Raw genomic sequence first — 72,089 nt, 5'->3', positions numbered from 1 at the left:
TGTAGGCACGAACATTTACGCCATAGCTCAGAAACAAACTCTCAAACCTGTGCTCGCTTGTTGTTATTATATCAGTGTGGCAATCTGGATCAATTTTCTTCAGTTCTTTAAAATAAACTGGCAGCATCTGGTATGATTGACTGAAGCTGCCCCTTATCTATATCGAAACAAAATACACCAACTCAGATTACATATGGCTACCAGTTACACGCCATGACAGATATAAGTTAATCAAAAAGATGATACATGTTCTTCATAACATACTATAAAGAATAATTCGGTGTACAACTAGATGTTCTTCATAGTATACCCTAAAAATAGAATTGTACTAAGACTTTACATATTGCTACTAGTTATCCTCATAGTTGCTGACAGTTACAATAGTACTCTGACCTTTTATAACGCAATTTCTCTGGCCCTCCACGCAACTTTATATGTCGAATTAGTTAGCTATGACTGTTTCACCTCCAACTGAAGGTTCTTTGCAGTCAGTTCTTCATTGTCCTTAAGCTTGGACATAAAAATTTCTGAAACCCACTTTGCGTCTGCATGTGAATTTTTTGAAACAGCCTTATCTTGTACACAAGTGTGTGCATCTCTAAAAGTTATAACCACCCACATATCAGACCCAGTTGCATGTTTTGCATACAAATGAAATAGGCAGTTAGTTGCCTTACACTTGATTACTAACTTTTGGGAGGTAGTATTGCAACGACGTAAATCAAACATATGTGCAATTGCATAAGATTTCATGTCCTTCACAAGATCATCTCGAGTGGCGTAATGCTGACCTACTTTAGGGGGTACAAACTTCAACCCCTCATTACAAGGATTTACAACCTCACTTTGGTTTGTAGTGGTTTTTGGACTACGGGAACCACACAAAGGATCATATCCTTGACGGAGGTTTTCAGAATTCAGATCTTTAGCACCAATAGCCCTAGCATCAACCATTCCCTCCAATTTGAAATCAATCTCACCTTCCTCATCGCCATCATTCACAACCATCAACCATTCCCCCCACAAATTTTCGAGCTTCCACCATATATCTCCATCATCACGATCTCACCAACTTGATCATCTTTATCATCTTCAACTACCACAACTTCACATTCTTCATATTCATTTTGAAATTCAACATCCTCATTACCACAAATGTTTTCTTGAGGAATGTTAGTCAGATCAACTAAGTCATTTAGTATTTGAACTTCATCTTCATATTCATTTTGAAATTCAACCTTCTCATTACTTTGAGAACTGATGATTATGTTTTCTTTAGGAATGTCACCTGTATCAACTAAATCATTTAGTATTGAACTTCATCTTCATTTTGAAATTCAACATCCTCATTTATGTATTCTTTAGGAATGTCATCTCCATATGGATTTTGAGAATCAAACTCTTCATAGTTTGGTTGATCAACATCTTCAATACCAGTGGGATCATCCTCTGCATTATAATAGGGCAACCATTAGTGCACGGACTATCAGCAACTCAAACTATAATTATCCCCTGCAATGTTTATACTACTCACCTTCAATGACAATTGCAAGAGGTATCCTTTCTTCTATTGATTTGCAACTACCAACTGCACTTTAGCTTCCCTTTGGGAACAAATCTAAAATGGTTACTAAATGTGAGTAATTGAACAGACATTTATGTGTAACTAACATATTTACAGGTGTACTACTTGTTCCCTATCCCTCACCTGCCATGACCTTTTTTAACGTCTCCAAGCTGTGTGGGACATTTTCAATGATATTTTCATTTTCCACATCTTGCAATTGATGAGTTGCAGTTGAAGGTTGGTCTAGCGGACTGTCTAGGGAACACAACGTTTATAACCGTCAGCAACCAAACCATTTACTAGAACTAAGAATAACTAAAATAAAATTAGTGATTTACCTATTGGTTCGTCCACAAGTTTAAATTGATTAAAAGAATATTTCTGTCAAGCTAGCACTTTTTCTTTCAACAAAGATTGTTTCCTTGGAGAATCAGTAATTGGAATTTCTTCATTGAGTTTCTTCTTATTACAATGTTCTCCACCACTTGATCCAGGATAAGCACTCTTTGGCAGAGAAGGTTTAAACGACTCACTACAAACTTGTTTCTTTTTCGTACTAGGAATTCCATAACTTGATCCAGGACTTGCACTTCTAACCATTTCTTGTTTAAATAGCTCACTACTAACCGGTTTATTCTTCACTCTAGACTGTCCACCATATTTTCCAAGAATAACACTATTTGTTTTAAACAGCTCAGTACGAACTTTTTTGTTCTTCACAGTAGGTTGTCCAGGACTTGATCTTCTAATTTGTCCTGCTCCCATACCACATGGTGTGATGACGATTGCTTCATTGATAATCCAAACTTTCATTGCTTTCGTTGGAGTCTTCTTCTGCTTCTTAATCATGTTCAAGTAGTCGGTTTCTTCATCGATTCTACAAGGGGACTTGTTCATAAAATACCTAACAGAAAAACCCAATCTTATGTGCGATGACATAGTTTCAACAAGACACATGAATCCTTCAAAGGGAGTATCCACATCAAACACTCTCAATTTCACCTCACCCCCTAGATACTTCATCAGACCATGCTTGTCAGATTTCATCACACCATGCTTGTCAGATTTCATCTCGCCATCATAATAAATAAGCATATCAAATGAACCTAAAAAAAATACAAAGTTAGCACAATAAAAAGTAGGAGCTTTTAATAAAACGACAATAAAGTTCTTTCATTTATTGTTCTACATTTATGACATTGTATAACCCTTGTATAAATACCATAACTATGACAACAAAATCAACTTGGAAATGGTAAACCACCATGGAAACCTTATTAAAAAACACTCACATTTCTACGTAAAACTACAAAGAAGCAAACCGAAACATAAACCTACATAGAAACAAACCAACAGTAAAGACAACTAAACAAACATCAAAACTGACCATTATCGAGGTTTGAGTTCTTTTCATCCATCACAATCCTTAGAAAAATTGAAAAGGAGAAGACAGAGTAGAGGATAAAAAAAGAAGAACCCAGAGAAAAAAGTGTAGCTTTTGAGCTTTGTAATTTTTTTTGAGGTTGGCACAAAAAACGAGATAAATATTGTCTCGTCTTTGAATTACAAAAACAACGTAAAAGTTGCTGACAGTAGATCCATAAGTTGCTGGTTCCTGATCCCACAATAGCTAAAGTCCGTTTTCATTTTTGCTGGGTTGAAATCCAATGGTCATTAATCGCTAGTACGTATCGCTAAGAGAATCTAACAGATAATTATCACTATGCATGTCAACATCAGAAGTACAAGAGGAGAGAGAGTGTGTTGCAGATGAGAGAGAGTGTGGCAGAGGAAAGAGAGTGTTGTAAGGAAGGGCAAAAGGGTAAAAAAACCCATTGAAAAAGTCAAAATTAGAAGGCATGGCCGGTTGGAGAACAATATGGATTTATCATGGCCGATTCAGGCAATTACCAAAATGTTTACACATTGGCATGCCTAAAATATCATTTCAATAATACTATACACTTAAATTATTCTAGTATGAAGAATTAGTAGATTTTCAATCAAACTTCAATGAGCAACTCGATATTAGACACCTTCTTTCTCAGTGCCTTTTCTTTTTATCACAGAAGACTAGTTGAAGATGTATAACAAGTCAAGAGGAAATAAACATATTGGTTTATACATTACCCTTGGATGTATAGCCATTCTTGTTCTTAAAGTTTACATGCGTCGTTTGTTGTCATTGTTGTGTCCCTAAAGTGAAAGATAATGAGGAAGGACAAGGACCAAGTAGCGATCCTTGCAAAGCTAAAGCTACTCGACGAGCAAGAAATATGGATACCAACACAGGCAATGGCGTCGTCACGATGAACATGGCTGGCGGTGGATGTGGTGGTGGTGGTTGGATTAATGTGAAGAAAACAGTTACATACCATTAGTTTTCGATCACATATATATCAACCGAGGATAAATTTGTATATAGATATATTAATTTTTTTTTCCAAATAAGCTAGGGTTAGGCAGACCCCCACCTGTATTAATTTAACTTTTCCTTACATACATAGTTCCACTCTTATCCTCGTTTACAATGTTCTGTACATCAAAATCCAGAGGATGTGCAAAGTGGACAGTAGAAAATTCAACATTTCCAACATTTCTATGTAAACTAGCAAAATAATCAGCTACCCTATTCACTTCTCGAAAAGCATGTGAAAAAGAGATGAAACTGAAGTCTTCTTTCTTTATGTCAATAGTAGCCACTACATCTCGACAATACCATGGAGGCTTCTCAATTTTGTTGATCGCATTCATGCAGCTCTTAATGAATCAGATTCTACTTCGACCTCTAAGAAACCTTCTATCAGACATCGACCAAGACAGACCTCTATAGCTTTCAGTTCTTGGAATATAACTGACGCCATACCTCCACTTCCACTAAATGCAGCCATAACTCTGCCTTCATAATTTCTAATCACTCCTCCATGACCTAGCCCATAATTATCTAAGGCGCCATCTGTGTTTGCTTTCATGAAATGAAGTAGTTTTATGGTATATGGTTAGGACTTGGAAGAAAATTTATTTACAATTAAGGTAGTCATGAATAAATTCTAAACTATAAAATCCTCTCAATCCTTTCCCATGCCCTTCGAAATGCTTGATTTGGACTTCTCAATTGAACTTGCCATAACGGGCGTGATTTTGATGAACAACTTAGCAGGTCATAGAATCTTAACAGTTCAAGCATGGAGCTACTCAGCTACAATATGGTATTCTATGCCCAGTCCCACGCAGGGGCGGATCTAGGATTGCCACTAAAGGGGAGTTGCTACAACTAACATACACTACAAATATTTTTTTTTGGGTGAATTATATACTATTATAACTAGTATTTTTTTTTCGACGGAAAAGTTAGGTGTACTGTGGTGAATTATACACTATTATACCTAGTATTTTTTTTCGACAGAAAAGTTAGGTGTACTGTGGTGAATTATACACTATTATACCTAGTATTTTTTTTTCCGACGGAAAAGTTGGGTGTGCTGCAGCACACCCCCGCACCCCCTGGATCCGCCCCTGGTCCCACGGGCTCAAAAAATTTGATTTACGTAATGTAGAAAATGAACCAAATCCAAATATGTACATCCCTCAAAGAACCTTGAGTCAAAATTATTTACAATCCAAAAAAAAAAGTCAAAATTATGAATCAGATTCACACTGAGTTCATTTTTTATTTTATTTATTTTTTTAATTTTAATATTTTTTACTTAGTTTGCTCTTTTCACAGCTCATCAGCTACTCCAGTTGGAACGTTGCTGGGCACAACGGAGAATTGGATATGAGAGGTGATGGACATACAGTCCACATACAATCCCAATAATGTTTTTACTGTGTTGGGTTTTAAATGTGAGATTCAAACAATTTTCGATCCAATAGATATCTATCTCCATTCATTATGGCTAAGGTTGGGAGAAAAAATTTGCTCCTTGGCGTTTAGGAGCGAAAAGTCTCCTAAACACCTATCCACCATATTTTAACTAATAATGATTAACTCTGGTTAATTAAAATCTAACAAAATATTTATTTTATTCTCTCTTCAAATCATTATTTATTTTTTCTCTACAAATATTTCATTTCTTTACTTTTCCACAACTAAGTTTAACGCTTAATGCCGGTCAACTAAGTTTGACTCTCATTGACCATTAGTCTAAGTTTTTTATTTTCTTTCAATAAAACAATTTATAATAATAATAATCTAAAACTCCCATGATGAAATGCCGAATATGCTCTCAATGACCATCAAATACATGAATTAAAATTTTAAACACCTGTTGAGTGCGTTCATCAGTTCATGCTTGTTAAATAATAGAATAGAAAGACTTGATTTTAAATAGCAAATTGCATACGAAATAGAAATCATTGAGAGCATATTCGGCATTTCACCATGGGAGTTTTAGAATATTAATTTTTTTATTTGAAGAAAATAGAAAACCTAGACTAACGGTCAATGAGAGTCAAATCTAGTTAATTGACATCAAGTGTTAAATGGTAGGGAGTATGTCTGAAAAACCCAAAAAAGAAAAGGAAAAACCTTGTATAATAAAATTAAAACTACTCTAACATTTATGGGGAAAAAACACTTAAAATTTTATCATAATTATTTTAAAAAAAAACTTAAATGCAATTACAAATTACAAATTTATTTCAAACCAAAATACCGATGATAATAACAAATAAAAAATAAAATTGAGAAATCTGCGTTGTAATTGAATGAAGGAGAACCCCTTGAAAAATCTGCAACATAAAATTAAAAATTTATTTGTAAATTTTTAAAATTTTTAATTGAAAAATAATATTTTATTTTATTTTTATGGAAACATAAAGAAAGAAAAAATTTGTGCAGAAAAAATAGGATGATTTGGAGAGAGAGTAAAATAAATATTTGGTTAGATTTAATTTAACTAGAGTTAATCAATATGTCAATGGCGTCCTAATGATCAACATGGTTTGTGTTGCTCAGTGGCAGGGCAGAGGCTCCGAGGCCCTGAAATTTGGGCAGAGAATTTTTTTTTTGAGTCTTGATTTAGTAAATCTGGAATTAAGTGACATAACTTTGCCCTTACTATGCCATGAATTCTCCCTCACTTGTCCGTTCATTGAATAAGGGTTTCAACTTGTTATAAACAAGAGAACTATGAAGGCTAATTGGGTAATTGTAATGTTATGATAGCACATGGATCCACTTCAACTGAAAACAAAGAAAAAGTGATATGGTGAGCTAGTCTAGCACACGCTTGAATGCATATTTAACTTTTTTTTTAGTAAAGAATGCATATTTTACTTGTTAAAACACTGTGGCATATATTGTTACCAACCATGAGGCATTTCGTTATCGAAAAAAAAAAATCTACAGTTTGTCCTGCGGATATATTGATCTACAGTTGGTCTGAGGGGAGATATGTATGTGTTGATGTAACTGGAGCCTCTCCGTTGGTAGGGCTTGGGAATGGAGTCTTTGATGTGGGAAAAACAGCTAAGAGAGTAGCGACAGGGAAGATGGAGAAGCATGAGGAAGCTTGCATGGCTAACTAACATTGTTTTATTCCATTTAGTTTCGACACTTTCAGTTTTTTGGAACAACAGTCTGTTGAGCTTCTCAAGATACTTCAGAAAGTTATGGACAGTAACGTTATGACAGCTGGTTCTAACGAGTTTGTTTTTAGAAGAATATGATTTGCTATTCAGAAAGGACTTGCGGCGCAGCTTGTTGCTCGCTTGTCCTAATTATTTGTAAAATTTCTTATTAGTATCAATAAAATTGCCACTTAAAAAAAAACCATTAGGCATTTATGAATGTGACATTTCACATGATTTTATTAGGAATTAAAGGAATCAGAAAAACTTAGGGAAATAGAAAAATGGAAAGTATACTAGAGAGACTGGTTTACGAAAAATCTATATCAATTTATAAATCAAATAACATATGAATTGATAAACCTATGCAATTAATCCAATAAACTAAATGCTAAATTAATTAACCTAATTAGTTTTTTTTTGATTGGCAGGCCTGTTTTAAAGGAGATCAGTAACTCTTTAATACTAGCGGGGTTCGAGCCTCATACCTCTGGTTGATGTAAGTTGTGATCCAACACTTATAAATTAGAAAATCCCCATTACTTAAAGATATTAATATAACTTTAGTTCTCATATATTATATTGAAAAAATAAATTAAGAGTAGTTTGTTACACAAATATTTATAAATATTGTATATAGATTAACAAATGTTTAACTAAATGAAAACAAACTAATTAAGCTCATGTAGCTGTGGACAGTACGCCTACACTCTAGTTGTCTAGTTGAGTTCAGTTGAAAACATGTAGTGGTCATTGGCTCACCTTGAAACAAATTCCTCACTCCGCCACTGGTGTTGCTAATGGTTGCGGTGGATGTGGTGGTGGTTGAATGTCGAAGAAAAGTTACGTGCCACTAGTACTAGTAAAATGTATATCAACTTGAATTGGATAGATTTCTATATGGATTGTATGTACGTTGACATGAAGACGAAGTAGCGTAGTTTATGGTCTATGATTAGAAGAAAGAAATATTTTGTGACAAAGTCCATGACTCCCTGCCACACTGACGGCATATATGCAAGGCCTTTTCCCATAAAAATAAAGGGGCGAATATTGATTGTTTAATTGTTTGTACGGTGGGCACTTCAAACTTTCAAAGGCTCAAAAGTTCAAAGTATAATGTGGTACGGTATTTTTTTGTTTAGAAATCATCAAACTTCCGAGCTGCTCGAGCTTGGCTTGGACTCTCTACGTCAGGTCGAGGTCAAGCTTCCTCGGTTAACTATATGAGCGCGAGTTCAACCTCATTTTTGGGCTCGTTTATAGACGAACCTAGCACGATTGCACGAAGTCACGATTTATAGACGAACCAGTACAATCAAATTTATGATCTTATCCAGATTTCTCTGGATGAAATCCGAACAAAACACTCACAAAATAAAAATAAAAATAAAAATAAATAATAATAGTAATAATAATAATTCCCTAACAAAATAAATCATGGTTCACCACTTCACCATCTCAGTTTAACTCATAAACATGCAGGCCTAGGCCTATGCTGTCTAATGCTTTGCATAGACCCCAATATAAACCAAAACCCCCTCCGTGAAGCTCTTAAAAGCTCACTATAGTGTTAGAAACGCAGACAAAAATTCAATTTTTCAGACTTTGCATTGGGCCCTTCAAAACATAGGACCGGTCCTGTAAACAGGTCTTAGGTCTTAGTTCTTATAATATCATTTGGTACCTGTTCAAGGCACAATAGAAGGTGGATGACTCGATGTTCATATCTCTATTCTTTTTGGTGTTGTTTTGCTTGGGCAACTGTTTAGTTAAAAAAACGTCTTTTGGAATGTTTGTTTTCCGCCTAATAGTGCACAACTCTTTTAGAAACTTAGCATGTTGTGGTAACATTTTAATAGCTTCAAGAAAAGGTAGGTTTATCGTTAGATTTTTAAAAACTTCCCTAATCTCATCAAAATTTGTATCATTTGTTTAACATGACTAGTCTTTGGAGAAACGATGGTTTCTCTCTATATTTAGCATATGGATCAATAAGATGTTTAACCTTGACCACTTTTTTCTTGGGTTGTTTTAACTGGTACCTCTACAGGGGTAGGATCTTTAGTTTCTATTTCGATATCTAGTAAATTTTTATTTGTAATGACCACTGGTGGTGTAACAATGGGCATTGTTACGGCGTTATCAACCACTTTGCTAGAACAGAGAGTGGTGATGACATTTAACTCACCTACGTTTAAATTTTCATTACTAGTATTATCGGTTACTTCAAAAGCTGTGTTTGGTGTTTTAAGATTAGGTATAGCTTGACCTGGAAACACACCTTTTCGTTGGGCTTTATCTTGAGTTAACTGTTGTATGTATTGTTGAATGGATTGTAAAATCTATTGTTGAGCTTGCATGTAGGCATCGAAACGATCCGGTTGTGAATGTGTAGTGACCACATGTGGTGTGACAGGAACTATCTCACATTGATTATTAACGGTTGGGTTGTGATAGTTATTATTAACGGGGACGATACATCTATTATTATTATTATTATTATAATTACCTTGTCCTTGTACTTGTCTTGGTGGAGCTGGGTTGTAGTTGTTTGCTGGCCTAATATTTTGATTATTAAACCCCGGAGGTGTAACTGGTTGATTATTACGCCAACTGAAGTTGGGGTTTTCTCTCCAAGGTGCATTAGGAAGGCTATTAACAGAGCAAACATTATCCTGCTATGATGGTGGTTGTGATAGTTGTTCATAGACAAGAGGACAATATGAGTCGGTATGCTCAATACTGAAACATAAATTATATGGAAGAAAATTGATGTTCATAACAGGGGTATGCTTACGTTGAATAGAAATAGCTTCTACCTTTTTTGTCAGAGATTCGATTAGAGTTCTAAGCTTGGGATCAGATTTAACCTCAAACATACTGGCAGTCTTGACTGTGGAAGAAGAATTAGCGGAGCGGGGGATGTCATTACCCCCAAGTTATTATTACGCTTAGATTGATCTTCTAAAAACCTATAAGCCTCTGTGGCTCCTTTACTAAGAAAACTACCCCCATTCATTATATCAAGAACCTCTTTATAATGATGTGAAAGCCCCTTGAAAAAGGCACGAATAAGCGTGTCTTTCGCAAGATTATGATGTGGACACTCTATAAGAAGATCAGTGTACCGGTTCTAGGCCTCTGAAAAGGATTCATGAGGGTTCTGGTGGAAGAAATGAACCCGTTGAATCATTTCATCTGTCTTCAGTAGTGGGTAAAATTGTTCTATAAACAATTGAACAAGTTTGGCCTATGAGTCCACAGAATTAGGCATTTGGGCAGTTAACCAAGACACCGCCTTATTGGCTAGGGTGAAAGGAAACACCCTCAATTTAATTTGTTTAGAACCTACGTTAGGATGATGGAATATAGTGAGAACTTGTTCTATCCTACACATATGATGGAAGACTTTTCGTGGTCTAAACCATGAAAAACGGGTAACAAATTAAAAATATTCGGGGGAATTCGAAAATCCTCCACTGGGTCTGCAAGAACGATGCATGATTTAGGGCCATCATTTAGGGCTTTTTAAAAATCAGAGAGAGGAGTCTCTGCTTCTTTAGCCATTGATGCAGGTGTAGTGTGTGATATTCTAAATAGGCGTGTGCGTTGACGTTTACGATATATACCGCTAGATGGTTTTTTCTTACCAGACCTTAATCTCATGCAAGGCTAAGTCCAATATGAAAGAAACACTAACAACAGTCAAACAACAACCTGATATACTAGAATTAAAACTCCTCTGACAGAAGAGATGAGGAGTAAAAGAAGGAGAACCTGAGTGCCTCCTTGCTACGCTTATGAATAGTGTCTTTAATACGAACTTACTTGTCCTGTGGATGCTCGGAATAATGAAGAAACAATAAATTCCAACGAAAACAAGGACCTGTAGCTAACCTATTTTAAAATCGAGCTGTCTTCAGAGGGGCGTGGGCGCGCTCCGTGATTTTTTTAGAAGAAGGCTTTCGCGCGGTTCCTTAATGGGCTTGGCCTGCAATTTAGAAATAAAACTCTAAATTAGCTTACTGAAAAGAAGGGCGCGGGCACGCTTAGAAATAGTATAACTTGAGCGCAGGCGAGCTCAGAGTTACAGGTGCGAAAAATTCCAATAGACTTCCAGGAGCAAAATCCTATTTTTTTAAAAACAGCAAACACATTTAGAACACAAACAATAGGGTGGGTGGGTGGGTGACTTGGGCTAATTGTAGAATTGGAAAAGCTAATAAAATTTAAATCTAAAGACAACTAAGATGGCAGCGGTGCCATTTGATAAATGTAAAATTATCTCTTTACTCCTATTTAGCTAATTAACTAGGCAGAAGTAAAAAAACTATTTTGACTATTGTTATCAAAGTTCTACTCTCGATTATCTTATAATAAAACTGGAGTCAGAATTCGTTCCACTCCTAGTTGCTTAGAACATAACAATTTAACTAATTTAAACAATTCAACAATATGATGAGAGTAATAATTCTAATAGAACTAATATGGTGAGAACTAATATTAAAGATATTCTAAATTAAACTATGGCAATTTAATACTAAGAGGTGAATATGGAGAAGGAATTAAGGAGATTTGAAATCCACCTTGATTAATCCCTAATATGCTAGTACGGAGTTGTTGCAACCCTAATCTTTATATTTTCACATAAAGGTTGTCTTTTTATCCCTAATTATTCATGACATCTCTACCAACTAATAATTAGTATGTGAGGCGATTAAAACCCTTTCTCATGGTGAATTAATTACCCTCTAGAGTGGAATATCTTACTACAACTATTCTATATTAACACATCAAGTCTTCATCAAAGCTTTAATCAAACCCCTCTAATAGAGGTTTAGCTATGATTCATTAGACTATTATGAACATAGTAATAAGGAGAAGAAGACATAATTAAAGAACACTTGTATTGAAAATAGCTTGGATTGAATTAATAGTGGCTAGGCTAATAAAACAATAACTAGATTTAAAACTAAAGAAGAAAACTAATTTATTATCTAATGGGAGAGAGAGTTAGAGTTGTGCCTTAGTCCTCTTTATATAGGAGAGGGCTAGGTTTACAATTTCGTGCATGGGCTTTGGAGCTATTTTTCGGGCCATTACATCAAGCCCAAAACCTAATTACTTAAGTCCCGAAAGGGTTTCTTTGCTGGAAATTACTGCAATAGCCTTTTTGTCTAGTTTTACTCCTCTGATTGGATCAATGTCTGAACCATTAGAAGGATCTTTCCGAGCCGGTCGTTTTAACATGTAGTAGGCCTAATTTAGAGATCTGAGTCTAAAGATACGGCCTATAGAAGTTCTATTGACTTTTATGCTCCATTTTTGCCTGCGTTGACTTTGACTTTTCAGCTTTGAGTGGGCTTTAAAAAGGCATTTTCTCCTTGAAACTTGGGCTTTAACTATAGAACTTCTTAGCAACCAACATTTGCTCATTTCTATTACAAAAGTAACACATTTCTTCACATATTTGACACCAAGACCTGAAATACACAAAAGTACGTAAACAGTACTAACTCTTATTTATTATAAACATAATTGGTCTAAATGTAATATTATTAAGGGGTAAAAACTACAGTTTTGGGCTCTTATCATGGCGCTACTACACGCAGCGTCGCTGTGAGAGAAGAAGAGCACGAGATGTCTGAGTGAGGGGGAGAATGTCAATCACCATGATGCGAATAATCCCCTCCAAGGACCTGTGACCAGCACCGACGGACCAGTTGCTCTCGGTGCAGGCCCCAAGAATAACACTCAAGAGGAACGTCAAAATGGTGAGATTGTTGTTCTCACCAATCCAGAGTCTGTTCAGGTAAGCCAGGCAGTACATGCTCTAGAACAACAAAGAAGCAATCTTGAGCGAGAGCTACAGCTGCTGAGGCATTTGTAAAAATCTGACACAGGGAAGGACCCACTCATCGATCTCGATGATGATGAACTTCTAGAAGGCGGCCACACTAGGAACCCAAGGCGTAGGGATCCAGTTCAAATTGAGCCATTAGAGTCAGAATACAGTAACTCAGATGAGGACTCGGATACAGCGTCAGAGTCAGAGTCAACTAATCAGGATCATGATGTCGACCCTCAACAACATAAAAGAACCCAGAACAAGAAACTTTCTACCAAAAAAAGTGCATGGGAAACTGAGAAGAATGACCTGATTCGTCAGATGCATCGGATGACAAGGAAGGGAAGAAAAATGCAAGACTCCCTTATTCAATCCACCATAATGGGGGCAGGCAAATCTCCTTTCGCATCACGAGTAATGGGAAAGCCTTATCCCCGTGGTTACCGACAGCTGAAGTTCAGTGTCTTCAGTGGTAAGTCAGATCCGGTAGATCACGTGTACAGATATCGTGCCACTATAGGACAATATGAAAGGTATGATCACGTTATGTGTCAGGAATTCAAAGCTTCTCTGTCTGGATCTATGGTCCAGTAGTACCACAGGCTGCCTGAATGACAAATCAGGTCCTCAGAAGAACTGTTTAGGACCTTCATAGATAGGTACTCGTGCAACAAGCACCAACCAAAATGGATCGATGCACTGTTCAATATCAAGAAAAAGGACGAAGAGGCATTGAGGTCCTACATGCAACAGTTCATGGAAATTTCAATCCAGATAGAGTCTTGTGATGAACAAACTATTATAATAGCTTTTAAACAAGGGTTGGATGAAAATAATGCTTTATTCGGATCCCTCTCCAGGAAACCATCCCGTGATTTGGAGAAACTCCTAGACAGGGTCGAAACTCATGCTAGGTGGGAGGAGGATGTCTTGAACAGACGCCAGGAAGCAAAGAAGACTAATCGAACAGCTCCTGTGGCCCCTCGAGAGAAGAACGTGAACTCTTACCCTCATAAGCCAAAGAGAGACAGTCATCGTGGTCGCCAAAGGGCTGAATCCCCATCAAAGGGATGAATGCCCAGAGGGCAGTACCAAAATGTAGCCAGTAGTGCAGATGGAAAACCACAAAAGAAGCCACGTATGGAAGGAGCTGAAGAAGCTCTTCCCTCGATAGATAGAAACATCACCCCTCTAAACAAAATACCAGATGAGGTCCTGGACTCGATCAAGAACCAGAGTTACCTCAAATGGCCAGCTCCGCTCAAGTTAGGCTCCCTGGGTACTAGAGACCAGAGGACTTACTGCAAGTTCCATAAGAGTAAGGGTCACAGTACCAGAGCCTCCAGGACCCTGAAAAATGAACTACAGGATCTGTTTGAAAGGGGGTATTTGAAGCAGTTCGTAGCACATGAACAGGCCAACGCTGTACAACCCGAGGAGATCAGCACGTCAGTTTAGGATCCACCAGGTCCTAGACCGCTCAATGGCCAACTCTAGATAAACATGATTTCAGGAAAGGCAAGCAAACGGAGTGGGCAGCTTACAGAAAAGGGGGCGCGGTACCAAATGCGTGTTGCCAAGCAAATGAGGATCATGAACAGTGAACTGACCACGAGTGCTTAAATCGACACATCACCCCATAAAGATACACTCATTCTTTTCAGTGAGGCTGACTGCCTCAGCATCCAGAGTCCACATGAGGATGCACTGGTTCTTACACTCCCTTTTGGAGATTATGATTTGCATCGCATTGGTTGACCCATGAAGTTCAACAGATGTGTTATACTATGATGCATTCAAAAAACTACAGATTCCTGATTTGGAGATGGCCGCCACCAACTCCAACCTATATGGATTCAGCGGAGACAAAACTCTAACAATTGGGGAGATCCAACTACCCGTAGGTACTGGTCTGGTAACTTTCATTATAAATTTTGTTGTGGTAAAAGCTAACACACCTTATCACATGATCTTGGGCAGGACCTGGCTACACAGACTCCCCGCTGTTCCCAGCACCTATCACCAATGTCTAAAATTCCCACATAATGGGAAAATTGAGACAATTAGAGGAGATCAAGTGGCTGCCAAAATGTGCTATGCTCTGGCAACAAAGCAGTCCCCACTCCCTTTTGAACCAATGAAGGTGGGGCAACCCGCCAAATAGCAATTATAGTTGGATCCCCTTCTCCTGGACCTGGTCTCAAGAGATAGGAAGAATTCCCCCTCACTAGAGCCATTAAAATAAGTGGAAATTATGGGTTGCAGCTTGCCAAAACCCACTTTCATCGGCACCTTATTGAGTTCTGAAGAGCACAAGGCTCTAAAATACTTCCTCCGAGAACACAAAGACATGTTCGCTTGGTCATTCAAAGAAATGCCAGGAATTGACCCCCATGTGGCATGCCACCGACTCAATGTCTGCAGTGATGCAGTAGTAGTCAAATAGAAACTGAGAAAAGTAGGTGCTGACAGATCCAAAGCAGTGAAAGTTGAAGTCAAAAAGCTTAAGGCGACTAATTTTGTCAGGGAAATCAATTTCCTCACTTGGATTTCTAATATTGTCCCAGTATGTAAGAAGAATGGGTCATGGAGGATCTGTATTGACTTTACGGATTTGAACCGCACGTGTCCAAAAGACAATTATCCTCTGCCACAGATTGACAAATTGGTAGATGCAACGGCTGGACATGAACAATTATCTTTCACAGATGGGTCGTTTGGCTACAACCAGATCCCATTGCATGAGGAAGACCACAAGCATGCTAGTTTCACAACCGATGATGGCCTGTACTATTATCAGGGCATGCCATTCGGACTAAAAAATGCATGAGCCTTGTACCAACATTTGATAAATAAAATGTTTGAAGGATTGATAGGCGACATTGTGGAGGTGTATGTAGACGATCTCTTGATCAAAAGCCTAAGAAGTGGATATCATCTCTCCTACTTGAAACGAGCATTTGACATTCTTTGAGAGTATCGCATGAAACTCAACCCTGCAAAATGTGCTTTCGCTGTCTCATCAGGGAAGTTTTTAGGATATCTAGTTACTAAGAGAGGAATCGAGGAAAACCCATATCAGATCTAGGCACTCATAGAAATGCCTTCACCTAAAAACAGGGAAGAAGTTCAAAAAGTCACAGGCAGGTTAGTAGTTCTGAACAGGTTAATCTCCAAAAGTTCAGATAAGTGCAAATCTCTGTTTTAGTTATTGCGAAAGAATACCTCATTTTCATGGACGTAGGAATGCCAAAAAGCATTCGATCAACTCAAAATGTACCTGGGGGCACCACCAATCCTTTCCAAACCAGTTGAGGGAGAAATTTTGTGTCTTTATCTCTGTTCATCTGACTACGGTATCAGTTTTGTACTGATACGTGTGGACAAAAAGAAGGTTGAAAAACTTGTCTATTTCCTTAGCCGAACGTTCCTACCAGCAGAAACAAGGGACCCTAAACTCGAAAGAGTTGCTTTAGCCCTTGTTTTTGCAGTAGAGAAATTACCACCATACTTCCAGTCCCACACTATTATAGTAATTGCAGAATACAGTTACGATCAGTTCTGGAAAGGCCGAATAGGTCAGGAAGGTTAGCTAAGTGGTCCGTGCAACTGTTAGAGTATGATATTATTTACGTCCCCAGAATCTCAGAGAAGGGTCAAGCACTAGCAAAATTCTTTGGAGATTTCCTAATGATCTACACTGGGTACGACTCAACCACCCCCAGTTTAGATGATGGGGTCCTACCTCAATCCCAAAACACCCGACCAGACCCTTGGGAGCCAAGCTCCAGATCGAGACTGTTTGTGGATAGATCTTCAAATGACAAAGGCGCAGGAGTTGGAGCTGTGTTAGCTACTCCTGACAACATGCAGCTGGAGAAATCCATTTGGTTAGGTTGGAATGTCTCTAACAATGAGGTAGAATATGAGGTGACACTTGCTAGCCTCACAATGGCTCTCGACCTGGGCCTAACACACCTCACAGTTTTTAGTGACTCATAGCTGGTTGTGTTTCAGGTTGGTGGAGGATACGAGGCCAGGGATGAATGAATGGCTAAATACCTAGAACTGGTAAGGGTCTTCAAGGTAAGTTTGAGAATATTTAGTTTTATTAGCTGCCTTGATCAGCAAATTGACACGTAGATGCTTTGGCATATGTTGCCTCTATGATGGGCAACATCGAGTCTCGTTCCATCTCTATAGAGTTCCAAGACAAACCTAGCATCCAAGCACTCAATGTTACAACAGTTTATGTCATTCCAACCACCACACCAAACTAGATGGATCCATACAAGTCTTACCTTAAAGACGAAACACTCCCGTAGGATAAGAACACAACAAGACGTCTGCTTGCAAAGGTACCAAGATTCACCCTCATTGAAGATGATCTATACAAGAAGTCTTTTTTGGGACCTCATCTCCGATGTCTTCCCCAGACCTTGATGAAGAGGGCATGCAAGAGGTTCACGAAGGAATTTGTGGCAACCACACTAGGGGCAGAACACTAGCTCTCAAGATCCTAAGACAACGATACTTTTGGTCTTATATATAAAATGATGCACAAGTTTTTGCCCACAAATGTTAAAAATGTCAACGACATGCTCCACTTATCCATGCTCCAGCAATAGAGTTGCACCCATTGGCCAGCCTATGGCCATTTGCACAGTGGGGAACTGACATTGTGGGACCCTTGCCACCCACTCCCAGCAATGTCAGATTCTTACTGGTCACGACGGATTATTTCACCAAGTGGATAGAAGAAGTTTCCCTGGTCTTCATTCGGGAACAAGACGTCAGAAAGTTCATTTGGAACAACATTGTCTACAAGTTTGGCATACCCAAAGTTATCATATCAGATAATGGGCAATAGTTCGCTGGTGGATTGGTCGCTGAACTCTATGAAGAGTTTCACATTACCCATCTGTTCTCAACTCCAAGGTATCCACAAGGCAATGGCCAGGTTGAAGCTTCCAATAGGGTTATTTTGGATAATATGAAGTGCAAATTAGATGACGCAAAGAGTTTATGGGTAGAGGAACGACCTAAGGTCCTATGGGCATACCGCACTACGCCTAGACGATTGACTAGTGAGTCCCCATTTTCACTAACCTACGGAACTGAAGATGTCATATCTCCCGAACTGGTAGCTCCCACTAAGAAGTCAGATGTTGTGCACACCCTGGACAATGAGGAATTATTATGTAGAGAAATGGATCTCCTAGATAAAAAGAGGGAAGGCGTCGCACTGCGCTTGGTTGCCAACCAGTAGATTCTGAAAAGATCATACGACAAGAGAGTCCGAGTTCGAGCTTTCAAATCTGGCAATCTGGTTCTGCGTGAGATCCCAGAGAATAATGGAAAGCTTGGGCCCAACTGGGAAGGACCATACATCATTGACAAGGTTGGTCGAACTGGTTTTTACTACCTACGTACTGTTGAAGGGGACATTCTTGTCAAACCATGGAACGCATAGCACCTTCGTAAGTACTATTAGTAAATTGTTATTTCATGCTTCTTTATGCATTGTTTATTCTCTCTAGTTATCAATAAAGTTTCTCACCTTGCAATCGAATTTATTCCTTGCACGTTCTTTATTTATTATCCACAATGGACTAAGCCTTTAGGGAATTATCTTCTCACTATATGTTCAAGAATATTGTATGTCAATTTGCTTTAGAACCAGTGATACTGAGTTTGGGGAAGTTGAACTATAAGCCATTTCCTTTCTCATCCCCATGCAACTTGAACTATATGCCAGTTCTTTCAAACTGCAATTATCCTCGATGGGTTAAGCCTTTAGGGAATCTGACCACACTAACTGCTCCATAAACTGTATGCCAGTTTGACTTGGAACAAGATATAGTATTCTTGAGAGCCCGAACTGTATGCCAATTCTTGGAGATCTCATAACATCAAACATAGGGGTTGCTGGGTAGATCAGGGTTGGATCCAGATCCTAGCACGCAATCATTGGTCTGGAATTATATCGGCATGATGGCACTGAGGAAGACTCCCCCACTGCTGTTCTGGTGATAACCTATTTATTTTTTAAAATAAATAGAACCTGTTGTTGTTAAACACAGTGTTGTGCTCATAGCACCAAGTTACTTTTGCAAAGACACATGTCTCTATTGCAATCGAATTGTCAGTTACAGTTAACTTGAATGGCTCCCATGATATCTTAATCATATTTTGGTTATGCCTCATTTTAATCTGTTTAGCCTACTAGGGTCACCTATTGTTGTTCTAAATGAACTTTGGGGGCATTAGGGGTAGAATATGCATAGTAGTACATGTCACATAACATAAGATGCTTTAAATGCATGCATAAACTAGAAGAGTTGTAGAGCTCAGTAAGTAAATAGTAAGTGAGCTACATAGCTCAATATTACAGACTTATAGAATAATTGTTTTTCAAATCATGAACTGAAGAGCTAAGTCTTAGCTTGTTGAGTAGGGGTAGAATCAAACTTTGGTTCAGCATCAGTACTTGCTACTGCACCATCATCAAGAACTCCTGGATCAATCTCAAGAACAGACTATGTGGTTGGGTTAGCTGGAACGGCTGAAGGCTGAACAGAACACTCACCTGAAGCTGGCACTAGCAAAATAGGAAGTTCAACTGGAGGTATGCCATCATCGGTGTCTTCTTCAGAAGATGAGGAGCCATCAGGCATAAGGTCATTCTGGATAGATGAGATACTAGTGTTCAGATTAGGAAATAAGATGAAAGGGTTGGTCACCCGCCCCTGATCATCCAACTGAGAAACATACCCAGTAGCCTCAATAGCCTCCTCAAACTTAACTTATTTGGCTGCATTGAAGGACTCTTCAGAAATATCAAGTACTCTCAGAGCAAAACGAATGACATTTTCAGCTGACCTCTTCTTCACCTCCTACACCACTTTGGAATAGAACTCAGAGGTCTCTGCCAAGAGATCACCAGCCTTCTTATCAGAATGTAAATGCTTCTCTTTAAGAGCCCTCTTATAGCCTGACATGACTTCATTTGTATGGGTAATGGCTTGGCCAATGGTTCTCATCTCGAAATTCCTACAGTGAAGTTCCCCTTAGACTTGGCCATGCTTTGTTTGTTGGGTGGTGAAGTGGGAGCGCAGTTCCAAGAACTTCAGTTTCCAAGTGGCAGCATCAACAACTCCTATATGGGCTTTTTTTTAGAGAGCTACGGAGGTTGGAGATCATATCTGTCATATTCTTAAAACCAATATCAGATTTCTTCTCTTTTGCCAAGAGCTAGTCAATCTGGATTTGCAGCTCCTCAACTCTTTTCTCAGCAGCCTCTTTCACCCAGACCAGCCATGTCGTCAGTGGCTGTACCGGATAAGGCCGTAAAGATTGGTTACATTCTTTCATGGCCAAAAAGTTATTCACTAACTGGAAAAGGATATAGAGTGTGTAAGTGACACAATGAGAGAACATAACATTGAACAGAGAGGAAAGTCTTACCTTGGCAAGGTGAATAGCAGATCGGTGAAAAGACAAGTCCAGGCTCCCAGTCATATTAACTTTAGCTTTGTCAATAGGAAGTCACGCAGCTTCCATAACTCCAAGGTCGATATCAACATCATTAATAGAGTGTTTGTTGGTAACAGGTAGTTCATCAGTTCGGCCCCAACGCCTCATCTCCACGATCATCTCCTTTTCAAGGGAATCTGGAGATTGTGGCAAGAAGGGAATGTCATCACTCACCCTCCTATCACCAAATCAAGGAGGAAGGAGAGCGATAGTTACAGTAGTTATCTCGGCAATGCCCTTCCCCTTACGGTTATCAGGGAGGGAAGGGTCAACAGTCAAAGGTACATTGTCGCCAGCTTGTTCAGAACCTATAGGAGGATCTGGAACTAGTAGGGATACAACTACTTCCTCAAAAGACTTACCAGAATGGGGCATACTATCAAGAACCTTGAAAAGTGTTTCTTCATTCATAGTGAGAGGGCGAAAATTTATTTTCTTATTAGATGGGGCAACATCAGAAACAGGAGCAGGATCAACTCCCTTCAGTCTTGAACGGTTGGACGCACGTACTTCCTTTTTAAAATTGCTTGCCTCCAGCAGTTCATGAGGCAGTTCAGGGCCCCTCCCACCAGTAATCACACAATCATCACTGACAGCAGGCTCCTGAACCAAGCCCAATGTCGCAGCATCACTAGAGGCGGCCACATAACTCTTCTCCTTGTGGTTTCCTCTTCTTCTAGTATTCAAAGAGGATTCATCCTGAACTGGAGGAGGAAGAAGTCCAACATCCTGGTTCACAGGAGGAGGGAGTACTGTGCACCCAGAATTCACAGTGTTTATCCCAAAAGGGAAATATTCGGGGGTGAGTTGTTGCAATTCTTCAGCAGACATGTTGAAATATTTAGAAAGACGGGTGGGATCAGGAACTATCACCCAAGGCATCCATTGTTCCTTGGGGATCTTCTTGATGAAGTCCACCGTAGCAGTATCAGTTGCAGTTAGTTGATTCCAGGGGGAAAAGTCATCTAAGGAAAAATAGCAAAGAAACTCAATCGAAAGACTCTAATAATGATTGCAAAATTCGTGAGAAAAAAGACTTACTAGTTGGAGCATGAGTGTGTTTTCTGAGAATAGGAATTCCCACAGGCTCGTCATCAGCATCAGAAGGATGAACGTCCTACGCATCACCTAACACACGAAGGTGGTGATCAGCCCAACCTTCGTCACTCTACTTCCCCTCGAAAAAGACAATCTGAGAGTTCTTGCCTCTGGTCATGAGGTAGTAGTAAGATTGGTCCCGAATACGCTGGACCTCGTAAAAATATCCAAACACCCAACAATTCAGAACGAACCCATGCCTCTTTGCCAGTAAGGCAGAGTACATGACCATTTTGTAGAACAGGGGTGTTGCTTGACCAAGAGCTAGATTGAAGTGAATTAGACACTCTCTTAACAGTGGGTGGAGGGGAAGGGTAAGTCCAGCCCTAAGTTGATCGATGGTGATGAGTGTTATTTCCTTGTAGGCCAACTCATCAGACAACCTCCCCCATTCAAGACTTATATCGTCAGGGATGTGAAATTTATCTCGGATTAGTTCCAGGGAAGAAAGATCCCCAAAGTTTATAAGTGACCAGTTGGGATTCATGATCGGAAAAGAAAGAAAGTTTGGAGTTTTGTTTAAACCCTAACGGGAGATCAAAGGATTCAGTAGATAGGGAAAAAGTAGCATAAGAGATAATAAGGGTTCTCTCACCAGATCCATTATATACACATAAGATGGACGGTTACAATTAGCCCAAGCATTGCTTCTTTTCGGGATGGAACTTCCATCATTACCTTTATCGGGAAATGACGTGTCTGTTCGAGCCATCTTTTTAGAGCCTTAATTAGTTGATTATATAAGTAGTTCTAACAACTATTTATGAAAAATATTCTCGTGCCAAAAGCAGTGTCGCTTCAAACGCCCATGTGCTAGAGGGCACGAGAGGGGGCATCTGTAAGGGGGATTTCCCGTCATTGATTAGATGACACGTGTATGGGAAATGACCCAGGCCTATAGATATCTGAAATGAGACGAGGACCATCAGATCAGTTCTGCGGATAAGTGATCTCATGTTTAGCACGAGTGTTTAGTAGGCACGTGACTAACCCGCCTCTAAGCATAACAGTTCTCCAAGTCGTTAGGAACTGATATGGATAGTTCCTGAACAGAAGAAAATTGAAGAGGGCGATCTTTGACTATAAGGAAAGAATCGTGATGTCATATCTTTAAGAGTTACCCTTTAGATATAGTCTTCTCATGCACGATGGGTCATTATGATCAACAAGTAAACTTACCTCTCATAAGATATGGTCTAGATTCAGACTTCCATAAGGAATTCCTAATAGGAAGGCAGAGTCCAAGGATGGAAGGGAACTCAGAAGTGGTGAGGACAGCCTTAACCCTAGGACTCTTAAAGCTCTTCATATATAAACCATAGGGATTCGCTCTTAGGAACTACGCAAAAGAGGTTTTGATTCTCCTAAATAAACAAGGAGATACGTTGGCAGCCGCCAGGCGGTTCAACCCTGAACTCATAATCATCTCGTCCCTTCTCTACCAAGTAAAAGTTTCTAGATCACAAGGCATAGAAGAAGATCAGGAGATACTTGGAAATTCCCCTACAATGATCAAACAAGTGGATGTATGGTCTTTTTATCCGGACATATTTTGTGTCATCACTCAATAATCATTCAGATGAGGCTTTTGGCTAGATTCTCACAGGATATGGAACTTGATTGTTCTAACCTTGGTCTCAGAAACTTACTGCTATATACAATCAAATGCTTATGCATGTCATTCATGAAAAGATGCATATACTATTGTACGTACATTAGTCGAAGAACAAGTTCTGGCTATATTGCTATAATGAGATTTCTAGACTATTTATTCATCATAGAAAAAGGAAACAAGACTTTTAGTACTAAACATAAAAATATTTTTTATCTTTTTTGAATTTTTTTTAAGAAAGAAATAAATATACTAATATATCTAATATAATAAATGCCTAGTTTTTGCAAAATGTTACTATACCACCCCCAAACAGATATAATGTTTGTTATCAAAGTATGAAGAGATAAGGAAAGAGATTACCATAGAAACTTGAGCAAAAACGGTTGTGCACCTGTATTATGTTCTTCTTGATGAAAATATACCACCCCTAAACAAGTTCGGAGAGTGGGTTATTGGATATAGAACAAGAAATACATGGGTTATTGTAATAGTAAGTTACATAATTATTCTACTATGACATTTTTGAGTTTTTGAATTTTTGAAAACATATGTAATGCAAAAATGAAAATGAAAATTTTGGCATGATGTATTTGTATTACCTTCTACTCATATACCAAATTCCACATAAGAAAAATTAAACATGCAGATAATTTAAAATTACACTAATAGTTATGTACATAAGTGCTGAAAGGAAAATAAACATCTATCTATACAAACACTAGGGAGCTGCCTAGTCAGAATCCGTGCGTGATATCTAATGTCGAGGTTGTCTCGAGCTACCTCTCCTGACTCTCAGCGGACTCTCTGAGCTCTGGACTCAGGAATGATCGCTTTTCATAACTCATTAGGAATTTGAGTGACGCGATCCTGAAAAATGTCTTGGTCCTATATATCTGGAAGCGCGCTGCTCATCCTGCATGTTAAGGACACGCTAGTGCAGGCATCACTGACCCTCATACATGAATGCAATCGCATCCAATGGGCGTATAAACTGAGAAATCACTCCAGCAGCGAAGTAGTCGACCAGAGGTGGTGGCGGGAGATCCTCTGTTGCATGCTCTGTGGCACGTTCTTCTATTGGCGACTAGTCAAGCGCCACACAATAACGGTATACAGATGTGATTGTGGCAGTCCAAACTACAACATTGTCTATAGGTACTACTACTCTCTAAGCAAGCATAATCTTTGTGACAAAGGTGGGCAGGGGAGCAGTACTTCATCTAGACTGCGTGAGCTAGTCTAAAAAAAGTAACAATACAGAACCCGTTGTTTCGGGTCTGTAAGATCCAAATAATGTAGAGAATCGACTTACCTATATCAGAAGGTTTCTTCGTTCCTACCAAGTTGTGGGCTATCCACATTGCTACAGCCAACTAGTTCTTCATCAAAGAGCTCTGTTTGGTGCATGTAGAACCACTGGAGTAGTTTCCCTCAATAACCGTGGCGGTCTTCAAATCAAAAGCCAAACTGTGGAACTCCTGACTCTCTAAAATCTCGTGCCTCGTAGGAATACCCAACACCCTTCTAACAACCGCTCTGCTAAACTCAAACATCTCCTCCCCAACCATAACGAAAGTGCTACCCTCGTTATCGCAAGCTAAGCCGCGATAGAAGGTTTGAACGAGAGAGGGGGAGTAACGAGTTATAGAGTCTAGCATTAGAGGTTTCCAACCTCTCCTTAAGATATGTGCCTTGTAGAACACATCATAGATCCCCAAATTGAAGAGAGAGGAAAAGTCCATCTCGGGAACTATCGTTCGATCGGCTGCCATGAGTGGATATTTTGTGAAATTGAAGGTTGAGTTGAGGTGGAGTGAAGATTTTCTGCAAAGTGATGGAAGGAATTTAAAATTGGTGGAATTCAAGGAGTGGGCGCAGGTTTGGTTTGCGTGGTCGTGCCTGGTTATGGGTTTTGGGAACTAATTTTCGGGGAGAGAGAATGAGGTGAGTCGGACGGACGCGTGGGTGGTTTTAAATCCGCGTACGTCCATCAGGCGTTGGGTTTTTAGGGTTTTGAAAATTTCACCCAAGCCCTTATGAATCTCTAAAATACCCAAGATGTCCTTTCCTGTCTCGTAACTCATAAAACACGAAACCCCGCTTCTTTACTAGTCGGAATTGGACAAACGAGCAGTCTAAACGACCAGCGCAAATTATCCTATCCAACGGTATATCGTATGCTTCAATCCAAGGTCATATAACACAAACGCCTTGAGGTGCATAAATGACATAAGTTTAAACACGATGGAGCTCTAAAGAAATAGAGTGTGTCAAACTTGAAAGCAAGCATGTACGAATGTCGTGATCAGACAAAAAGAATGTTACGAGGTCAAAGGAAGGAGGATCTATATTTTGTATTTACAAACTAAAAGATAAAGATTAATTAATTTTTTTTGGGGAATTAAAATTTTCAAACTGAAAAAAAAAATAAAAAAAAAAAAAAAGATGGGTCGTTTTTAGTTAGATTCCCAAGACTTATTGAATTTTTTGAAAACATGAATCAAACCCAACCAAATGGTTTGATTACTATATTAACCTATGCATGGTGTCCATGTGTATAACACATAAAAACTTTGAAAATTAAATTATCACTATGAGGTTGAAGATCGAGGCAAGTTGGTGTTTGACAGTTCGAGCACCAGCCTTCTCTCATAGCGTGTCTCTTACATGCGCATGAACTCTTACCCAAACCAGAAACGGTTTTTGGTATATGGGTCCATATCTTCGCTTACAGCTCTCTGGGAAGTGCTTGAACATGATCATTGAAATTGATCCATCTACTCTTGCTAGGTGGAGGGTTTTTGTTATGAACATAAGGCATTTTTGAAAAATGTGAGAATTTTTTAAAAGAGTTTGAGAAAGAGAGAGTTTTAAAGATTAAAAAGAAGGGGGGAATTTTTGAAATTTTGTACAAGTTTGAGTCTTTTAACGTCAGATTCTCGAGACAAATATAGAGAGGTGGAGACAAAAGATAGAATTAAATAGAGAATAATATCACTTTGGGTTACACTATTTATTTAATTCTTGTTTGAAGATGCCTTGTCTTTTCTTTTTATTTTTTTTTGGTTGCTTTTCTCAATCACAATGTATCTCTAACTAACCATATAGAGATTTTGACAATAAGATAAAATTATACATTAATCCGGTATCATTTTGGTTACTCCGGGGCGTATAATATTTATTTTTAAATCCTCAAGTTTTGAAAACTATGTAGAGATATTATAAGATACTCGTACTAAAAAGCAATGATTCTGAACTCTAAATTTTGAAAACTGATAATATGAAAAACGATAGTTTTACCTACGAATAAGTAATTAAAGTCTAATGTAAGTAAAACTAAAACTATTTTGTGCTTACTATCAAAGTTATCTACTCTCGTTATCAATGCAATATTTGGAGCAGAGAATTCGTTCCACTCCTAGTTCATTTAGATGTGAAGTTTCCTAGTTCGTGTAAGCTAACAAAATTGTGAGAGTAATGGAATTGAATTTAACTACGATGGTGAATTAACTAATCAAGATGATATAAATCAAACTATAGAAATTCAATACTAAATTGATAATATGAGAAGGAATTAGGGGAATTTGATTCCACCTTGATTCGACTTGATACACTAGCATAGAATACGTTGTAATCATAATCTTTATGTTTTCTCATAAAGGTTGGGTATTTCTAATATCTAATTATTCATGATAATCTCTACCAACTAATAACTAGCATGTGAAGCAATCAAACCCATTCTCATGGTAAACTAATTACTTTCTAGAGTAGAATATAACATTACAACTATATCTATACTAATAAAAAATCAAGTCATCATCAAGGCTTCATCAAACCCCTCTAATGGAGGTTTTATCCTTGAATCATTAAACTATCATTTCTAGAACAAGATATTATTTAATGAATAATAATTACTTTATTAATCTAATGAACAATAGTCTAATGATTCAAAATGAATTAAAATTGAATTAAAACTAATTTAGAACTTGAGTTTATAACTAACTAATTATGAAATTAAAACAAACTAAAGCTAACTAAGTATTCAATTAGAAACTAAGTAACTTGAAATATAAACTAAGTATTTGATTCTAAAAACTAATTTCTTGATAATTAACTAGATAACTTAAAAGTTAAGTCTTAGTCCTCTTTATAGAGAAGAGGCTAGATCCACAATTTCATGCATGGGCTTAGGAGCCATGTTTTGGGTCGGAAAATCGAGCCCAAAATCTCATTACTTCAGTCCACAAAGGGGTTTTCAGCTGGAAATAACTTCAATAGCCTTTTTATCCACTTATGCTCCTCTTATTAGGTCAAGACTTAGACCATTAGAAAGATCATTCCGAACCGGTCGTTTTGACATATGGTAGGCCCAATTCCGAGGTCTGATTCCAAAGATGTGGCCTATGAAAGTTCTATTGACTTTTGTGCGCTATTTCAGTCCGCGTTGACTTTGACTTTTCATCTTTGACCGGGCTTTAAAACGGCTTTTTCTCCTTGAATCTTGACCTTTAATCATAGAACTTCTTAGCAACCAACCTTTGCTCCTTTATCTTGCAAAAGGGACGCATTTCTTCATATATTCAACTCCAATGCCTGAAATACATAAGAACACAATAACAGTACTAACTCTTACTTATTAATCACATAATTGGTCAAAAAACAATATTGTTAAGGGGTTAAAACTACAATTTTGGGCTCTTATCAAACCACCCCCAAATAGCATTTTGCTTGTCCTCAAGCAAATATGAGAAATTAGAATAAATGACCGAAAATAGAGTTCTAACTAATCTTGTTTCACTGAGTGTGATTGCATTGACCCTATGCAACAAGGCCTTAAACCACTAGGAATTCCCTACTGGATGAGTTATAGTCTCGTGAGAGTTTTCCAGTGAAGATACTCACAAACTTCATCTATACTACAACGACTATGAATAAAACTATTGTTTTCTTATTTATTCTCAAATATCTATACATCTCACTAGCAATGAATACAAAATAATCAAGTTGAAACCTAAGCTAATATATGCATAATAATTAATCATCTACGAATAAACATATATACAATGAGCAATGCTATGAAATACAGTAACAGGTCCGTTTCTGAAACCTTGGAATAACGTCCTTAAGTAGGTCCTCACATAAAAGTCAAGACAAAAATACTCTGATTTTTCTCTTTCAAGTTTATTTACTCCAATTGTGCGCAAAGTACACTTTTACCTTACAATCTCGATGACACACAAGGAAGCTGAAGTCGATCAAACACATCTGCCACTTACTATCACACTAACATATTCCTAATTAAGCTAGAGGTCTTTATTAGGTGTTGCGGGGATTAGGTGATGGTTTAAGAATGAAATAAATGGATATTAAAAAAGAACCAGTCTGAGATAATAGAGTCTTCATATTATATAACTAGAGAAAACCTTATTCTTTACTTTGCTTCTACACTTTGTTTCCATCCTTAGCTATTTTTTTCTTTTCTTTTTGGCTTTTGACTCATTTGATAATGTTTTTGGAGTTCTAACTCTTTATTTTATTTTATTATTTATTTATTTATTCTTTTCTTTGGATGGAAACTTTCTTTTCTTATTTGAAGCAACTAACAAATTCTTGATTTCAAAGGTCTTTCTCTTTTCTATTCTTCATCTCTATTCTCAGACTCATTCAAAGAATGGGTAGGCTGATTTTTATTTTTATTTTGTTTTGTAAAAGGGTAAAGGATTTGCGATTTATGAAAGGCTAAAGAAAGGCTCAGAGGGGTGACTAGCGGAAAATAATTTCATAAGGTTTGAATTTCTGGCTATATCGATCCAAAGAGGGCCTAAATTCTCACTTATGATATGACATAGTGATCAAGCAAGTGGACGTGTGATTTCTCTATCCAGAATTTACTTCTCCCTTGTGTCATTTCTCAAATATTTCACTCATATAAGGCTTTAGGCTATATTCTCACAGGATTTGTAGAATAAGTATACTAGCCTAGATTTCATAAACTTACTGCCAATACAAACATAGATACTCATGCAATGTATTTATAGAAAGATGCAAAGGTTATTACCTACATATTAACCTAAGTTTCTAAAAACTATTCTAATGCAAAAGCTAACATGAAACTTGTAGATTATTAAGAGCATATAGAAAGAAAATAATACCAATATTCCTAAGTGTATAACATAACTTTTTATTTATATTTTTGAATTTTTGATTTTTTTACTAGAAAACAAGTGCATATTGTACATATCTATATCCTAACAGATGCCTTAAATTGTGTGTGTTTCTATGCCACCCCCAAACAAAAAGCATGCTTTGTCCTCAAAGTACTGAAATAAAAAGGGTAGAAAAATACCATAGAAACGTGTGAAATTTTGGAACATTTGCAAACAAAATTAAAACATACTAAAATAGATAAATAAAAACAGATGCAACTCTATATGAGTTCCACCCATTATAGGGTTACAAGAAGTAAAATGCTTGGGACATAAGCAGACACGAACAAAAATAAAACTTACCTCCTATCCAGCATTTAAGCGTCATCATCCTCGTTTACATAGAAGCAAGTTCTTTTGCGTCCTGCCACGCCATGATAACTTGCCAAGCCTCTCTCCATGTATCATTAACCCGTGCTAACCTGTTAAGTATTACTCAGTCTGATTGGGTGTAAGGAGCAACCCATTGAGGTTGTACCCTCCATCCCGGCTAAGTCATAACATGAAATGAACGAACAATGCAATTGGTAGGTCTCATAATTTCAACCCCAACCGAATCCGTGTAGCGGGCACAGAAATCAGGGAAAAAACAACACATGATACGACAAACCAAAACAGGCATAAGAAGGTACTTATGCCTCATACTATGACCTCTAGCTAGACTAGCCACTAAAACTTTAGGAATGTCATATAGGAGACGTCCCTCAGCTAAAGAAAGGAAAACATCACCAGCGGTACTATGCGCAGAAGTAAACTGCCAATCCCCTAAAATATTCATCATAATTAAGAACATGGTAAGGCCTACGTTCAGGGACAGGCTACCAAGGGCTATGTTATACTGCCCTCCGTCCATTACACGAAAAACCCCTCCCCCATAAATCTCGTGAAAGTACTCATAGTTATAAAGGTATGCATTATTAGTCAGATATCCCCATGAGTTTGTAAGAATAGGCATAGGTATTCCCAGAACAAAGGCAACTAAGAACTTGCTGAAATCCATAGTCGTAACATTAACTACGACAGAGAACAATTGTTCTCCATCTGGTCGACAAAAGAACCTTGAATTATTATAGAAACATTCAGTAAGTTGAGGTGAATACGAGTCATCAGGACTTACCAGTAGATGTGTCCATTTTGACTGCACGATTCTATCACGGAACCATCCTCCATAGGTGTTGCTATGGAACAAATCTTCAAAAGACTGCTCCGGGATGATATGAGGGGATGTCATCACAACAAATACACTCTAGAAGTGCTGCAAACAACCTAGGAAAAACTCACAAAAAATCAGAAATTTTAAGTGGCTGCAATGTGCGCTCAGAATTGGCTTGTGAAGGGCGCAGGGTGTGCTCCTGTCTTGCTCGAGGTCCAGGCACTACAACGCGGGGTGCACTCGCAATTTTCCTATGAAGGGCGCAGGGCGCACTGATAAATGTAAAAACGATAGTTTTACCTACGAATAAGCGATGAAACTAAAACGTAAGTAAAACTAGAACTGTTTTGTGCCTAATATATCAAAGTTATCTACTCTCGTTGTCAATGCAATATGTTTAAAGTAGAGAATTCGTTCCACTCCTAGTTCGTTTAGAATGTAACATTTCCTAGTTCGTGTAAGCTAACAAAGTCGTGAGAGTAATGGAATTGAAATTAACTATGATGGTAAATCAACTAATCAAGAAGCGATAAATGAAATGACGGCAATTCGATACTAAATTGACAATATGAGAATGAATTAGGGGAATTTGATTCCGCCTTGATTTAACTTAATTAACTAACGAAGAATTGTCGTAATCCAAATTGAAATGTTTTCGCATAACAATTGGGTCTATCTAATCCCTAATCATTTATGGTAATCTCTACCAACTAATAATTAGTATGTGAAACAATCAAACCCATACTCATGAAGGACTAATTACTTTCTAGAATGGAATAGATCATTACGATGATTTCTATGCTAATCGAAATCAAGTTTCATCAAGGCTTCCTCAAATCCCTCTAATGGAGGTTTTAGCCTTGAATCATTACACTATCATTTCTAACACAAGAACAATAAGAACAAGTCATTTGATATAAATAATTAAACTTTATAAATCTAATTGAACAATGGTCTAAGATTCAAAATGAATTAAAACTGAATTTAAAACTAATTTAGAACTAAGATTATGAATAACTAATTATCAATTTAAGACAAACTAAATCTATGAATTAAATATTAAATTAGAACTAAAACTTGAAATATAAACTAAGTATTTTATTCTAAAAGCTCAATCTTGTTCCAACAACTTATTTCCTTTAACTAACTAGATTAATCTATATAAAAACTAATTTAATGAAGTAAAAACTAAGTATTTTGATCATCCACTAATTAAAAACTAACTAAAAACTAAGTAACTTAAGAGCTAAGCTTTAGTCTCTTGATATAGAAGAGACCATATCCACAAATTCGTGCATGGGCTGAGGAGCCATGTTTTGGGCCGGAAAATTGAGCCCAAAACCTCATTACTTCAATCCACAAAGGGGTTTTCAGTTGGAAATGACTTCAACAACCTTTTCGTCCACTTCTGCTCCTCTGATTGGTTCACGGCTTGGACAATTAGAAAGCTCTTTTCGAGCCGGTCGTTTTGACGTAAGGTAGGCCTAATTCCAAGATATGAGTCCAAAGATACGGTCTTCGGAAGTTCTGCTGACTTTTGTGCGCTATTTCTGTCCGCGTTGACTTTGATCGGGCTTTAAAAAGGCTTTTTCTCCTTGAATCTTGGCCTTTAATCATAGAACTTCTTAGCAACCAACCTTTGCTCCTTTATCTCGCAAAAGGGACGCATTTCTACACATATTCGACTCCAATGCCTGAAATACATAAGAACACGATAACAATACTAACTCTTACTTATTAATCACATAATTGGTCTAAACGTAATATTGTTAAAGGGTTAAAACTACAGTTTTGGGCTCTTATCAAACCACCCCCAAACAGCATTTTGCTTGTCCTCAAGCAAATATGAGAAATTAGAATAAGTGACCAAAAAAGGAGTTCTAACTAATCTCATTTCGCTGAGTGCGATTGCATTGATTGACCATATGCAACAAGGCCATAAACCACTAGGAATTCCCTAATGGACGAGTTATAGCCTCGTGAGAGTTTTCTAGTGAAGGTACTCACAAACTTCATCTATACTACAACTACTAAGAAATAAAACTATTGTTTCCTTATTTATTCTCAAATATCTATACATCTCACTAGCAATGAATACAGAATAATCAAGTCAAAACCTAAGCAAATATATGCATAATAATCAATCATCTATGAATAAACATATATATAATGAACTATGCTAGAAATGAAATAATAGATCCATTTATGAAACTTTGGAATAACGTCCTTAAGTAGGTCCTCACATATATGTCAAGACAAAAACACTCTGATTTTTCCACTCAAGTTTCGCTCACTCCAGTGTGTAGTGATAAGAGCCCAAAACTGTAGTTTTAACCCATTAACAATAATACTTTTAGACCAATTATGCGAGTAATAAATAAGAGTTAATGCTGATTACGTGCTTTTATGTATTTCAGGCATTGAAGTCAATTATGTGCAGAAATGTATCACTTTGGCGAGATAAAGGAGCAAGGGTTGGTTGCTAAGAAGTTCTGTAATTAAAGGCCAAGATTCAAGGAGAAAAGGCCTTATTAAAGGCCGGTCAAAGCTGAAAAGTCAAAGTCAACGCGGCAGAAACAGAGCACAAAAAGTCAGCAGAACTTCCTAAGACCGTAACTTTGGACTCAGACCTCAGAATTGGGTCTACCTTATGTCAAAACGATCGGCTCGGAATGAGATTTCCAATGGTCCAAGCCTTGACCCAATTAGAGGAGCAAAAGTAGATGAAAAGTCTGTTGAAGTCAAATCCAACTGAAACGGGCTCTGTGAACTGAAGAAATTGGGCTTTGGGGTCGATTTTCCGGCCCAGAACATGGCTCCTCAGCCTATGCACGAAAATATGGATATGGTCTCCTCCTTTACAAAGGAGAAGACTTAACTCTTAAGAGAATAATTAGTTTTTTAGGTAGAAAGTAGCCATTAGAGCATAGTTTTAGATCTAGTTTTTACATGAATTAATTAGTTTTTATTCTTGTTTTAAATTCAGTATTGAATAATTGTTATTGCTATTCATTAGATCAATAAAGTTAATTAGTTCTTCATAAATTAGTTTTTTAGGTAGAAAGTAGCCATTAGAGCATAGTTTTAGATCTAGTTTTTACATGAATTAATTAGTTTTTATTCTTGTTTTAAATTCAGTATTGAATAATTGTTACTGCTATTTATTAAATCAATAAAGTTAATTAGTTCTTCATAAATTAGTTTCATTTTCCATTAATTATTTAGTTTCAATTCATAGATTTAGTTATTTGTCATTATTAGTTTTAATCAATTCTTGCATGAGTAGTTTCTATTTGAGTTTAAATAAGCAAAGTTAGAATCTTTTAATCATGTCTTGCTTAAATTCATATAGAAGTGATAGTTTGGTGAATCAAGGCTAAACCTCCATTAAAGGGGTTTGAGGAAGCCTTGATGAAAACTTGATTGTGCAGTATAGAAATAGTTGTAAGAGTCTATTCCACTCTAGAAGGTAGTTGATTCGCCATGAGAATGGGTTGAACTTCCTCACATGCTAGTCATTAGTTGGTAGAGATTGTCATGAATGATTAGGGAGATCAATTCTTATCGTAAGAATGTAAGAATTGGATTACAACAATCTATGCTAGTTTATTAAGTTGAAGTCAAGGTGGAATCAAATTCCCCTAATTCTTTATCTAGATTCAGACCTTAGTATTCTCGTAGTTGCATCATCTTGTTAGTATTTTAGTATTTGAATTGCCATCGTAGTATAATTCCATCGTAAAACTCTCATTGACTTTGGATAGATTGATTAGCTTAGGAAACGCAAATTCTAAAGAACTAGGAGTGGAACGAATCTTCTATTCCAACTCTATTTCAATAGTATCGAGAGTAGAAATTTTTGATAACCTAGCATACCTATTTAGCTTTAGTTTTACTTGTGTTTAAGTTTCATCATTTATGCGTAGGTAAAACTATTCATTTTACCTATTATCAAATGGCGTCGTTGCCATCTTAGTTCCTTTTTGAATTGTTTTCGTTAGTATAATTAGTCTTTCTAAGTCCCATTAAACCCATCCACTCTTATTTGATTCTAACTGTGGTTGTCTATTTCAGCACTGAAATTTTCATCGAAGAATTACATGGAGTGCGACCCTTTTAAATAAGGCTAAATTAGAGCATGACTCAGCCCCAAAATCAAATCGAGCGAGCCACCCTCCCAAGGCATAAACCGAAACTCTCGTTTGACCTGAACTCGACCCGCGCCCTCCCAAGGCATAAACCCAACGCCCCCCAAATGCCTAGAACTCCGGTTGTTCTCGAAGCGACCCACGCTAGCTAGGCTTATTCGAGCGACCACTTTTTATCGAAACTGCCCGATTTTCACAGGTTTGTTTCAAATTTCCATTTCTTCAAGTTATTCAGTGTTCTAACTTGTTATACACACTGAGCACGCGTAAACAAGACGCTATTTATAAGCGAAGCAAGGAGGCATTCAGGTACTCCTTTCTTCCACACCTCGCATCTCCAGTTAGAGGTTTATACTAGCATATCAAGATTGTTTTGAGTGTTGTCGTGTTTAGTTAAGATTGGTCTTAGCCTTGCATGAGATTAAGGTCAGGTTGAAGAAAAACACCTAAGGTTATCAGCCGATAACGTCAACAAACACGCCTTTCTAGTATACCACACACAACACCTGACATTATGGCTGAAGAAAGAGAGTCTCCTCTCTCTAACTTTTACAAAGCCTTGAACGATAGCCCAAAATCTTGCATCGTTCTAGCAGACCCAGTGGGGGATTTCCGAATCCCCCCAAATATATTTAATTTCTTATCCGTTTTTCATGGAAAACCTTATCAGCACATGTGTATGATTGAACAAGTGCTTACAACATTCCACCATCCTACGGTTGGTGCTGAACAAATTAAACTGAGGATATTTCATTAAACTTTAGCTAATAAGGCGGCGTCTTGGTTAACTGCCCAAGCACCTAATTCTGTGGACTCGTGGGCCAAACTTGTTCAACTATTTATGGAACATTTTTACCTACCCCTAAAGACAGATGAAATGCTTTTCAAGATTCATTTCTTTCGACAGAATCCTCATGAATCATTTTCAGAGGCTTGGAATCGTTTCACCGATCTTCTTATAGAGTGTCCACACCATAACCTCGTGAAGGACACGTTAGTTCGTGCCTTTTTCAAAGGACTTCTACACCACCATAAAGAAGTCCTTGACATAATGAATGGGGGTAGTTTCCTAAGTAAAGGAGCCTCAGAGGCTTATAAATTCTTAGAAGATCAAACAAAGCAAAATAATAACTGGGGGGGTAGTGACGATATCTCCCGTTCCGCTAGTTCTTCTACAACAGTTAAGGCCGCCGGTATATTTGAGATGAAACCAGATCCTGAGCTAAAAACTTTAATCGAATCTCTCACTAAAAAGGTAGAGGCTATTTCTGTTCAACAAAATCCTATCCCCGTCATGAATGTCAACTCCAATCCATGTAATTTCTGTTTGAGTCCTGAACATCCCGACTCTTATTGTCCTCTAGCTTATGAACAACAAACATCTCAACAAGATAACATTTGCTCAATTAATAGTTATCCTATTCCTAACACCCCTTGGAGACAACACCCGAACTTCAGTTGGAGAAATAATCAACAAGTACCACCTCTAGGGTTTAATAATCAAAATGTTAGGCAAACAAACAATTATAACCAAGCTCCACCACGACAAGGACAAGGTCAGGGTAATTATAATAATTATAACAATAATAATTATAATACAAATAGAGGTATCATTCCGGTTAATAATAATAACTATCACAACCCACCCATTAATAATCAACGTGACATAGTTCCTATCACACAACCTGTAACAACTACTCCTCCACAACCGGATCGTTTCGATACTTTTATGCAATCCCAACAACAGATTTTACAAGCCATTCAACTTTTCTTACAGCAGTTAGCACAAGAGAAAGTACAACCCAAAGGTGTGTTTCCAAGTCAAGCAATAACTAATCCTAAAACAACAAACACAGCCTGTGAGGTGAACGGTAATACTAGTACAGAAAATGTAAACAACCACTCTCCGTTCTGGCAGAGTGGTTGATAACAATGTAACTATGCCTATAGTTACCCCCACAAGTAGTCCCTACACCGGATATTGATAGAGAAACCACCCAAGGGGGAGCTAATACAGCAGAACCTGAGGGTAGTGAGGCAGAAGGTCAAGGCATGGAACTCCCGCATGAGACCGGAGCGAACAACACTGGAGGCATTACCATGGAAATGGTGCAGGCGATGATCGAAAGGGACAGAGAAGCTAATCGCACGGCGGAGAAGGAGAAGCACGGCGCGGCAGAGAAAGTGGTGGCCAATTTGAATCAAAACCCGCTGGCCGACTTAGTCTGGAACTCTGAGGTACCCAAGAGGTTCACGCAACCCCGGTTTGAGATGTACGACGGGAAAGGAGACCCGGCTGACCATTTGCACCACTTTAGGCAGCAGATGCCCTTATGGCAAGAAGAGAAGTACGATGGACTCCGCTGTATAATGTTCCCAGCTAGTTTGAAAGGGGGAGTCTCGGATTGGTATTACCGACTGGGGTCGCAGACTATACGAAGGTTCGAGGAACTGGAGCAAGCTTTCGTAAATCATTTTATTTACCAAAGAAAGAGGGTAGTAGATGTCGCAGATCTCTTTAACGTCAAGCAAAAGTCCACCGAGACGTTGAGGGATTTCCTGTGCCGATTCAACGAGGAGACACTACGAGTGGAAAACCTAGATGAGCGCACCGCAGTCATCGCATTCCAGCATGGATTGAAATAGGGAACCAGGGTCCATGACTCGGTGTCCAAGATTGATGTTACTACTTTGCACGCTTTATATCTGAAGGTAGAGAGATACATAAGGTACGAGGATATTTTGCAGAGGACTAGTAAGGAACACAAGAAGCCAGAGAAGTCAGTACATGCTGTGGGAGTGGAGGATCGAAGAGACAGAGAAAGGACCGTGGCACGAGAGGGGGGAAACTACAGAGGTGAAACACAGAGAGCAGAAAGAGTCAGGGAGCAAGCTAGAAGAGAATATAGGGAAAGAAAACCTTATCGCGAGACAGATTTGACTCCACTGAATAAACTGTTGGAAGAGATCTTGCCATTAATCAATGGACAACAGCACTATGAAGCTCCGTGGAGTACACCCAGGGAAATAGAGGGAAAGCCATTTTGTGCATATTACCAGGTCCGGAATCACGCCACCAATGAATGTTTCACATTGTAGTGGATGGTAGAGAGGATGATTGGGAGAGGGAAGTTGAAGGAGTTCATCAAGGAAGTGCAACCAGTTGAAAGAGTTCAGGCCGCGGCCAGAATCCTAGGTATGATTAATGTCATCTTTAGTGGAGAGATGGTGGGGAGAAATGCTCACAGAGATAAAGTGTGGAGAACTGCTACTCTGCAGCAGATAAATGAGGTGCAGAGCAATCTGAGGCCTGTTCCAGGCGTCGGCAAGGGGAATGACCGGATAGAGTTCACTCGAAGAGATTTAGAGTCAGTGGCCTCGCCTCATGAGGATGTGTTGGTGATCACCATTGCGATGGGTAACTACATGGTGAAAAAGGTCCTGATAGACTACGGAAGGTCAGTTGATCTGTTATTCAAAGGCACGATGGAAGAGATGGGCATCGAAAGCAAGCAATGAAGCCCTCGCAGACCAACTTATTCGGCTTCAACGGCAGCATGACAGAGCCGTTGGGGGAATTGATGCTACCAGTGACTGTAGGGCCAGTGACAGTGTTTACCCGATTTATGATAGTAAACACCAACTCCCACTACAACGCAATCTTAGGTAGAAGATGGATTCACGAGATGAAGGCCATCCCATCCACATATTATCAGGTGATCCGCTTCCCAACCAATGGAGGAACATATGAGATAAGAGGGGATTAGGTCGCGACACAAAACATTCAACAGGTGACTGCGAAAGGGCTAGTCTACGCACCAGAGAAAGAGGCATCTGTGAAGGATGACATGTCCGCATAACAATTACAGACTGTGGCCGGCGAGAAAGAGCCGATCGTCGGGACTAAGACAATGGAAGAGATTAAAGTAGTGAATATCAGGGTCGCAGAGGAAGAGAAGTTTGTGAATTTATGGACAAGTTTGTCAGAAAGTTGGAAAGTGAAGTTGATTGCCTTATTGACTGAGAACAGCGATGTGTTTGCATGAACGATCGATGATTTGGCGGGGGTAGACCTGGAGTTCGCATGCCATGGATTGCATATGAGGGAAGGTGCCTGGCCAGTACAACAGAAAATGAGGAGCGTGAAACCAAAGTACGCACAAGGAATTTGGGATGAGGTAAGGAAGCTGAAGGATGCTGGTATCATCTACGAATGCAAGTTTACTGAGTGGTTGTCTAACATAGTGGCAGTCCCCAAAAAGAACTGGAAGGTAAGAATGTGTGTGGATTTTACAGACGTTAATAAGCACGTAAATGCTATATATTTACGCTCAATTTTATATTAGTTAGTTCGTTTAATTTATTTGTTTGATTTAGTTAGTGCATTTTTGGTGATTTTACAGGAATTGGACTTAACATGATTAAAAGTGTGGAAACTGTCGAGATTTGGGATGTCAGTGCATGAGTTCCCCTGGTTTGGTTTGCCTGGCAGGGTTGTGCAGTTCAGTGGAGGTGCCCGAAATATTATTGGTGAACTACTGGGTTATTATCTACCTTTAGTTGGGCTTGTGAATATTGGGCTAAGGAAAGAAAAGAGAATATAAAAGAATAACAGGAAGTAGAATGCACCAATGAAAAATATGGAATTGTTTGTGGTATGGCAAGAAATTAATGTGATGGTTTGGGAGAATGCAGAAACTGGTGAGCTGGTTAGAAGTTTATTAGTGGGCACGTGACTATCAAAGTGAGGAAGGGATCTATTTGTCGAAATATGGGCCAAAGTTAAGTTTAGGCCCATTAGCTAAAAACCGGACCATGTGTACCTACCATTTCTTAGCACCTAAATAGACCAGCCTATATACACTTTAAAGGCCGCAACCCACCAGGCCATTGGTTTCTTATGCCTTGTTATTTACCTAGCTACTTGGAGCACTGGATCACCAGCACCTATCTTTTCTATTTCTCTGTTCTTATCTTACGAACAAAACCCAAAACCCCATCTAATTCCCTTACAAAAATTAGCCCACACCATATCTAATCTACCACTATTTTAGTAAAGCCGCACCATCTGATCACCCATGGGCTTAAACCATTATTTCTAATTCCCTTTTTTGGGAGAAAAACAGTATCCAATTCCTAAGAGACGTGAGTAGGTCGATCTTTGGGTTTGCAATTCGATTCCGAATCTCTAGCATATGTTCTACCGAACTCCAAACTTTCTAATTAGAATCAAACTCTTGGTGACCGTCCAATATATAAATAGGGGAGACAAAGAGTTGAGGGAGCGCTCCACAAGACAGAAGAACAGAGAGCCGAAGAGCGAGAAGAAGGAAGGCCAAGCCGAATTTGCTGTCGACTTGAGTTTTTCTTTACCTTACTTTAATTTTAGTTTTATTATTATCATGTGTAACTAAACTCTGTCTAGGACTTTGATGAAATTTTAGATTATTGTTTGTGTATTGGGATTGATTTTGATGATTTCCAGTTGGTTTAATATCGTTATATTTTTCTAAGTTCGTAATTTGATAGCAAGAATTTATCTTTCATATAGTATGTCACGCATGCGATATAGTTCGATATTCGTCGTTATTGATTAAGCCTGTTTTAACTGTTTGTATCAAGTATAGATATTACTCGTGCCGTAAAAAGACGAGTAATCTTTTGAGTTTGATCATTAGTGCTGAACTTTTAGAAGATACATGTTTAGTTAAGAGTTGTCACGATCATATCTTCGAGAAAGCAAGGGTTACCTTTCCCTCGTGCTACTCGTATTAAATCTGGAATATTAAAATTACTCCTAGAAATATAAACAAAAGTCTAAGGTGGATTCAACAGTCTTAAAATTCTCTCCATTTGATAAAATCCAATTATTTAGTTTATAGTTTTCGTAGTTTAAATAGTTTAGTGAGTAGTTAATTCAATTTTCCATAAAAAGAATATTGTCTGAATTAGTTAAGTACAATTTTAATACTCGTTTGTCATAAGTAGCAATCCCTGTGGGATCGACCCGTTTGCCTCAACTATTTTCAACAATAGCTGTACATTTGTGGTTTAATTATAGGGTTAGATTAGTCTATTTAATTAGACTGTTTAATTTCCTATCAGACATCAACAAGGAGTGTCCAAAGGATTGTTATCCCATGCCGCGGATAGATGAGTTGGTGGACCGAACTGCGGAATTCAAGATTTTCTCATTCATGGATGCATCGATGGGCTACAATCAGGTGATGATGTACGACCCTGACCAAGAGAAGACCTCGTTCATAGTGGAAGGGGGAACATACTGTTATACCAGAATGCCTTTTGGTCTAAAGAATTCGGGGGCAACGTTTCAGAGAATTGGGGAGAAGATGTTCGAAAGCAAGATCAGAAAGGGGATGGAAATTTATATAGATGACATGGTGGAGAAGAGTATGACCGAGGATGAGCATCTGGTGGGGCTAAGTGAACTTTCTCTATACTGTGAAGACACAGGCTGATGCTGAACCCAGAAAAGTGCACATTCGGGGTGACATCCAGGAAGTTTTTGGGATATATTGTCACTTACCGTGGAATAGAAGCGAACCCGGACCAGATAAGGGCTTTGTTGGAAATGTCATCTCCGCAGAATGTGAAAAAGGTGCAGAGATTGGCCGGAAGGGTCGTGGCTCTCAACAGGTTCATATCAAAGTCCTCGGATAAATACCGGCCTCTGTACCTACTATTGAGGAGGACAACCGACTTTCAGTGGACCGCGACATGCGAAAAGGCCTTCCAGGAGTTGAAAGAGTATTTGGGGAAGGCACTGATCTTATCACTCCCAGGGCAGGGGGAGAAGTTGTTTTTGTACTTGGGGGTGTCAGAACATGTAATCAGTTCAGTGCTAATCAGGGTAGTAGACAAGACAGAGAGGCCGGTGTACTTCCAGAGCAAGACCATGTTGGACGCTGAAATAAGATACAGTAGAATTGAAAAGTTTGCCTTGGCTTTGATCTTTTCGGCGTTGAAATTGAAACCTTATTTTGATGCTCACTCGGTGGTAGTGGTGACCAACTTGTCACTGAAGCAGTCCCTGAAGGCGGAGAAATCAGGTAGAATGTTGAAATGGGCGATAATGTTGAGTTCATAAGACATTGAATACCAAGCCAGGACTGCGGAAAAGGCACAAGCCATGGCTGAGTTTCTGACCGAGTTTCCAGCTGAGGATCCCACCTAAGGGGAAGAGATGATCATGGAACAAGAGGTGGACCAAAACCATGACCCTCTGGATCCTTGGGACATGCGGAATGGATGGAGAATCTTTGCAAATGGGTTAGCTACTGACACGGGGAATGGAATTGGGGTGGTGTTGGTCACACCTGAGAATACACGCCTGGAGTTGTCAATGAAACTGGGTTTTGCTGCGTCAAACAATGAGACTGAGTATGAGGCGGTAATAGCAGGTTTAGACTTGGCCAGGGATCTGAGGGTGAGAGAGCTGACAGTGTATTCAAATTCAAACTTAGTAATATGCCAGGTCAATGGGGGGTTCACGACCCGATGCATAAGGATGGCGAGGTACTTGGATGTATTACGGAGAAGGGCAGACAAATTCAAAAGGATCAGTTTTGCTCATCTAGGCAAGGGAGAGAACAGACACGCCGATGCATTGGCATATATGGCCTCGGTACTTCCTGGAACTAAGGGAAGATCCATCGAGGTCAGGGTATTGAGCAAACTGAGCACCGCTGAGGAAGAAGGGGTATGGTTAACTACTGATCATGAACCGGGATGGATGGAGCCCATTAAGAGTTTTCTTTCAGGGATAGAGGTAGATGACAAGTGAGAGAGGAGGAAAATGGAACAGGTATCGCGGAGGTACACATTACTGAATGGAGACTTATATCGGCGTAGTGTCGGCGGACTGTTGCTGAAATGCCTGGGACCGCAGAAGGTGCAAGAGGTGTTGGGGGAAATTCATGAAGGGGATTGTGGGAGCCATTCGGCAAGGAGGACTACGCCCACCCGCTTCTAGCACAGGGATATTTTTGGCCTCATATGAAGAAGGATGCCACCGAATATGCCAAGAGGTGCCAAAAATGCCAGACTTTCGCACCACTGATACACGCGCCAGCTGAGCCCTTACACCAGGTTTATAGTCCATGGCCATTTGCTATGTTGGCATTGGATATCGTCGGGCCCCTACCCATGGCTAGCGGCAAAAGAAGGTTCATGCTAGCCGTGACAGATTACTTTACAAAATGGGTCAAGGGCGTGGCTCTGCAACAGGTGAAGGAGGAACAGGTGAGGAAGTTCTTATGGGAAAATATCATATGTAGGTTCGGACTCCCCCACACCATCATTGCGGATAACGGTACCCAGTTTCTAGGGGGAAAAGTGAAAGCTTTCCTCCAGGCGTTCGGAGTAAAGCAAGGTTTCTCAACCCCCTACAATCCAGAGGGGAATGGGCAGGCAGAGTCCTTGAACAAAGTTATATTGGACAATCTGAAGAAAAAGTTGGAGGAGCGCAAAGGGACTTGGGTAGAGGAGTTGCACAAGGTACTTTGGGCATACCGCACGACTCCGTGGACGTCTACGGGGGAATCGCTATTCGCTATGGTATATGGCGTGGAAGCGGTGATTCCGATGGAAATGATGGCCGCGACAACTAGAACCAAGGCTGTTGAAACAGGAGTTAATGAGTCAATACTAGCCAGAGAACTGAATCTTACAGAGGAAAGGAGGGACACCGTGAGCATCAGATTGGAAGAGTACCACAGGAGGCTGCAGAGACAATATAACAAGCGGGTGAAGCCGCAAAAATTTAGCGTCGGTGACTGGGTGCTTCGGCGGGTGACCCCAGCCACTAAGAAAGAGACGGATGGAAAGTTGGGCCCCAACTGGGAGGGACCATACATCGTGGTAGAGGCTGGAATGACCGGGGCATAAAGGTTGCAGACACCCCAGGGAGAGAGTGTCAAGCGACCGTGGAATATCAGGATGCTAAAGAAATTCCATGAGTAACTTTGTACACCGTTGTTGTTAGTATGAAATGAAAGTCAATTTGCTTCGTAATATATGAACATCAAACTCTGTAATAATATTTTGAGCCCTTTAAAATGTCAATGGAAGTGATAGCCAATTTCCTCTATCTGATGCATGTTTATTCGTTTGTATGTGGTTTAGGCCAAAGACCGCGAATGACGAGGCCCGAACTCAGCGTGGGGACTAAACTGACTTGCCCCCACCATCTCCATATTCGACTTGGGGGCAACCCAGGTCACCCCCGACCTCTCTAGGGCCGCGAACGACGAGGCCCGAATTCAACTTGGGGGCTAAATTGACCTACCTCTGACATCTCCATATTCAACTTGGGGGCAACCCGGGTAGCCCCCAACATCTCTAGGGCTGCAGAGAAAGTGAATCATCCACGGACAACGTGCCCCGAATTCAACTTGGGGGCTAAACTGACCTACCCCCAACATCTCCATATTCAACTTGGGGGCAACCTGGGTAGCCCCCAACATCTCCAGGGCAGCGGAGGGGAGTGAACCCTTCGCGGACAACGTACCCCGAATTCAACTTGGGGGCTACACTGACCTCCCACCCAACATCTCCATATTCAACTTGGGGGCAACCCGGGTAGTCGCCAACATCTCCAGGGCAGCGGAGAGAGTTAACCCTCTGCGGATAACGAGCCCCGAATTTAACTTGGGGGCTAAGCTGATCTGCCCCCAACATCTCTATGGCAGCGGCCGATAGGGTCCGAATTTAACTGGGGGGCTAAACTGATCTGCCCCCAACTCCTCCATGTTCAACTTGGGGGCAAGCCGAGGTACCCCCGACACCTACATGGTAGTGAAAGGGGATCAGCCCTTCGCGAACGAGGAGGTCCCCATTAAGCCATAGGAATGAGATGGTAGGATGAATGCATTTAAACAAGCAAGTGTTGGTCATGTGTGAAAAAATCATGTGATAAAAAGTAAGGTGCAGCAAGCTAAGCAAAATTTGATACGTAGATCAGAAAACATTGTTCAAAAGCAGTTGCGCATTCCAAAAAAATATCCAGAGCATTGTGCAGGAACGAAAGGCTAAAATGCATTACATAAGCATGGGAACTGTCTTCACTTTGGGTCTTCGGTCACATCCTCTGACTGCTGTCCCCCAACCTCCTCCACAGTGGGGTTATAAACATCGATGGGGAGGTCGCCACCCCTGGATGGACGGTGGCCTTTGGCTCAAATGATTGAGCAGGGGCAATAGAGTCTGAAGTTGCAGAAACTGGGAGCGGAGCGGGAAGAAGCCGGCCAGATGCTGCAAGGGGCCTCCAGTTGTTATTTCAATTCCCGGGCAATCTTCTTGGCCGCTAAGGCCTTGAAGTGTTCCGCGGCATCCGCCAATTGCTTGTTCGAGGCAACTTGAGTAGCAGCTCTGTCAGTCTCCCTCGCCTTTCTAGCTTCAAGGTGACGCCCGCCACATAATCCTTATGAGCTTGTTCAGCGCGTTGGAGGTCCTTGTGATGTTTATGCGCTTCGAAATGGGCGTTGTCTCGTTCCTTCTCCATCTGGGCGTGCTTAGCCTTCCACCCTTCCGTACCGTGGATTTTATTTTTCACGGTTTCGAGTGCATCCAGGGTGTTGGTGAGGCCACGGAGGACATTACCAACATCGAGGCTCAGCTGGAGACGGAGATAAAGTTAGGGGAATTGATAATACGAAAGAAAAAAAAATGGGAAGGGCATACCCTTTCCCAACCGGTGTAGATCGCAGCCCAATGGGAGGCGAAGGAGTTGGAATCTCCGTAAACCTGGTCCCTGGGTAGGTGGGAGTTGAAGAACAGAGACACGGCCACCGCCGGATTGTCCAGAGAGGAGTCTCGAGTGGTTACATCCCGGTCCCTAACTTTGAATTGCGGATGCTATATTTCCACTGGCCCAGTAGGCAGGGGACCAATGGGAATTGCCTCTTTCCCAGAGCGGTGTGTGGTAGCCGTAGGCGGCGGTGAACCCGGCCGAGATTCCCTAGCAGAGGTGGTGGAGGCAGTGACTTTAGCCTTCTTAGCTAGCAGGAGGACCCTTGGCTTATGCGTCATTGGGAGCATCACCCTCGGAGTCACTATCCCAGAGCTTAAGCTTGGTAACGTCCATGGCCGTTGTGGTGTCTGTGGGGCATGCAAAGTCATCTTCCCAGTCAGCAATAGAAGAATACGATCTCAGGTTGGCTCCGGCGGTGATCGGAGAAGGGGCAGTAGGAGACTTACGCTTCTTGGCAGTGGCGACCTTCTTGGCCAGTGCTTGAGAGTGAGAGATAGTAGTGGGCGGTGATGTCATGTAGGCGAATCTGGGGAGTATTCGATTTGTTGTAATAGTTCGCGGCATACATGATTCACCAGAAGTTGTCAATGCCTTGGCATGGCGGAATGTTGAAGTGGTTACAAACTTTAACATCCAATAAAGACAGGGGAAATTGCAATCCAACTGCTATTTGCCCCACTGTGGCTACTAAAAACCTAGGTCACGGTGGGACCGGTGAGGAAAGTGGGCAACTTTGGGCACATGTTCTAAAATTAAATCTCTGGGAATGCCGTAGGCAACTTGGACTGCGGCAAGGTTAGGTCTGCGGTAATGGGAAGGTGGTGGTGGAAGTACGGGTGGTCTTCCAGAGGTTGAAGGAGCCGTGGATGGATGAAGTGGTTCCAGAACAGGGGACTCAGATTGATCAGCAGATGGGCAGGAAGATGCAGAGTCGGCGGACCTACTAATGGATTCAAGGGATAGGGACCCCGATCTAGCAGATCTGGTAGCGGATAAGCTACCCGAATCAAAGTTAGACATGAGGGAAGCAAGAGGATGAACGAAAACTGGGGAAAACTAGCTAACGAATGGCACCCCCAAAGAGGTGGGGATGAGCAAAATAACAGAACACTAGCAAAGAAAAACCAAACGAGAAGAGCGAAAACAATGGAAATGCACTGTAAATGGAAGAAAGGGGAGAGACACGAACCTGGTCTAAGTCAAGCAACGGCTGAGAATGGCTTGACGGTGGAACGAGGGCCAGGGGCGGGGGTAGATGCACCGGAGGAGGAGAGAGAGGGTTGAGCATGCACGAGAAGAGGAGAGCAGCAAGTATGGGAGAATGAAGTTGAAAGATTGTGGAATACAAAAGGTGAAGGATTACGTGAGGGTTCTTTTGGGCGGGATATCTAGAGACCAGGGCAAAAGAGGAAAGTGATGACACGTGGCAGGGGAAGGAACCATATGAAAGGAGACACCTGTCCGCACGGAAACCGAAGAGACAAGAGTGACTATGCGTGCGCCGAAAGGGGGCATGTGCCTAACGACACGTGTTCACAGATTCAAAGTCCAATGCAGAAGCGTGATCATGGATGTCAGAAGAGATAATGAGATGAGAGTGAATGAAAGGCCCCTGCTGGGACGACTTTGTGCATCCCAGCTGGTGAGTCTCGGCCCGCGGACCCCTCGAGATCCGAGGGCCGAAAAGGGGCATCTGTATCAGCTGAGATGCTATGACCGAGGGCCCGAAGTGAAATAAGGAGTGGAGAACATGAAACACTGGAGCAAGTCCGCGGTCTTCTAGAAGAGCGTGAGTCACGCACGTGCGAAGGACCCAGGGGGTGTCAGGGTCAAAGTGAGGGCAAGGTAAGAAAGAAGAAATGAGGTGCATGGGATCGAGGCCGCAGAACCCTAGGTGGACAGGTGTGAAAAAGCTGACCAAAGGATGTGGAAAGAGATCGACGGATGAATAGAGGGGAGGAAAGGGATAAAAAGGAACAGTAAACCTAAAGAAATGATGAAAGAAAAAAAGGAAGGAGAGAGAGACTAGTGAGAGTGAATAGTGATTTTTCTTGTAAGAGATCTTTTAGGTTCATACAACATGCTTAATGTGGCACTATGGTAATGGTATTGATACACAAAATGAAATTAAATATAGAATGAGATTTATGTGTTTTGCATTAGATTTGGGTTTTAGAGAAAGCACATGCAGATTGGTTTAGTTAGATAAATAATTATGATTTACTTCAATTCTATTGACATAACCACATTTGTGAATTTCAAATAGGCGAATGGCGTCGTAGGCGGGCAGAGTTTGTGGATATAAAGTGTGAATCGGTTGGAAAAGGTGTTACTATAATGAGTTTATGCTATGAAGGTGAGTGATTACGTACTAACTATAGTCCCTTTGGACTACTAATGTTCAGAGTGAGAGCATAATCACTTTCATTGATTCGTTGAATTTGCAATGGACTTAATACCAGTTTCACAAATGGCAAATTAGGCCCCCCAAAATTCGCTTTTGTTACTTGCTTTTTAAATTTATCTTCTATGTGTTGTGGACATCCCATAAGCTCTAAGACGATGAGTGGTGTAGATATTTCATATGCATGTCAACATTTTCAGATTATGTTTTACTATCTATGTAAGCATATATTTCATTGAATTAATGTGAAGTAATGGGGATAGTGATGACTAACGGACACTCAATTGACTGAGTCTCAGACTTGGTATTTGGTGAAGCTTTGATTTTTATAGAATTTAAGTATTTTTTGAAGCCATTTTGTTTATAACTCATGTTAGGAATGAGTACTACAAAATTTGGCCAAGGTGAGTTACTAATTTATAAAACTTAGATATTTATTTTACGCTCCGGCTTCACTGTGTAATGCCTTGGTTATCGATTCCATTATGAAGATAATTTGATCATCCATTGAAATTATGTAATGTAATGGAGATTGTGAACTATGACTGGTAAAATCCTTTCATGTAAACTGATTGAGCAGTCTGAGATTTGGTATTACGTGAAGTCATTTTGACATTTGCAATAATGCTTTTTGATCTTTCTTTTGAGCTATTTACCTTTTTAATTTTGTAATAAATAATTAAATATGATTAGAATATATTTATTGGGGTTGTTTTAAGATTAAGTGGTTTGGTTGTTGTAATACAGACATATTTGGGAATTCAAATATTCAGGTTCTACTTCAAATGCACCAACTGGTCAGCTAAACTGACTATGAATACTGACCCATGAAATTCAAACTATGTTGTTGAGTCAGCTGCTACCCGCAACTTTAAGCCTTGGCGTGCGGAGGATGAGGTAAAAAAAAAACTAATTGATAAGACGTGCTTTGCAATTTGTGGATATTTGTTTATGAGTTTTATTGTCGGTATGGTTCCAATACACTTTAGAACGTAATTTTGGAATTAATTGCTAAGGTTGTACATATATTTTTCTTTCAGGTAGCAGATGAAATCGTTGGAAAGCAGAACCTTGGATTCTAAAAGAGAGATGGACATACTTGCCGCTCTAATTGATATGAAGTCTATGAAGGTACATGCTGAAAACAAGTTCTCTGATTTTTTTAGTGTGTTTTCTTTGCACTTTTGTTTTTTTCGCATCAAAGAAGTTGTATCTTATGCCTTGAACCACCTGCTCTTTAATTCACCAAAAGAAGCATATTTTCTCAAGTTGATCAAAAGCATTAGTTTCTTAGTCCTCTTTTTGTCTGTCATCTATATTAGTGTGTTATGAATTCAGTGTTTTGACTACAATTTTTTTTCTATGGGCAGCGCTAATAATTTTGTTTGTGTGTACTTTTAATGTCCTTTTGGTGGGTCTAATGGGGATTTTGATGCTTATGGTTGAATTAAAACAAAATTACACCTAGCAGATAGAAAAAAGATAGGATTTACTCTCTTTATTATGCAACAGTTTGATCATGAGTTCACCCTACATCATGCCTGTCAAGCCATGGTTTCTTATATCATTTGTTTAAATAATTAGTAGTTACTTTACAATCATATCATTCACTTTAATATCCCAACTTTAGTCTCTTGGAGCAAGTTTGTAACTCCTAAAATGGAATTCCTTCGTATGTATTTTTTTTTTAACTTCGGATTTTCATATTTGATTCTTATGTACATTGAACTACAATATATAAGTTTTGATTGGCAATCATTGACTCTAGAATATTATTGAACATTAGTTTTAGATTGATGAACAAACATTATTGCACATTAGTTTTAGATTGATGCATGTATTGAGCTTTTGAAAGAAAAATTTCCCTCTCAAATACATAATATTGAATTTCACTTTCCACTTAAAAATTGCCGCCAATATCTATTTAAAACCAAATGTTGATTTTGAGATGTTAAAGCATTATAGGGTACTGGGTTTGTTTCCGATGCAATTGGATGTTTTTAGATTTACTAAAGGGCTCACAGAAGTCTGCAACTTATTCAGCATTACTAAGCTTTCTATTGATCCTGATATTTTGTGTTAGGATGGGATATTTCCGCAAACCAATAGGAGGGGCTGCCCCAAATAACGAACTGCAAGGAACGGATGATTGAAAGGTACAATCAATTACTTGAGGTCTCAAAAGATGTATTTAATTGATTCCTTAAGTTTCTATTATAAAGTTCAGACAATTTATTTTTTCATCGGCTTTCATATATGTCCATAACCTTGCTATATCAATAAAAAGGGAATCACCAGGAGGGAGAAGAATACTCTATATAGATCAAGCTACTATAGATGGTCAACACCAAAAGTGCATTGCTTCTTTTTCAGTAGAGGTCGATGCACCTATTAAACACTTGAATATTTACCTTGGAGCTCTTCGACTATACAAATTGCATGTGTTACAAATTTAACCCCATTCTAAACCGTGAAGCCATGTAGATAGAGAAATTTAATGACTATCTTTGATCTCTTTGATTTGCAACTGAGGAAAAAATCAATTGCATATTTGAAATTAATTTGTTTTCAAAATTCAAAGTGTCTCAAATTAAAATGGGAATCATTCTCCTATAAAAAAAATGTGAATCACACTTCTAAATTAAAATGGGATCCCTCCTCCAATTAAAAAATAGAAATCATTCTCTTATTATAATGGGAATTCCTCTTCTATTGAAAAAGAAAAATCTAGCACTTCTAATTAAAATGGGAATCATACTTCTAAATTAAAATGAGATCCCTCATCCAATTAATAAACGGATTTTAAAAACTTAATTAAAACAATTTATCGAAAAATTAAAACGGCCACAAAGGGTATTTTTCTAGCTCTCTTAAAATTCCACGTCATCAACTCCTATTAAAACGGGAATTCCTCTCCTATTGAAAAGAAAATTTCTAGCACTTCTAATTAAAACAAGAATTATTCTTCTATTAAAAATGAGAATCACACTTCTAAATTAAAACAGGATCCCTCATCCAATTAAAAAATGGGTTTTTTTTAAACTTAATTAAAATAATTTGTTGAAAAATTAAAACGGATTTTGAAGACTTGATTAAAACAATTTGTTAGGGAATTAAAATGGGTTAACGACGAAAACAGGAATCACGATATGTTAAACAATTTCTATATATATAGTTATGATTGTTGAGTATGTTTCTAAAAGAGTCAGGGCGTACGCACGAGTCTACTTTCTAATATTAATATTAAAGCTCCCACGAAGGGTATTTTTCTAGCTCTCTTAAAATTCCACATCATCAACTCCTATTAAAACGAGAATTCCTCTCCTATTGAAAAGAAAAATTCTAGCACTTGGAATTTAAATGGGAATCATTCTCCTATTATAATGGAAATTCCTCCCCTATTGAAAAAGAAAAGTCTAGCACTTTTAATTAAAATATGAATCCTTCTTCTATTAAAAATGAGAATCACACTTCTAAATTAAAATGGGATCTCTCCCCCAATTAAAAAACGGGTTTTTAAAACTTAATTAAAACAATTCGTTGAGAAATTAAAACGGGTTGTTAAGACTTGATTAAAACAATTTGTTAGGAAATTAAAACGAGTTAGCGACGAAAACAGGAATCACGATTTGTTATAATTGTTGAGCAAGTTTTTAAAAGAGCCGGTGCGTATGCACGGGCCCACTTTCTAGTAAAGATATAGCAATGGGTTTTTAAAAATTTAATTAAATTTTATTGGTAATAGATTTCACTTTATTGTCTATGGAAATAAGTGCTAAAAAATCCTCAGAACTAATAACTGAAATATTTGATGTAAACAAACAAACTAATAATTGTAACAATGCTACTTCAAAATCATTGCTAATACATATCAATGAATTATTCTTTGTCGTTAGTTATGCATATCGAATTTCCCACACTACCCCTTGTCATTGCTAATTTGGCTTCCAAATCATTGTTTTCTTCAATAATATTAGTACAAATAACTTTATAGAGATCTTTATTAATCCCAATGTAGTGTTGGAGAATATCATAATGGTCTTGTAGATTTCTTAACCCCTTGTAAGCATAGCTAGTAAATTCGCGTTGAATACCTGTTTTATACACATTTTATACATTTTTTTTCGTATAATATGAATAATAAGGCGAACGTTTCAAACATAGGGATTAATACACTAATTCTATGATCTAGGCTTATAATCGCCGAATAATAAGATCCATATTTTTTAAATGAAAAAAATGTACTATAAAAGGTATGACGCAACTTCAAAATGGAAGATTTTGAAAATCCACTTAAGTTAGAACCTTCCATACCTAAAGAATATCGAAGAACTAAAGTGTTAGCAAGTAAATATAAATGAAAATTTGAGTTATGTATGTGTAGTTAATGAGCAATGTTGGAGTACAGTCTGTCTCACTAAAACATGTTGGAGTACAGTCTGTCTCACTAAAGATGAGGGTGGCTTGGGAGTTATGAATTTACAAAGATGGAACACAAGAGCCTATTGTGGTCTAATATTCAAGCTGGTGATAAGAGAGGACATTATATGGGTCAATTGGACTTGGAAGCAGCACATTAAGGAGAAGTTTTTCTGGACCATGAGTATTCCAGAAGACTGCTCGTGGACTTGGCGGAATGTTTTGAGTACCAGAGACGTTGCCAAAAAATTCATCAAATATGCGATTGCAAATGGGGAAAACACTCTACTATGGCATGATATGTGGTGTTCTCGATCACCCCTAATCCAAGATGAAGAGGCGGTGGCTGCTTGGAATTTTCCCTTGAACTTTAAAGTGAGTGTTATCATGACTTCTGGAAGCTGGATTGCTGAAGTACATAGCTTACAATCTCAAACTTTGAAAGGAAGCATATTGGCAGTGGACATAAACAAGCACATTGATTCGGACTTTATAGTCTGGACACCACATCATAGTGGTATTTTCTTTTCCAACAGTTCCTATGCAGCTTTGTCGCCTGTTCGAGAGAAGAAAAGATGGTGTCGTATGGTTTGGGGAAGATGGGTGATGCCACGTCATTCACTCACTACTTGGCAGCTCTTTTCCAATAGTATCCCCACACAAGACAAGTTAGTTCGCAAGAAAATCAGTAATCAGTCTGCCTGCTATCTTTGTTCCCATAGTAGAGAATTCTCTGCACATCTATTTTTTGAGTGCCATTACTCTAGGGATTTATTCTCAAGAGTAAGGAGGTAGTTGGGTATTTCTACTGATACTAGTAATGCAAATCGAGAATGGGCTTCTCTACTGAGATTGTGTAAAGACGCAGAAGTAGGGGAGATTTACAAAGTATTCATTTGTGCATCGGTAAATAGTATTTGGAAAGAAAGGAATGACAGAAGGTTTCAACAAACCTCTAAACCTTCAGAGATACTGTTTAACAAGATGGTACAAGATTTAAGGAATTATCTACAAGTCTTGCGACCTGATGTCAAAGATACTATCACTGTTAGAAATCTCTTCCTCAGGTTAAACATCACCATCCAGTTCAAGTAGTAGGTGAACATTAGTTGTTCATGGATTCATCCAATGGGGAACAAGATTAAAGCTAACGCAGATGGGGCTTTGAACAACAATGGTCCAAGTAACGGAGGTGTGATAAGGGACAAAGAAGGTATAGTTGTTGCAGCTTTTAGTGGGACTGGAGGTCATCAATCAGTAATTTTCCAAGAACTCAAGGCTATTAAGGTTTGTCTGGAGAGATGCTTACTAGAAGGTTTTGCTGAGGTAGAAGTGGAATCTGATTCCATGAGAGCCATAAATGCTATTAACAGGCTAGAGAAACCTCCATGGTACTGTAGAAATGTGGTGGCTGCTATTGAAAGAAAAAAGGATAGTTTTAGCTATATAACATTTTCACATGTCTTTAGAGAAGTGAATAGGGTAGCTGACTACCTTGTAGGACTTGTCCATAATCATGAGTTGTCTACTGTACATTTTGCTAGTCCTTTAGATTATGAGTTACAAATCATTATAAATGAGGATGCAAATGGAAAAACTTATGTAAAGAAACATTGATTTTAATACAGGTGGGGGTCTGCCTAACCCTAGCTTATTTGGAGAAAAAAAAAACAAATGAGCAATTCTAACAAATTATTACATTCTAAACTTGTAATGCAACAAAGTATATCTAGTTTTTTCCGTATTATATGTGTATAAAAGACGAATTGTATGTTTGGCGTTTTTTTCATTTTTTTGGCCGAATTTTTAAACGTATTATTATTCAAAATTTTGAATTTTTGACGAATTATTTCCGTATCAAATTTTTGCCCTCCGTAAATTTACTAGCTATGCTTGTAAGTGTTTTATTATGTTTTTTGCTACTGCCTGCTTTGAATCAATTACTGTGTGTTTTCAATTTTGTCTTTGAGAATCTTTTGCGTATATGTTTTGTATGTAGTGATCTCAATTTCTACCTATGCTTCAAATTGATTGTTTTCGTTCAGGTTGCCTCCATATACTGCTTGAGGCGTATACATTTTCCTAAGTGTTCTTTTGAGTACACTTTTGAATGAAACTGGTACCATTGACATTGTCTGTAAAGAAGTTTAATTAGTAATATATATATATATATATATATATAGTTTTGGCTAGGGTGACATCCTAACTGTGACATCCTACCGTGACATCCTATCAAAAAGTGCATTTCAACAATGAATTAGTGGCTGATTTTTTGTAGATATAATCTACCCACCATGGATTATATCTATACAAAAATTTAGTTCAATCCAATATGTGGAACTTTGTCAGCAATTTTATCTAACGGTCTAGAAATAATTTTAAGTTTGACAAAGTTCCACATATTGGATTGAACTAAATTTTTGTATAGATATAATCCATGGTGGGTAGATTATATCCACAAAAAATCAGCCACTAATTCATTGTTGAAATGCACTTTTTGATAGGATGTCATGGTAGGATGTCACAGTTAGGATGTCACCCTAGCCAAACCGATATCGATATATATATATAGTCCTTCTCTAAAAAGTAGCTACTTAAGTTAACTAAAAATAAGTATGTAAGTAACACTTCACCTAGAAAATGAATTCAATCCTAATTTTTTGTGAATATGATATACTCAATATTAAGATCATCTCCGCAAAATTTCAGCTCATTTAGAAACCTCTAACATTGGCAAAAAATGATTGCAAAAACTCCACATTTCTGGACTATTAGATTTCATTTTAAAGATAACAACAATTTTTTATCTATGTTAGAGGTTTCCAAATGAGTTAAAATTTTGTGGAGATAATCTTTATGATGAATGCTTCATAACCACAAAAAATTAGGGTTCAATTAATTTTCTAGGTGAAGTTTTACTTACATACTTATTTTAAGTTAACTTAAGTAACTACTTTTTAGAGAAGGGCCATACATATATATATTAAAAGTGCCAAAAACATGTTTTTCACGTTAATTTATCCTATCCGTGCATTGCTTGAATTATGTTAGACATGTGTATGCTGGGAATTTGGCCCTAACAACCTAACCGATCTGACCATAATCCCTATAAAGCCCTCACAACTAAACTCCTCTCAGAATTTAGAGCAGGGCAGGACCGGCCCTAATACCTTCTAAGGCAGGGTCAGGGCTAAGGTTCTGAAACATATATAGGCCTGACCCTAATTCAGTCCTCATTAGCCCAACCCTAACAAGCCATAGTAATAGTTTCACTATAAATGCACATACCATACTTGTCCAACTCCTTGTTAAATATTTTCAATTAAAATAACATTGTCATTTGCAATTTATCACTTACAGTAGGGGTACTTCTAATAACTAGTCTTATATAAGAAAAACTTGTAAACCTAATTGTTGATTTGTTTCTATCTCACAACTCACAACTCCTCATCTAACCTAACCGCCAAGAAGAATAATGAGCACTAGCTAGCCTAATGAAAAATAGGTTGACGTTAGTAAAAGCTTATTCCAAACTCGTATTTGTCTTCGTGCTTTTCAATATTAAATGTAATTTTGGTGGTAGGAACTTACATAACCAATATATAGCCTTCTTATTTTCATGCATGTTTTGTTTGTTTAAGTTGGTAAAAGATAGTTTGATTATCGAGCCATGCATGTATATGTGATATTGCTAGCTCATGTTTCGCATGAATATGCTTTTCTTTATACACTTGTATTGACACCACTTATTGCAAACTAGGTTGTTTTGGGAACTCTTAGAGGTTTCACTATAAGAAAAATGACTTTTGGCCACAGGTACAGATTAGCTTTAGCCACAGTCATAGGTTGTTGCATAATATCCACGGGATTTAGCCGTGGCTAAAACTTTTGACATGTGGCAAAATTTCTGTGGGGTTTGAGTTTAAGTGGGTTTTTTTGCCATGATCAATTAATCGTTGATATAGACATGTGTTTTTCTTATCCGTTGATGTAATGAAAATTAGATGGAGCGCAAATTGAACCGGCCCAAAAATTCTACCTAATGTAAACCGCCCAACACATACTCTCTATGTCTCGGTTTTCTTCCCCTCTCCTCTCTCACGTAGTGACACACCCCCCTCTCTCTCTGTTTTTTTTTTCTTCTTCTGCTAATCTCACTTCGAACATCTCTAGATTGTCATCTTTTCGAGAAAAACTTCATCTTTAATCACTAGGTAATTGTTCTTCGTCTTTCCCCTCATGTCTCTCTATCTCCTCTCACAATTCTTGCTTTTTAAGGGTTAGTGTTTACCAATTTCGATGAAAATGTAGTGTTTGTAAGGTTTTTTCTGTTAAAATTTATGTTTGTTATGAACAGGTCCGGATTCTTGTTTTTTTCATTTACATCAAGGTGAGTTTTTCTCCCATCTCTGGTTTGGTGTTAACTTGAAATGGTTTTTTTCTAGAAAAGTTGAAATTTGTTTTGTTTTACTTCTCTTGGTTATAGATATTGTTAGTACTGATTCTATCACAAAACGGGGTGTGTTCTTGTTATATGTTAGTCCTGATCCTAAGTTAAAATGGGTTTGTGTTGGTCGTTTAAGTTTTTAAGGTATAACTAAGTTCAATAAAATCACATTTGTTTGGTATATGAGTTACTAGATGATAGATATTTGCTACTTGTTGACTTGACGTACTTGCATTATGTTCTCTATTTATTATATCTGTCTGCCTAAGGTGTAGTTCAGAATGTTAATTGCAGTAAGTTGTAGTGTGTTGTTTAGCTAAGTATTGGGCATTTATGGAATTCAAATCAATGTTTTGTAAGGTCAAATATACCCATTTGTTATTCATTTTTGAAAGAAATAATTTTATATATTTAATTTTTATTATATTGTAAGTGAGAGTGTCTCACATACAAATTCATCATGATTCTAAGCACCCTAAGAATCCATTTGTCGATACCAAGATTAGTAACTTGGATGTTACTGTTGTTATTGATACTTCTTTTAAACCAAAGCCTAGTGTTCGCAGTAGTCTCAAGAAGTAACCGTTTTAATATCAAGTCTGTTGTTTAAGTGTGTGGTAGTTGGTAGAAGTGGTAGGAGAGCCCTTACTTTTCTTTTTATTTTTATGCTCCTACTCTATATTATACTGATTGCAAGTTAAGATATTACTACTGGGTTAAGTCAAATACGTTGCTAATGTAGGTGGTATAATTATATTTCTTCTAGATAACATCCTACTTGGTTGCATATGATATCATCTTTGTTGTTACTGTTCTTTATCTAGTTTCAATTTATTTATTTTTAAGTGAGAATGTAGTTTGTTCTTTTCGTATGCATGCCTCAATCGATCCATTTTTTTTGTGTGCTTCCAATTTATAGGTGCAACTAGGTTAGATTAATTGTTGGATGTAGTACTTGTGCTATTTTAGTCTCTCCCCAGCGTGGAGTTAGTTATTTACTTATGTGGTGGTCTATTATGTGTATGGTTATCTGCAATTGTTTTTTCAGCTCTAACTATTTTTGATTTATTTGTATTTCAAGAAATATAGTATGGAGGGGTCTGTGGTGATAGATAAAAGTTGGATTGATCTACCAAAAGAGGACGATCGTTTTATTCATGGTGTTAATCAATTTGTACAATTTGCAAGGGATAATTGTCACCATAAGGATGTGATCCCATGTCCATGCGATAACTGTAGAAATAGGGGTCGAGCACTAACCCATGAGGTGGTCACATTGCATTGTTACCAAAAAGGCTTTTACAAATAGTATACATTTTGGAGAATGCATGGAGAGACGAGTCAACCACCAAGTGTGGCATTTGAAAGGGGTGGAAGGTCAAATTCCTAATTTTGAGGTGGGAGGGGACTTCCCCTTTTAATTTTAAGGAGAATGTTGCATTCAATACCATAGTAAAAGAACTTGATGGTGATAACTTGGATGCTGTTATTGAACAATGTTTAACAGATGGTGCTCGAGGAATAGTTGAGGAAGATCCTATAGTTGAGAAAGAGCATGACACAATTGAGTCCGACAATTTTCGTGAGGCTTTGAGTCCTTTATATCCTGATTGTGAGGACTTTACAGTTTTGAAATTTGTCGTCAAGTTGTTTTGATCAGTTAAAGGTTACACATGGGTGGACATACAATAGTTTTACAGGACTCCTCGAATTACTTCGTGTGACTTTTCCACGTGACAACAAGACTCCAGAGAATACTTATAGGCCAAAAAAATTAATAAAAGAGTTAGGCATTAAATATGAGAAAATTGATGCTTGTTCGAATGATTGCATGCTATTTTGGAGAGATGATGATTGGAGGGATACTTGTACTACGTGTGGAGTGTTGAGGTACAAATATACTGATATCGAAAGGAAAAAAAAAATTAGGATTCCTGCAAAGATACTTCGATACTTTCCAATTACGAAGAGGTTAAAGAGGTTGTATAGTCCATGGGTGGCAAAGGAGATGTGTTGGCACTCGGAAAATCGATTAAAAGGCGGAGAGATGGGGCATCCAGTTAACTCATCTAATTGGAAATTAATTGATCGTAAGTATAAGGACTTTTCAGCTGAAGCTCATAATGTTCGATTAGGACTAACAACAAATGGTTTCAATCATTTTAGAACTAGTGGCACATTATACAGCTCTTGGTCTGTAATGTGTGCTGCCTATAACCTTCCTCCATGGCTTTGCATGAAACCCAAATTTACCATGCTTTCTTTACTCATCGAAGGGCCACGACAACCAGGAAAGGATATCGACATATATTTACAGCCTCTACTTCATGAATTGTAATCTTTGTGGAATACCAGGGTGATTGTGAAGGACGCAAATAGAGGTAAGATGTTCAATATGCAAGCAGTTTTGTTATGGGCTATCCATGACTTTCTTGCGTTTGGTAACAGATTTGGTTGTAGAACCTATGGCAAATATGCTTGTCCCATTTGTGGCCAAATACATCCTTATTGAGACTCTAACATGGCCATAAATTTGCTTACATGGATAGTAGACAATTCTTGCCCTCGTCGGATGCTAGTAGGATGGACACTAGACCAAGCACCTTTAATAAGACTGAAGAGCTTAGAGAACATCCTTTGAGATTGACTGGACTACAAGTTGAACAAATGACACATAATCTGAAAAAAAAAAATGGAAGGGCAGTAGAAAACAAAAAGAGGACAACGGGGATAGGACACGTTTTTTCAAATAATTAATATTATTTAGGCTTCCATATTGGAGAAAGCTTCTTATCCGTCACAACTTGGACATTATGCACATTGAAAAAAATGTTTGTGAACTCCTAATTGCTATTATGTTGAACACAAAAGGAAAAGTGGTAACTGGTTCCTTACTAGCTTAAGAGATCTCAAAGTACCTGTTGGGTTTAGTGGTAACTGGAAGAATATTGTCCAAGGTTGTGCGAAGGATTTGAGTGGAATGAAGTCTCATGATTATCACATTTTGATGCAACATTTGCTTCCAATGCTGATCCAACATGCATATCGAGATAGGAAGGAAGTCCGACATGTGATCCTGAATTACACATTTTTTCGTGCATTATATTCTAGGAGACTTGATGTTGACACTTTACATGCACTTGAGAGGGTATGGTCCGAACTTTATGTGAGCTTGAAAAAATTTGTCCTCTATCGGTATTTGTAATAATGATGCATCTACCTATTCACTTAGTGTATGAGGCTCGTATGTGTGGACCAGTATTCTACCGTTGGATGTATTTGTTTGAGGTAATTCTAATGTCACGCCCCGAGACCCAACACACATCCCGAGGACGTGGAATGAATCTCGAGGCCGACACCTATCCCGATTCTACCGAAATTTCGGCAGAGTTTCCTTTGTTTGATCGACGTTCGTAAACCCTAAAACCTGTCATAACCTTTGCTCATAAACCCATTTGGTAACCTTGGACACTTCATAATACCCTTCCAACAACCATATATATACAACCCAACCTTCTAAACAACATCACATCCCATCCACCAACTATGTAAGTGTAACTGCTACTTAAATACATCAAATTTTTACATCAAATTGAGCGGAGCTCTATATATATACAACAAAAGAAGGAACTATCTCTATACATCCAAAGAAAAGAGCTATGCTCATTATCTACAGCAAAAGAATAACCTAGATTATCTCTATACAGCCCAAAATGTAAACTTGACTCTGTCTCTCGTCAAGCATAAGGGAATCCTCCCAAATCACCATACCCGTCATCACTAGGGTTAGGGAAACCCTCCTCCGCAACTGGCTCGTCTGAAATGTTAAGTAGGATGAGCAAACAACTATGCCCAGTAGAAACGCACATAGCCAATAAATAGACTACTTATAGAAAACATTTAAAACATGCAGGGTTTCTATAATAGTATTCAAATATTGTGACTATGTATATATACATCACTAACTAGCAGAAATCATCTCGACATGCTTCATTTATATTCAAAATAGAGTTTTCACAATCATCATACAACTATTGTGGCCGCTGCATCCTATTAGAATGGTGAGGGTACGACTGGTACTCAGCCCCAGTCGCGAGCAATCTCGGTTCAGTACTTCCCAGTGTGAACCATGCACCGTTGTTTTCCTGATTTTACCGGCAGGGAGATGAAATGCCGTTGTTGTGTTCGTACACACAAAATCCCCAAAGCTTTTAGGGCTCAGGTGGGCCCTGTGACCACGACCCCCATACGGGCTGTCACCTAACTTACGGTGGTCAACCGTTCGACGACTGCAGACTGCTCAGGATCCTGACACACATCCAGGAGTGGACTAAACTCTCACTCACCGGCCTAAACCTCATCGAGGTAACATGTAACCCCACTCAAGCTAATCACCATACAAATAAGTGACACTACAAGCATGGTTATCTAGAAAAGTAGAAAAGAATTCCCGGACTACATCCAATGATGCATCCCTTTAAAGGTGGCCCACCACCTCGAAGGTGTACACCACATTGGAATCCTAGAAATGACTGCCGCCTCTCGAAATCGACAACAGTTCCTTCTTTATAGAATTCACGGTTCCTTTTCTAAATCTCCTCGTGATAAACATAGTAATATATATATATATATACTAGTATTACCGATTATTTTCAAATACTCTAGTTACATATCTAGTTTTTTTTTTAAACTGTTGATTATATAGGTGTGAGTTCATGGATTTCCCGAAATCGAAAGAACAACCTATGACTCCCCAAACGGGCGATCATAGTAAATAACAACCGATGATTCCCAAACGGCGAATCATCGTAAATAAATAATTCGACCATCCCGGACCAATCCGAGAACCTGCGCACCTAGTTACAAACAACCGGGTAATCCTTACCCGCGACACAAAATCCATCTCTCTTCTCCTTGCCGGTGACAAGAGACGAACCTTTCCCCAAAACCAGTTTTCACTTTTAACCGTAAAACAATCCCTCGCTACTCCGATTTTACAGAAAACCCATTTCACGCGAAAGCTATCCATATACTTAATTCATATCGAGGAAAACTACAATGCAAAAACATGAATATCATATATACATGCATGGTTGATCATGAAACTATTTCTTAACATTTTAAACAACTCAAGTCATGCATGAAAATAAGCAGATTATATATTGGTATGTAGGTTCCTACCTTAGCAAGCTCCGTTCTCCTCAAGCCCACTTAACTGAATCAATCCCACTTAATCAAATTCACTCGAGATCATTCCTATAACATCAAATGTATCGTCGGTTCGTTAGAGTTTATCAAACTAACGAGAAAATTCTTATCTCTTAACGTCGAAAAGAATCTCGACGCTAAGGATTTGGTTTCGGTAAATTTCCATCTAATCCATCGTTATCAGAGCTCTGGGCCATTTCTCGCACGCGTTACTCGACGGGTCTCTGGCTATTTCGCCATGGCAGGCCCTCATATCGGCGCCAATCCTATCACATCTCAATTCAAATTCCCAATTTCGACTACAACCAATTTGACACCTCTCAATTAACATTAATTCTATTCTGTAAAATCGGTGGGTGTTCCTTATCCCTCGGTCGTTACTCAATCAACTCTTATACAGTTATAAATCGACATAAATCCCTTTGAAATTGTAATGAATAATCAAATTCTTACCGAAGTCGAAGAAGCAACAATCGCTCCTAGCTCATGGCTCCACCAAAAATGCGGCTCTCCTTCTCCCAAACCGAAGCTTTGCGGCGTACCACCAACCCATTCAAATATCTTTCAACCAATACCACTAATTAACTCGAAATCGAGTTTACACTATCAATTTGTATGCGAAATTCACTAACCTTTCGCGAAAACCCGATGCACTCCACGAATTTTCGGCTACACCACTGTTTCACTCCACTCCATTTCCCATCAATCGCATCTTTGACCTTCAACACCCCCAATACACTCAATTAAAATCGAGATATCAATTCCATCAACAATTTAAATCAAATCAGCACATATATACGAAATCACACTCACCTTTTACCTTGATACGACGCGATTCCCACAAATTTCGAATCCTCACATTTGGGTTTAAGGTTTCTAAGGCTTGAGGGTGAAGATTTGAGGTTTGGATCGAGGTGAATTGAGAGAATTTTTGGTTTCTCTCTCCTAGGTTTTTGTTACTGTCGAATTGGGGAAGAAGGTCGCGATTTGGATTTCGCGATTTTCGTTTTTCCGTTGGTTTAGATGCGGTTTTTTTTTTTTTCGATTTCGCCGATATTTTTGGGCCCAAGCCCGATCGATTCCAATTGGACTTAAGGTCCTAATCGCCTAACCACCACTTTCGTTTGACGTCAGCGTCGTAATTATTTTTCCGGCTCATCCCGCTAAATTTAATCTGCTATATTCTATTTCACCGCAGGCTATGACAATAACCCACTCATGCGTGTAAGCTGTTAACTCGTGCCAGCTTCGACGCGGAAAAGCCGCTAACCGACATTTTTGCCAAATTTCCGCCTATAGTCGCTTACCTAACGTGCCTTATGAGTCGGAGTTAAGTTTTAGTAAGTTACGTACGGTTGAAATATAAACCCGACGACCAACTTACATAAACGACCCTAGATTTAATAGGAAATTTACGAAAATACCCTTAATAATAATTCCGGACTTTACATCTAACTAATAAGATTGTTTACTTAGCTTCATGGTTGGTTTATGTTAAGTTATTATGTTATAAAATTCTTAATTTTGTGAAGGATGATCTGATGAAGCTCTACAAGGATTATGTCACAAGCAAGGCACGTCCTGAAGGTTGTATCACAGAGCGATACTTGAAAGAGGAAACCATGAACTATTGCACTTGTTACAAAGGAGGGAATAGTATTCTCCAGAAGCTTGAGCGAAAGTCTAGTGGTTAAGAAGTAATACCATCAGATCTGTTTGATAGTGAATTTGATGGGACTGATGAAGTTGGCCGAGTTGGTTTGGGTCAAACTTATCATTTGGTAGGTGTTGAATATAAGCAAGCACGCAATTGGGTACTGAAAAGCCATCCAAGATACGATTGGGGGTACACGTATGCATTTCTATATTTTAAAAGTTGAAATTATAACTTCTATGTATATATTTAAACATACTATTGCTTTAATTAATATATATATTTATAAACGTAATATCATATCCTATTCGGGGAGTACACTGTGGATCTGGAATCTCGTAGGCAGTGTGCAGGGAGGAAGGCATGCCAATATAAGGTATCCATGGACGACGAGTTCATTCCTTGGTTGAGAAGACAGCCTGAGTTTGAAGACATAGAGAAAGATTTTTTCAAAAATATAGTGGCCGGACTAGTGAGCTGTGCCATGGCGTACAAGAAGTATTGTTTCAATGGTTTATTACAAAAGACTATCAGGAGAATAAGAAGAACCAAAATAGTGGTGTTTCCACAGAGTGTCCAACTACATTCCGGGCTAGTGCGAAGGATAAGAACCTAGTAAAAGATATTGCAGAATATTGCAGTGTTCTTACGAATATCATTCAGTTGAAGTATCGAGATGGGTACCATCCTATTTTGTTCAAGTGTGAATGGGTTAAACTTAGACATGGTGTGAAGCTAGATGTGGAAGTGAACCTTAAGTTGGTAAATTTGTCAAATCAAATTAGTTTGGATAATATGAGTGACAAACCATTCATTCTTGCAGATAAGCTTCTCAGGTTTTCTACTCTAAAGATCCAAGGATCCCGATTGGCATGTGATTTTGGAAGTCCCAAGAAAGGTGTATTGTGATCAAGATGAAACATGTCTTTTATCTGATGACCCAATTTAAGTTGATCCTTCTTATGCGGAGCCTAGTAACCTTGAACCATTCACATATGATCTGATTTTTAACGATCCAGACTATATGTTTGTGGTTGTTGAAGACACTAGGAGGAAGAAAATACAAAAAAGGAATTAGTTCACTTGAACTAAATGCTTATTTGTATTAACTATGTCTGAATTTTGAATCAGTGTTTGAATTTTGAATATCTGTGTTTGATTTTTCAGGTTAAGAAATTATAAATGGATATCATGTTTTATGATTTTTTTGATAGATTAAATGTTATGCAATATCTGTGTTTTGATACATCATGTTTTAGATAGTTGAAAAATGCATGTTTCGAATATTAAGAGTTTCTGAAACTTTTTACAATATATACAACATCCTTCATGGGAACTCCATCTCAAAATAACTTGGACTTGTCCAGAAGTGACTCAGAGGATGACATGGAGCAGACTAATTATGGTAAACATTTTTTCTAGTTATGTGTTGTACTTTGATCAGACCCCACATGTGCATATTTATCCCTTTACATTTCTTACGCATAATAAACAGACAACTTATAGCTTTTATTGCCTTTTGCAGGTTACAAGCTGTACGCACAAAAATGTGTACCTAGGTCTATGCAAGTGATTTTAGAGTCGCCATTAACTTTATTAAGGAAAAGTTTAGTAAAACCTTTGTGAAGGATTAGCCCTCGAAACTAGATGATTATTGGGTTCAGGAGTCAAGGTACGATGTGGGAAGGTGTTAGGAACCCACGCTCGCCTGGTAAAACTATCCTTACTTCTATTGAAGTGTACGGTTGTGAAGATAGGTGAATAAAGAATGGTTGAACTTTAACTACCCAGTTAGATGATCTTCGCTAAATTATTTAAATGCTAATAATTATAATACTATAATAAAACTATCCTTACTTCTATTGAAGTGTACGGTTGTGAAGATAGGTGAATAAAGAAAGGTTGAACTTTAACTACCCAGTTAGATGATCTTCGCTAAATTATTTAAATGCTAATAATTATATACTATAATAAGACTAAAAAATATTTCTAATATGTAATGCTAAATTAAGAGAAAAGAGATATATCACCTTGTTTGGAATGTTGCCTCATACTTGATTGTAGATTGATTGATTGATTGTTGATGAATGATGATGATGAACTTGATCTTGAATTGACAATTTTGATGATTGAAACAAGTGATTTGGGAGAAGAAACAACTTTTGATGAAATGGAGCTTCTAATCAAGATTAAACTAGGAGAAAAACTGGCTAAAAATGAAGAACTAGAAAAAAAAAAAAATGAAGAACACTAAAGAAAAGAAGACTACTAGCCTATTAGCTCTTAATAAGTAGCTCCAGATCCTTAGCTCTGAATAACTAGTTCCAGATTATTAGCTCTAAATAACTAGCTCCAGATCCTTAGCTCTGAATAACTAGTTCCAGATTATTAGCTCCGAATAACTAGCTCAAGATCCTTAGCTCTAGATAACTAGTTCCAGATTATTAGCTCCGAATAACTAGCTCCAGGAATAACTAGCTCCAGATGTTTTTTTATGGGTGAATGAGACCCCTATTTATAGTGTTTAGGCGTGGATTCCGATATGGAAATGAGTTTGCTGAATTGCCCACTCCAATATACGAAGAAAAGACTAGGGCTAAATTGCCAACTGGTGTATACAAAGAAAAGCCAGCTCTAGTAGTAATTATCGGAGAAAGAAGATCATCCCGTATTTCTAAATTGCCAACTCCAGTAGTAATTATCGGACAAAGAAGTGAGTCATTTTCTCTTCGACCCAAGTTACTCCCTTTATATCCACATTGCATTTTGAAGTTCACTTACCCCCAAATGTTCATTTTTCAGGATCCCACTGTTATCGAAGAAAGTCCTACGAGGTTTGTGGTTATGTATATGTATTTAGAAGATTGTCTGATGGGATATAATGTGTAATGTACTTAATTTATCAAATCGGATTGTCAACAGAGAGTATTCAGAGGAATCTAAGGTCAACCATGTGATAGAAACAAATGAGGATTCTAGGGTCAACCCCGTGATGGAAAGAGTGAGGATTCAAGTCGAAACTTGAAAATGGTTTTCCTAGTTTCGTTAAACCAATGACCCAACCATACTTGAAAGGCGGAACCCCGGCCGGTAAGCACAATTTCTTGTCCGATTTCTGAAGTTGAATGACTAAAGTACAGTTGTAAGTGAAATGATGATATTTAATTTAATTTATTTTTTAGTTTTAGTGAAATGATGATATGGTTTAGCAATTAACACTTCAGCTCTCATTTGATTAACCTTCGCATGTTTAGCTTACTAACTTGATGCTTCCATTCTTGTTATCATTTTTTCTTTATAAACCTATAAAACTAGGGAAGTGTGAGGATCTCGCTGATGATAAGTTATCCTATAGTATATGTTATTATAATTTTTTCCTGGTAAAATAGAATTTCATTAATAAATGAAGCAAAGTAGGTTGAGAAAGCCTATGAGCACAGGAACACGAAAATGCACAAAACACCCCTACATGTGCCACACAAGTAGCCTATTACCCCAAGTCCTAGTATGACATTGGATCCACCCTAGGCACAAAGGACTAAAAAAGCGCCATCGAACATTTGGAGTTGGGGACTGTAGGTTTGATTGCCACTAAATAGAGTATGCTATTTTAGTTCTCGATTTGAGATTTCGGTTTGAATTACTAATTGGTGTGATATCTTTGTTTTGCTTTTTGGTTCTTCAACTATGAACGTTATGCCTACTTGTGTTTAATTTGTTGAATAGTTAGGTTATTCTTCGATTCGTCTCGGTAATATATACTTTCTTTGTAATCCTGAACTTGCTGTCCTAGGTTGTTTCTTTGGAGAATATAACTTGTGATGTTTCCCCTCAGATGGTATTAAGAATGGTTTAGGCTTCATGAATCGTCTAGGTTCACACTTTTAATTTATTATTATTAACTTTGATCTATATAATTCCAGCTAGTACAATTGTTTATTTCTATTAAATTTCCGAATCAACTTCTTCTAATATACCGATATCGCGGAATTCAACAGAAAAGTTGTTTGAATTCCACCGAATTAATTTGTGTGAAAGAAAATATCATCGTAATTGTAATAAACTATTTCTTGTGTCACTAGATATTCTTTCTATGTGGTGAAGCCAGTGAAGCTTATGGCAGACGTTCCTCGTTATTTGATTGCCTGCTTGCATACTGGGAGACTTGCATTATTGGCAATTTTGGTCTCTGCTGGAATCGTGTTACAAATTTTGGTAAACAACAATCTCTCTAGTTAAACATTGTGGTGCCATTACCATTACCATTACCATTACCTAATCAATTCTATGTGTGGTGTTGTAGGCATGTGCCCTTTACAATAATTGGTGGCCAATGTTAACAGGTAATGGACCTCTATCTAGCATGGACGTTATATGAGTGAAAATCTGTTTCATTTTGTGATACCATTTAATTGCTTTTACCAGTTCTAGATTGTAGAAACGAAGGAATGATTGTATAACTCAAATGAAAAAGGAATATAGGAGAAAGAAACTTGGGAATACGGTTACGGTTGATTCTATATACGAGAAGAATTTTCTGTCTGTGAATAGTGTTTTGGAAGCAGTTATTTTGGACGTGTATAAACTTCCAGGTAGTTAGGTAGTTAGCTAGCTAGCACATTTTTATTTTTGAGATTTTGGTTTTAATGATTGATATTTGTTTTTCAGGTACAAATATTTATATGCTTAGCTTGGGTGACTTTTGGAGTTCTAGTACCATTGATCTTTACCTCCACCGCAGGTATTCTTGTACACTTGCTGATTTTTAATTATAATTTTTTTTCTTTGTAATATGCTCATGCTTTGTCTGTTTGCGCATTTCAGCTAAGGTTACAGAAGGGAAGTTCCTTTCCTTGTTCTAGAAGGAGAGTGTCTTTTCTTGTCAAGGCTGAGCATTCCATTTCTTCCACTGCTCCTCCACAAGGTGAAATTTAATTATTCATTCCATATTTAAGTTTTTATTTCAGTTTACTGTAGCTTAGGCATATGCTGTTACATATTGTTCGGTTGGGATTCATGTTCAAAGTGTTTGTCATAATACAAGGTCTGCTATGTATGTCAGTGAGACAGTAAAATCATTTGATGCAAGCAAGTGGAGTTGATACTTAAGTATCTGTAGCAATTGGTTTCTTGAAATCAGGAATCCAAGAAAGAGAGCTGTCGGGATCCAAATTGCATGGACTTTAGTATAGGTTTTTGTAACTGCAGCCCTTAGACCACAAGTCTTATAGTGATTAAAGGTTCGTAACTCTTAAATCCAGTAACCAATGTATGGTGGAGGTAAGCATGGATGCATATTTTGGTAGAAGTGTACCCAGGAAAACCATTTATATGCATGTGTGACACCACATCAGACTCCAGTCTACAAGAGTTCGTTTTGCAAAGTATCACTAGAAAATGTTGACGCATTACAACATTACTCTACGTTTAGATTACATAAGTTCATGAACATACAAACTCTGCGTACTTTCTCATTGCACCTCTATTAGCTGACTTTGAACATTGATGCAGAATATTTGGGATTGTTTTATCCTTTGTGTTATCTTGCTTAATTTGATTGAGTTGATATAAAATTTCAAACTGTAGAGTTCTGGCTTAAGCCAAGAGGAGATGACTGTTGCTTGTAGACTCATAGCTAATATTTTGGGTTCAGGTAAAAATTACATGATGTCAGGCAGACAGGGCACATGATCATTGATGTCAGATTATGTGGCTTTATCTAATTGGGATGCAATCATACCAATAATCTCTGCAAAACAACTATTTTAGGAAATCCATTCAGCCACCGCGAAAATTCAATTTTGCCCGTTTCAGGTCAAAGCAGCAAGTTAGTTTCTGCTGCTCTACGTGATGTTAACACCAAGGAACAAGAAGCAGTATTTCCACCTAGACATAATACAAAGGAAGCTTTGACTGAAGTGGATAAGTTGGAGGTTACACTGGAATTGCTGGCCGACAAAGAAGATTTTGGAACTCCTATGCCATCCACCGTCAACCTGTCAATTTTTGGCTCAGATCCACCCCTACCAACCGATTCAAATGGGGGAGTACTGCTTCTGGACTCTTCTTGGAATGCTGCTGAGAACCGTTTCAGGTATTTAACCATGTTAGAAACTACTGCTGTTGATACTACTACAACTTATTACAAATCGTCTGTATGCTTTGTTCTTTTATCTTCTTCTGTTCTTATCTTTTAAATTCGTTATATTCAAGTTTCAACTTTGGTGGGTATCTTGTTAAGAGTCAGTTGCCATAACTTGAGTATGCTGAATTCTACTATCCTCAATGCCATAATTTTCCATTTTACTGATACTATTTATCTATTTACTTTTATCTTGAGTTAGACTAGGTATATTGTGTCCTTCTGGGTGAACTGGATTTTGATTATATGGGGGCTGAACCGAGTAACTTTTAATAATGCATTATCTTTGACATTGGTTTTGCTCCTCAAATTTGCAACTCAATATCATAAATTTCAGGAATATTAAGCTTATTTATTTCCTGGGCCAATCAGCTTAGTTTTGTTTGTTAAATGTTATTTAGCTTTTCACCGGATAATTTTATCTCGATTGGCATTCAGTTTGATATTATCTACAAAGTGGCTAACCATCAGAAATGCGTAAATACATTTTTACTTTCTAGAAAAAGGGTTACCATGTTTGAAGTTGAACCGTGAGGTGCAAGTGCCTTCAAAAGCCCACTTGCTGTTTGCATTGCTTAATTTTCATCTTTGTCTCTAATTAGTAATTAAACTATTTAACTCCCTGCAGGGTGGCTTCTAATGCTTGTTTTGACGGAAAGTTTGGATTGGGCTTCATCAGCTGGGTAGGGTAGGACTTTGGTTAAATAGTGGTTTATGGACAAACTAACATTAGTACATCGCGGTCACTGCTGTCAGCTTTTGGGCTTGTTAAGTGCTGTGGGAGCATGGACCCATTATTCACTTTGTGAAGTTTCTTTATTTTTTTTTTATGGAAGGTATATTTGGATATGGGTTGTGCTTCTAAAGAGAATTTTGGGATCAGGAAAGAATGGATCCAATTACCTTGTATTGGGTGGGCTTCTTTTGGCCATGATTTAGTAGATTTTGGGCTAGGGGCTTTGGGGCTTTGTTTGGCCCTGATTCGGCCTTTTTTTTAAAAAAATGAAAAAATGAAAAACGACACTTGTCAAGTGTTGTAGAAAAAAAAACGACTGCAAAAAAAGGTCACCATACGACACTTAAAAGTGTTTTTTTTTTGGAAAAACGATGCATCTGTCATGTCTTTTTTCAACAGATATGGTGTAGTGTTGATCCAATGGCTTGATCAAGAAAAATCCAATGGCTTGATATCTTTCTGGTTGTACCTTCTAAATCTGGCCCTCGATTCAAGAGGTGGAAAGAGAGGTGCGATCTCGGCCTTTGATTTATAGGTTTTGTAGATGGATTAGGGTAAAAAAACAAACCCTAGACGTTCTCAATATTTTCACAATCTTGAGTTTCCAAACATGGTTCCAAAATGGCTTATTCTCTAGAATATTATTGATTTTAGGGATCAAATCAAATCAAACAAAAAAGGAAGGTTCTATGGGGTTTTTGAGGCTTGATAATATTCTAGAAACCTTAATGAAAAGGTCCAACACGAGCTGGATTCACAGCCCATGAGCACATGTCCAAACCCAACCAGAAATGCACATTTTGACCATTTTCTTCAATGCTGCAAATTCCTTTTGACCGGGTCAAAATTAGGCAAACTCTTCTTCACAAAAATTGTTCACTAATCTATTAGGAAGGCCCATGAATTCTTAAAAATACCCTTGGGTTGAAATCTTACTCCAAAAATGTATTGCATTGAATAGCGCGCACAACAGGTTAAAACGGGATAGGACAAGATTAAGATTTCTGAAATCCAAAAGGAACCTAGGCAAGCTTGTACTCATTTCAAAGGATTTTTCAAGGGAAATTCAAATATGAAATAATCTCATCCAAAGAAAGAGTGCAAAATTCGAAATTTGGGCTCCAAAGGGTTACAGGGGTATTTTGGTCATTTTCAGCTCAAAATTCAGAAAACAACGAAACTTCAACCATAGCTAGATTATGATGAGGGGAGTCTAAAGACACTAATAGAAGATGAAAAGAAATAAGTTTGATGTAGAAATGAAGACTCTAGAATGTAAATCACCTTATATGATCAAATTTAATAGGCAAAATCGTGAATGAATTATGCCTGGGGTGCAAAAATGGGGTGTCTACAGTTGCCCCTCTTTGGCGGAGGTTGCTTGCAACGGAACGACAAAACAATGGAGACAGACCATTTTTGCCGAGCTCCAACCAAAAGATCTCATGCAATTTTTTGAAAATTCATTTGAAAAATATTCTTGAAAGAGGGCATTTCCCGGCCTGGATATTTGAAATCCTCAATTTTTTCAAGTTGTTTGTGAAAGCATAGTTGAAAATG

General features: G+C 38.3%; 2 protein-coding genes and 2 long non-coding RNA genes across 15 annotated transcripts; 3 read left to right on the top strand and 1 right to left on the bottom strand.

The window, feature by feature from the left end:
* Positions 1-37,850: 37,850 nt before the first annotated feature.
* LOC147523159 (uncharacterized) lies at positions 37,851-38,267 on the top strand. The gene has a single exon (XM_086569674.1). The coding sequence runs from the start codon at positions 37,851-37,853 to the stop codon at positions 38,265-38,267; it is 417 nt and encodes a 138-aa protein (XP_086425800.1).
* Positions 38,268-47,534: 9,267 nt separating this feature from the next.
* Positions 47,535-70,702, top strand: LOC147523156 (vacuolar protein sorting-associated protein 55 homolog). 12 transcript variants are annotated; one of them, XR_015215924.1, is made up of 12 exons: positions 47,535-47,619; positions 47,786-47,875; positions 48,671-48,820; positions 48,964-49,054; positions 50,007-50,079; positions 67,734-67,866; positions 67,955-67,994; positions 68,077-68,243; positions 68,320-68,392; positions 68,476-68,575; positions 69,305-69,745; positions 70,422-70,702. XR_015215924.1 is itself a non-coding variant. In XM_086597599.1 (9 exons), exons 3-7 carry the CDS (start codon positions 50,069-50,071, stop codon positions 68,477-68,479), a joined length of 261 nt encoding a protein of 86 aa, XP_086453725.1. In that variant the 5' UTR covers positions 47,542-48,820; positions 48,964-49,054; positions 50,007-50,068; the 3' UTR covers positions 68,480-68,575; positions 69,466-69,745; positions 70,422-70,702. The 12 variants fall into 12 exon arrangements, 3 of the variants coding, with proteins under 3 accessions (XP_086453725.1, XP_086453719.1, XP_086453711.1); XR_015215922.1 differs by having other exon boundaries at positions 47,786-48,820; XR_015215923.1 differs by having other exon boundaries at positions 47,552-47,875; positions 48,697-48,820.
* LOC147523158 (uncharacterized) lies at positions 60,425-62,046 on the bottom strand. The gene is made up of 2 exons (XR_015215933.1): positions 61,971-62,046; positions 60,425-60,606 (listed from the first exon to the last, which is right to left on the bottom strand). It is a non-coding gene; the product is annotated as an uncharacterized LOC147523158 (long non-coding RNA).
* On the top strand, positions 63,137-66,653 carry LOC147523157 (uncharacterized). The gene is made up of 4 exons (XR_015215932.1): positions 63,137-65,056; positions 65,177-66,364; positions 66,454-66,485; positions 66,574-66,653. It is a non-coding gene; the product is annotated as an uncharacterized LOC147523157 (long non-coding RNA).
* Positions 70,703-72,089: the final 1,387 nt, after the last annotated feature.

The sequence above is a fragment of the Coptis chinensis genome, chromosome 1, assembly GCF_015680905.1.
Source record: "Coptis chinensis isolate HL-2020 chromosome 1, ASM1568090v1, whole genome shotgun sequence".
NCBI lineage: Eukaryota > Viridiplantae > Streptophyta > Magnoliopsida > Ranunculales > Ranunculaceae > Coptis > Coptis chinensis.
The sequence above is the reverse complement of the archived record's forward strand: the minus strand, read 5'-3'. Positions and strand labels throughout refer to the sequence as shown.

Bases quoted from the DNA above. Each gene is read 5' to 3' on its own strand.
- LOC147523159 (XM_086569674.1), top strand. From the start codon at position 37,851: ATGGTAGAGAGGATGATTGGGAGAGGGAAGTTGAAGGAGTTCATCAAG.
- LOC147523156 (XM_086597585.1), top strand. From the start codon at position 69,262: ATGACTGTTGCTTGTAGACTCATAGCTAATATTTTGGGTTCAG. The intron at 69,305-69,465 runs GTAAAAATTACA...TGCCCGTTTCAG, and splicing joins AGCTAATATTTTGGGTTCAG to GTCAAAGCAGCAAGTTAGTT. The intron at 69,746-70,421 runs GTATTTAACCAT...AACTCCCTGCAG, and splicing joins GCTGCTGAGAACCGTTTCAG to GGTGGCTTCTAATGCTTGTT.